We start from the raw sequence: 72,089 nt of genomic DNA on the forward strand, positions 1-72,089 counted from the left end.
ACATTATTGCTTTTTGAAGCTTACTTGGATTCTCTGGATGCTCAATGATAAATAAAGTTTTTCTTTTGTGTCTTCCGTTCTGGGAATAGACTCTGTCGTCTTTGTGGTGTTTTTCCAATATGCAGGTATATTGAATCATTCAGAATCTTTATTGTCCCTTTTACAGGAAAGAAGTGTGATTAAGTGTTTTGTTTTGACTGAGTAGATTAGTGTTGTTTATTTCAGTCTAAATGTAAGTTTTTTTGTTGACTAAATCTGGCTTACCTGAACTGGACATGTCGTCATAGGCAGAACTGTTCAAAATATAAATATTCTTTTTAATGTGGAAAAGCAGACTTATGCGACGTGTTGTGAGCTTGTAGATTGGCTTTTCAACATTATGGTACACAACTATAAAGTGTAGCCTCAGTTGTTGGAGTGCAGTCACACTGAATTGTGATGCTTTTCAATGGGAACAGATACTAAAATAATATTTTCATGGTCTAATAATAATAATAATATATACGATTTATATAGCGCTTTTCTAGGTACCCAAAGTCGCTTTACAGAAAGAAATGCAGACATATTTATTAGAAAACAAATTAAAAGGTTTAAAAGGTTAAAAACTACGATAAATAATGATGGGAAAAAAAGAGCATAAATCCTGATTTTCATGGTTTCAATAGTTTTTCATGGTTTGAAGATAAAACAAAAATGCTTTTGAAAGGTTTTCGATGATAGTTTAAAAAAAAAAATGTAAATCATGCTTTTTGACTACGTATTATAGCCCCGCAGGCAGACCTTCGCTCACAGCCGCGCACGTTCTCGGCTGCGCACAGCTTAAAAACCGGGTTTTTAGACAGCTGGTGGATGGAAAAGAAGCTCCACCTCCGCGGCTGACTGACGCGGAGGAGAGCGTTTCCGGGAATCTGTCCGTCGCGTCAGTCAGCCGCGGAGTTTTGGTGTTTTAAAAATGTATAGCTATTGAAAAATAGCAGATCTAAAAGCTACAAGCTTGTAGGTCTGCTATTTTTGAAAAACGTGAAAATATTTATTTCAGAAAACTGGAGGATTTAGATTTTATTTAAATGTTGAGGTCAGGCCTAAATGGGTAACGGACTAAACATTATTTTTTACATGTTTAATTTGAAAAGAAAAATCCTCTCTCTCACACTCATGCCAGTGATCACCCTCCCCTGTGCCAATGTTGGCACCCGTGCCTAAGGTTGTCTACCCCTGTACTATAGTTTTAAAATGTCATGGTTTTCGACGATAAAAATACAAAATAAAATCATGCTTTTCGAAGACATAGTTGCGACTGTAGCTCGCAGTTTAGTATGAAAACCTGTGACTGACCTGTCAGTCACGTCTCCTGTCAGTCACGCCTTGTGACACAATTCATATATGGCCGTCTCAGTCTCCATAAATGAAGATCACAACACTTACCTCATCAGACCCTGGATAGCCATACATGGAGAAGACTGGATCATCACCTAGATCTGCATATATGGAGCTGGACAGCAACTCTATCTGACCTCACAGACACCATGTTGATCTGACCAATATGAGCTTGTATAGCCCATATCGTACGGCATACGCCGTTTTTCATCATTTTTCAGGATTTGAAAAAAACAAACGATGGGTTATAGCCCATCGTTTTTCATCATTTTGGACCATGGGCTATAGCAGGCATGGGGAGAAGGACCTCCCAGATAACCGTGGTCACTTCTGGGACAACCCCACTCACTGTGGAGACCCCAACCCGAGAAGCTATTGGCTATGGTTAGGTTTGAGTCCCCATTGCTAGATGTCTGTAACAAAAAAAGAAAACGACAAAGCCTAAACCTCTATAGAGTATGTGGAAACACTTTACTTAAAGGTTGTGCCTCAGTGGCGTGCACAGATAGACACCCGTTTCCCTCTGGACAATAATAATAATCTTTTTATTTTGTACGGTGTACACTGTACAGTATGTGGACCATGGTGACATTGATCAATTCTTGATAAAAAAAAGCTTCTAATATATTATTTAGGCCCCAAAATCTATAAATCTCACACTATTAAGCCAACCATCCGGTTCCACTCGCTGCACAAGGTGCCCTTTTTTCATTTGAGCACCTGCCCCTCTAAATGTCTGTGCACGGCTGCTGTGCCTATAATGCATTATTAGTCACTTTATTACTTAAGTTATGGCATATTATAAGCATGGATATTAGGCCACTTTCATACATTTATCGCTTACCTGATCGAGGCAGAGTGGCCAGTGGTTGAACTGAGAGAGGATTCAGTCGAACATATCCCTTCCACCTGTCTTCATACATCTTCAACTCTTGGATGAGCTTGTGAAATTCTCCATACACGGTTAAGGACTGAACCTTGGCTATACTCAGGGGGTCCGTATGTGTGTGTGTGTGTGTGTATATTACTGAAATGAATTCACGTGATTTTTTAAATATAACATTTGAAACTATTTTGATCATTATACTGAAATCAGTTAAACATAACACTGACATTATACTGTATTGAATTATTTATACATAGGCCTACTAATGAAATTACTTGTATAAATACATACCGGTATAAATATGAATTACAATAAATTCTGTTAAATGAGCGTACAAGTTTTCAACATACAATGCAGCCTTTTCATGTGTGCATGTGTGAGTGTTTCAGATATATATGTAATATCATGTTTCACTTTTATGCGTGCACAGTTGCACACAGTTCGAAGTAGGCTATATATGCATGTGTATGCGTGTTTCTCATATGCATGTTTTTAGATGAGTATTTCATAAAATAATGAACGTGCATATAGGTAGGCAAGGTTACAAAGTGTCTCTCTCATTAGTAGGCTATGTGTCAAAGTGTTTCATTATTACTCTGGCCCAGGGGGGCAGTCAGACAGATATTTTGTGAAGCCTGAAACTCCTGAAAGTTCATATAATGGCCTGTTGTGGCGCTGTCATTGGACCCAGAAAAACCCATAGCCCCATAGAAGTCCATGTATTTGGGCCCAACTTCACCTAGACTTTACCTTAATAAACATGGTCATGAATACTTTCTGCTTCCAGTCACTAGTTTAAAGTCTCATTTCTAATGTCATAATATTCTTTTTGGAAAATTATGGTCCCATTTATTAAAAAAATGACCATAAAGTCGCGCATGTTCTGAGGGGCGTGGCTACCGTTACAGTCTATGATCGGGATTCCCCTCCCACTCGAGTCAAAATAAAAGAGAGTGGTGACACTAGCGCCGACTCCCATTGTAACAATGGAATGTGGAAAAGCTCATTCTATATGTCAATGGGATAGTTCCAATGTTTGGAACTGTTGCCACTCTCTTACTTTACTCAGTCTGTAGCGGGCTCTTTAACATTTTCAGAAACTTTACGGGGGTGCCGAGAGGGGCTACCTGTCCTATTGAGTCCAGGTGAGTTTAGCTACCTAGGCTACAGTAAAAAGTTAGCTGCTTTAATAGCAGCATACACGCACTTAATTGTTGTTTGTAGCCTAATGTTGTGTCACTGACTTTATACTTATATTTTACTTGGTAAAGTAAAAGGCTAAAAGTTTGTCCGTCATTTGTGCCCATAATTCCACCATATAGGCCTATGGCACACTGGAGGCAGGCACTGTCAACACTAATATAGGTAGAGTTGTTGTGACACTTTTTAAACATTTTAATAGGCTATTGGGCTTGTGGTAGTAGCCTCGGAGACCACACGCACGCACACAGGCATTTTATTTTCAAAAAATACTTGAGAAGACTTTACTTGTATTTCAAGTTGAAGTGAATGTTGTTGTATTGACAACACCATGCAATTTTGTCTGAGGTAAGGTGTTTAATTTACTGCATATATAATAATAATAAAAAAAAGACTCTACTGTCACTACAACGCTCACTTATATGTGGCCTGCTTTATAGGCCTACTGTAATATTGGCCTAACAGTCAGTCACTTCTAAGTAGCCTACACACTGGATTTATGGACGCCTTACACTTGTAGTTGTTCATTTAGTCCACATGAGGGCGTTAAAGACTGTTGAATAAAAATAAACAGATCAGGGTCATAATATGATATTATCTTATCTTATCACACTATTACATTTCAATGGATTTAGATGAATGTTCTGTTTTTGTCCCAAACCACACCAATGATTCGCCATGCAACTCTTTGCAACCATACGGTTGTAAGGGGACACACACCCAGCTAACCTTTTGGAAGTGTAGAATATTAATGAATAATTAAACATCAACCAGGATGAACATGTTGCCAACAACATCTGTATGGGAGGCTACCAAGGCTGAGTGAGAAGATGGCAGCTGGGAGAATGAGGCTGGTCGGTGCTAGCCCTAGAACGGCTCTTGTTGTTACATACAGTATGTACAGTATTTCACATACAAGAGCCATAGTACACCCTCCTTGATTTGTGGTAGAACTTTAACATGCCCCCCCATCATTCCGGCCCCCCCTCGCCCGGAGAGAAAGATGGAGGAAAGGACGGAAAGTGGAGATAATTGACTAAATACACGTTTTGTGCCAGAACTTTTACATGGATATAAAACTAGAGGACCATATTTCACTCCACGTCTTTGGAATTATTTAATGGGTGAGTACAAACTGAGCATTTATCACATTTAGGCCGCCAATATGGAACCCGACCAGAAAGTAAGTGGGACCGTTCTATGCCTCTGATACATGAAAATTTACGAAGTATAATTAAATGATCACAGGCATTCTAGGTCTAGGTCGGTGCTATGTATGGAGGATGGAGATGACTGGAGACGCTGTTGGAGGGGTCATCGACGTGTACTAGGAAGAAGGGGGGCTCTATCTCTCTATCCAAAGTTTGACACTGCCAGTTGGAGACGGCTCAAGGTAGGAACTTTAATGTTAGTTTTTTTTTTGCTTTGCTGCTGCTGCTTGTGTTGTAGGCTGTGTGGATAATGTAACCAACTATGTCAAAGTGATTTTGGACCCAATGACTGGGTGGCAGTGAGACATGCTCAGTGACTGAAAGGCTCTGGAATTGAATGGTGATGTGAATCTTTTTGGTAAATGTTGGTTTATTTTATATATTTTATGTAGAGGGATAGATAGAAAGTGGGCTGACATGAAATGGGGAAAGGGATGGTTCGGGTGACATGCAGTAAAGGCTGTTGGGATCGGGAGTCGTACCCGCGGCACACTGCCAGACTGGACTACCAGCCAAGGTGCCCAGGCAGGCTGCTGATGTGAATCTACAGTTTGTGTGTTGTGTCTGCCATTGAAGGTAGTGAGTTGTAACAGGGAACGCACAGTATGAGTATATGTGTATGTGGCTCTTGATCACTCACAAGTGAGAGTGAGTTTTGATTTCCTTTAAAGTTTGTGGATGTTGTTGTGACTGTTGAAGATTGTGTGTTGTGGCAAAACCTGTCTACTGTATGTAGGCATATTCCTCATGGCCATCTTTCTTTCTTTCTTTCTTTGACCGTTGGCAATACAACTTTGATACACTATATGTGTCTCCTCATGCCGAACAATGCTCTGACTTTTGACCTCTGACCTTTAGAACAGCCTCCATTTTGAATTATATGAAAAACAGTTAAAATCTATCTCCTCCCAGAATCTTTTATCAAAATGCACAAAAACTTATATAACTTTGGACCTATATGGTCACAAAATCGTAGTATATTTTTGTAACCTCCTTTAGATGTGTGCAAATGTTTGTTTTATCCTGTACTGTAGCATAATAAAGTTATTATTACTCCAGCTTTACAATACACAAGTGCCAGAAGCATCAACTTTTATTTCACTTTCCTGGAGCAAGTTTTGATTTTGTGTTTTTAAAATAAATTATGTTGCTTGACAATGAACATTGACTATGCCTTGGTGGGGGCTCAACCCATGATGGACTTCTTAGTGTTTAATGAACATTGACTATTACAATTTACAATTTACAATTTAGGCATTTAGCAGACGCTCTTAATCCAGAGCGACTTACATTAAGCAAGAACAAAAAAAAGCATGGGAATAGATCACATAAAAACATTTATCAAGAAACATGCGTAAGCTAAGAGCTAAGAGCAGCTATGTCTTGGTGGGGGCTCAACCCATGATGGACTTCTTAGTGTTTAGTTCAGGTCAATGAACATTGACTATGTCTTGGTGGGGGCTCAACCCATGATGGACTTCTTAGTGTTTAATGAACATTGACTATGTCTTGGTGGGGGTTAGGGTTAGGGTTTGGTGGGGGCTCGAACCATGATGGACTTCTTAGTGTTTAGTTAGTAATGAACATTGACTGCCTTTGTGGGGGCTCTAACCATGATGGACTTCTTAGTGTTTAGTTAGTAATGAACATTGACTATGCCTTGGTGGGGGCTCGACCCATAATGGACTTCTTAGTGTTTAGTTAGTGATGAACATTGACTGCCTTGGTGGGGGCTCGACCCATAATGGACTTCTTAGTGTTTAGTTAGTGATGAACATTGACTGCCTTGGTGGGGGCTCTAACCATGATGGACTTCTTAGTGTTTAGTTCAGGTCTCAGCAGCATGGTATAACACTTTGGGCCAAACAATGCCAACAATAAACCAAAACTAGATGCTAGAATAGCAAACACCTCCACCACATCTGCATATTTGCCTGGAGAGCTGATATATGCTATATATATATATATATATATATATATATATATATATGGCTATCCACACGGCACAGAAGATCAACATGCTGAAGGTGATTAGTTTGGCTTCATTGAAGTTGTCTGGGAGATTCCTTGCCATGAAAGCCAGGACGAAGCTGAGGAGTGCCAGTAAACAAATATAACCCAGTAACATTGCGAAACCAACTGTTGATCCCACAGCACATTCATAGACTATCTTGTCACTGTGGTATTGTGTGTTATTATAAGGAGTTGGCGAGGCAGACACAAGCCAGACTATGCAAATGATTGCCTGGATGAAAGTAAGAACCAGAACTGTTCCTCTTTGCTGCATGGCACCAAACAACTTCAAGATATCTCCACTCCCAGGCTTGGAGGATTTGAACACAGCCAACACAACCATGGTCTTTACCAGGATACACAAGACACACAGCACAAAGCTGATCCCAAACGCTGCATGCCTCAGCTGACAAGTCCAGAGTCGGGGACGGCCGATGAACAGGAGTGAACACATGAAACATAGTTTGAGTGCCATTAGGAGTTGGAAGCTGAGTTCGGAGTTGTTGGCGCGCACCATGGGTGTGTTTCGATAATGGATGAAGATCCCCAGGACAATGGCACACATGCATGTGCCTAGCAATGCGATGGTTGTCAAGGAGATGCCCATGGCCTCATGGTAGGAGAGGAACTCCACGGCCTTAGGGACACAGCGGTCACGCTGGGGATTGGACCAGAAGCCCTCTGGACAACTGGTGCACTCTGTAGAGTCTAGGACAAGGAGGGGCAATGTTAAAGGGACATACTGTACACAGTACAGCACAGTGTTGATTTTGTCGACTAAAACTAAGACGAAAAATGTTCGTTGACTACCTTTTTCCATTGACGAAAATGAAATGGAAACTAAATTAAAACTAAGCTATGATGACTAAAACTAAATATATTGACAATTTCGTCAACAAATAGGTTAGGAAGGGACTAGTGGACAAGGGATCCAGTATAAGTAATTTTACAATTAGTTGCATGCTGAAAAGGTAGATCTACAAGCACACAACACGTCGCAGGGCGACGTGTTGTGAGCTTGTAGATCTGCTGTTTTCAGCAAGTGAAGTCATTACGACGGCATCGAGGCCCACCAAAATAAAATTTGTTCGACTAAATCAACTGCAGATTTAGTCGACTAAAATCGTATGATATTTAGTCGACTAAAACTAGACTTGATCACTAAGACATTCCAGGTGACTAAAATGTGACTAAAACGAAATTTAAAAAAAAATATTCAAGAGACTAATGACTAAAAACTAAAATCATCAATTTGCTGCCAAAAACAACACTGGTACAGCATCGTCTTATAAGACGACCTACTGACACAATGTAAACCTATACCAGTCTCATTGCTCATCTCTCCCTCAGAACAAGCGATGCAGTCAAAGCAGCAGATGGGTTCCCCCTTCCTTATGGCCACACGGGTTCCAGGGGAACAGCTCTCAGCACGGCACACTGACCGAGGAGGCTACAGCTGAAAGCAACAGTGGTCAATTTCAGTCTCTAAAACCTGGAAAACCTTGCTCGTTGGGGCACGCCACATATTCTCCACCAGCTGTCCTCTTTGCATTGGAAAAAACAATCACACCCGTGTGAAGTGAGGGGCGCTCTTATCATTATACATCTCATCTCATGAACAACTGCATTCATGTGATTGGTTGGTTAAATGAACGTCATATTTGGCGGACATTTGACCTAATTTCTCCTTTCATTGTGAATGGCAAATATTGAGACGTGTAGGGACAAAAGCTGTATGTATATAGGAGGGGCTGGCGCCCCACAAAAATGGACACTAAGCCGATTTGATCAGACACATATGACGTAACATTCTCCATTCATTGTCAATGGGAATTTAATGTCTGTGTAGGACGAAAATCTACACTAATGCTAGCGCCCCTCAATCGGTACCTTCACGATGCTCAGTGACATCATAATGTTGCTGATGTCTGAGATGGGTGGGTCTTTCAGTATACCTTCACGATGCTCAGTGACATCATAATGTTGCTGATGTCTGAGATGGGTGGGTCTTTCAGTATACCTTCACGATGCTCAGTGACATCATAATGTTGCTGATGTCTGAGATGGGTGGGTCTTTCAGTATACCTTCACGATGCTCAGTGACATCATAATGTTGCTGATGTCTGAGATGGGTGGGTCTTTCAGTATACCTTCACGATGCTCAGTGACATCATAATGTTGCTGATGTCGGAGGTGGGTGGCAGCTCTTTCAGTACCTTCATGGTGCTGACATCATAATGTTGCTGATGTCTGTGGTGGGTGGGTCTTTCAGTACCTTCATGGTGCTGACATCATAATGTTGCTGATGTCTGTGGTGGGTGGGTCTTTCAGTACCTTCATGATGCTCAGTGACATCATAATGTTGCTGATGTCTGTGGTGGGTGGGTCTTTCAGTACCTTCATGGTGCTCAGTGACATCATAATGTTGCTGATGTCTGTGGTGGGTGGGTCTTTCAGTACCTTCATGGTGCTCAGTGACATCATAATGTTGCTGATGTCTGTGGTGGGTGGGTCTTTCAGTACCTTCATGGTGCTCAGTGACATCATAATGTTGCTGATGTCTGTGGTGGGTGGGTCTTTCAGTACCTTCATGGTGCTCAGTGACATCATAATGTTGCTGATGTCTGTGGTGGGTGGGTCTTTCAGTACCTTCATGGTGCTCAGTGACATCATAATGTTGCTGATGTCTGTGGTGGGTGGGTCTTTCAGTACCTTCATGGTGCTCAGTGACATCATAATGTTGCTGATGTCTGTGGTGGGTGGGTCTTTCAGTACCTTCATGGTGCTCAGTGACATCATAATGTTGCTGATGTCTGTGGTGGGTGGGTCTTTCAGTACCTTCATGGTGCTCAGTGACATCATAATGTTGCTGATGTCTGAGGTGGGTGGGTCTTTCAGTACCTTCAATCCAGGATGTTTTGGTTCTCTTCATGTTATGCTATGACTGGTGATGTTACATGCAGAAGTTTAGCAGAACAATATGAGAAGTAAAGTCTATTCTTACCACTGAGTGATTATTTCAGACAAGATATAACAGTACAGTGTACAGTACAGTACAGAACTAGAAAAAGTGCCCTTCCGGGCACAGGTCTCCACCAGGTTATCCACAGATCCGTGCAGTTAGAGGTAAAAACACTTTTCGGCCAGTTATAGCGCCACCTTGAGGCTGAGTTGAAATTGTTCATGTGGCATTTTGTCCTCGGCCTAGTGGGAATGTGGGTGCACAATTTCACGGAAATCACGCGATGTGTTCATGATTTGCAGCATTTTGTTTGAAACTGAGCACTCCTGTGAACTTTGGAAGCCAATCTTAACCAATCAGGATGGAGTCTGATAAATCTGAAAGACCCGTTTCGTTGAATGGCTCTAGAGAGACTGTGTACCAATTCGCGTGATGTTTGGACAAAATCTGTAGGTGTACTGTGCAAAAACTTGTTTTGCACAAAGCGGCCTCCTGGTGGCGCTATAACAGGCCGTTCTGGAAAGTTTGGGGCAGAGGTTCATGGTTGGCATCCAGGGAGTGTGTGTGCAAAATATGGCATTGAAAAACTTGTTTTGCACAAAGCGGCCTCCTGGTGGCGCTATAACAGGCCGTTCTGGAAAGTTTGGGGCAGAGGTTCATGGTTGGCATCCAGGGAGTGTGTGTGCAAAATATGGCATCGACCGGGTTAACGGTGGCCGAGATTAGCTGTTCACGGACACACACACACACACACACGCGGACGGACGGAGTGCAAAACATACTCTCCCCACATGCCTTCGGCCTGGTTGTGTGGAGACAATAAAGTAATTTTAACAATACATGAATCGTTGCACTGCTCAGTTCACACAGTTGTGGGGAAAAAAAATCTTTCTGTTCTCCATACATTAGCAGTATTGCCTTCAGACTTCAGAGATAAAGGTCCTGTTGCTGCACATTTTGTGGAATCCAATCACTGTCTCCTCCCTTCATAGAAGAGGGGGACAGATAGATATTAAAACAAGGCTTTCTGGATTCAGTCTCTAAAAACATTGTCCCCATTTGGCCAAAATGTAGACTTTGACCTCTACATTTATAAAAAATACATTCTAAATATATTTTTGTACATTTATTTTTTAACCCCTTTATTTCCCCTTTCTGATTCACAAATGGCCTACTGACTGGCCTACGACTGGCTTATATGCCATCTGAATTAGTTAAAAGCAGGCACTGTACCCAAAAACGCCTGTATTTAGCCTGTCCCCAGCAAGTGGTCACAATTTCAAACTGCTAAAAAAGTGTCTAATACTGTCACAATCACATAAATATACATACTAAATTAAAGTAGATTGTCAACAACATAGCAAACAATATACCCAGTTAATTTTTATTTATATTTTCCATTAGATATCTCATATCAAATGTGTGTCCCACGTCTCCCGTCAACTCCATCAGGTTTTTTAAAAGTCTTAAATTAATCAGAAAATATTGTCGACAGATTTAGCCTGAAGACTCCTTTTCCAAGTCCCGTTTATATTTGTTGCAACAGTGGAGCACCTGGTCTGACAAGCATTAAATTGTTTGATATTTTAAACAAACAATGTTGATATCAATGAGGTCACAGCTTTTACATGTCAACTCCGTCAGGACATTAATATGATCTTTGTTAAGAATTCCAAAATAATGTTTATTATTTTAGTTTAGGGTTAGGTTTAGCTAACAAATGAAGCAAAAACAAAATGGCTTCATTGTACTACAGAGGGTTAAGATGAAAACAAATGACATTTTGTCAACTCCGTCAGGTTTTGTGTCTGACGGAGTTGACATGTATCTGACGGATTTGACAAAAGTGTTCCTAAAACAATAAAATGCTAGTTTTTGAATAATGGGACGTATTCTAATTTGGCACACAGTTAGAGCATGCCTTAAGGAACATTTTTGGCTATAGGGCCATCACAGATTTGTCTCGTGGTGACCATGGCAGCCATTTTCCAAGATTGCCGCCACCTGATGTTATTTTTAAGTTCTACACCACCTAGGATCTTGATTCTGGTGACTAAGACTACATTTTCAAGGATGAGGGATACAGTGGTACAATTTAGATTTTCCCTGTGACCATGGCAGCCATTTTTTTTAAATGGCCGCCACCTGCTGTTATTTTACAATAACTCAAGTTCTACACCATCTAGGATCTTGATTCTGGTGACTAATCATACATTTTCAAGGATGTGGGATACATTGGTACTATTTAGATTTGTCCTGTGACCATGGCAGCCATTGTTTTTCAAAATGGCCGCCACCTGCTGTTATTTTACAATAACTCAAGTTTTAGACCACCTAGGATCTTGATTCTGGCGACTAATCATTACATTTTCAAGGATGAACTTTCTCTGGGAGGGGTCAGGGCTTATTTCAGGTGCAGGTTGAGTTGCTACTGACAGGACATTAAAAGGAGGTGGGCTTTCTGGCCTTTGACTTGTCCCTTTCAGGTACAGATGCACAGTTTGACTTCACTGGCCACTGCAGTGTGACGTTGTATGTTGGTGGCCTCCTGCCAGTGTTTCTCCATCCTTCTCATGAGCTCTGTGTTCTGGGGCTCTGTTATAGTCAACTTACATTGTCTTGGCTGGAGATTGCTTTCCTGCAGGGTCCAGCCCAGTCTTGTGCAGATGGCTGCTGTCCCACCTGGAGGCCCCAACCTCACTTGTTCGGTTGGTGTGATTAGGTGGGGTGGTCTTCCCCAATCAGGATGAAGGGTTTGACCCTTTCAAACGGCAGTCTGGCCAAGTGTCTGTATTTAGTTGTGAGGCTAGATACAGGATACGATTGCTCACCCAGCCCCAGGTGACTTGAGGTGAAGTCTCCTTTGATTTGGTAACATTGCTTTGGTTGACATGCTGGGGACACAGAACGACACTGATGCCTTCAGTGTCTGCACATCCTGCCTGATAGTCCTGAAGGCAGATCTTCTGTCTTCAGTCTTTCGCTCACTGTTCACTGCTCACTGTTCACCTCAAGCAGGTCTTCAAGGTGTTTGCCTTTGCACAGGCTATATGGCTAGGACTCGTGCTTCAACCACTCAGATAACTCCAACATGGTGTTGGTTGCTCCTGGGCCGCAGAGCATTGTGCGGCAGAATTCAGCTCTCATCTCTGGTGGCAGCTTGTTGAGGAGTCGTGCAACATGTGAGCCGCATCTAAGTTCTGTGTCTCCCTCTGGGCCTAGGGTAGACACTTGCTATTTTCCGTAACACTAATTGGTGGGGCTGTCCAAACTTGTTTAGGTGTCAATCGGGTCTCTGTTGGTGAAGTCGGGTCTAGGTGGTCTAGAAGATAAGTTAGTCAGGGGATATTAATACAATCTGGTAATAAATTCCTTATCAAGAATTTTCTTCACCAATGTGTTTGGAAGGGTGTCTACTAACATATCCCACATTGCTTTATATTCAACCACCCTAGGGGAACTTTTGACAGCTGCTGAAAGTTGGGGTACCATCAACAACCTACATAAGGCAAAATGTTCATTATGCTTTAAGTAGCGTGTGACATGTCAAACTAGGGAGTTTTCATGATTCTGAATGCATTCCAAGCATTAGCTATGCACAAAGAACACTCCTTGGGCTGAAAACGGCCATAGCCGTCATCACAAAATGAGGTCAGCACATTTGGGCAAGTGGATATATGGCCTAATTTAGCCCAAGGGGTTTGACCCCTAGTTTGGCCATAGACTCCCTAGTTTGGCCATAGCCACTTGGTATGGTACCCAACTTTCAGCAGCTCAGTCAAAAATGCCCCTAGGGTGGTTCAATAGAAACCAATTTGGGATGTTAGTAGACACCTTTACAAACACATTGGTGAAAAATTCTTGGTAAGAAATGTATTCACAGATTTGACATTATTCTGATAATATTCCCTGACTAAATTGGTAAAATAATAGCAGGTCCACCATTTTTGAAAATGGCTGCCATTGTCACAGGATAAATCTAAATAGTACAACTGTATTCCTCCTCCTTGAAAATGTAGGATTAGTCACCAGAATCAAGATCCTAGGTGGTGTAGAACTTGAGTTATTGTAAAATAACAGCAGGTGGCGGCCATTTTGAAAATAGCTGCCATGGTCACAGGGCCAATATAAATAGTACCACTGTATTCCTCATCCTTGAAAATGTGGGATTAGTCACCAGAATCAAGATCCTAGGTGGTCTAGAACCTAAATCAGTTAAATTTGTCAACTCCGTCAGATGTTCGTCAACTCCATCAGACGTTCGTCCCGTGATGTTTTTGTTAATTTCCAAAGAAATGGAAAATTCGATGTTAAATATTTTGTGCTTATGTTTTGAAACACCAACTGAAATGATACGTAATGATGTTTTTTTTTTTTTTTTTTACATGGTTTTCATGTTATAATATTGAAAATAAAGGTTGAAATGACGAATTTGAGAAATTGGATATTTCATAATAGTGTGATATTGGAACAAAACAATATTAAAATAATTGTATTACTTAACTTGATTACTGAAAGCCATTATAAGATAACTGAGGACTTTATATTATTGTTGAAATTATCAAATTCAATTAAAAGGGATTTTAGTGTGTCTGACGGAGTTGACATGAATCAGGTATTAAGTGCATAAATGTCCCATTTTAGAAAGAAATGTTACGCGAAAAACCTGTTCCTTCTCAAGATTGGTAGTTGAGACCTGTGTCTACAAATACATCTATTTGATTTGAATGTATGAAACTATAACTGTAAACTATAACTAAACTAAAAATAAACATCCCAGATTCCCAGATGATATTACTATAGTCTCATATCACCACACATACACACAGTCTTCCCTCTGGCATTCTCTGCGAAGCGGTACACATGTATAGTGTCCTATTCGTCATTAGGATCTCCAAAGATCCTTGAATAGACAACAAGGAACACAGCTTACAGAACATAGCCTTTAGGCCTACGTAATTACTGTGGTATGCTGATCTTTCATTTTAACCCAGGAATCATCCATACATTGTAACATGCAGTATAACATACAGTCTCATTGTTTACTCTTTTCAACAAGTCTGATACCTATACATTTAAAAAATATATAATCTTTATTAACACTTAATGGTCATAGAGAAACATTGCCAATTTGTTTGCCATAAGGTGGGGCCATCAATGTCACCAACATACAGTATTTGACTGAAAATACTGAACTGGTAATTTAAGTTTACAAGTTGATTATATTGTAACATCATGATCATTGTCATCATCGTTGGGCCCAACAATTCAAATACTGTGTGTGTGTGTGTGTGTGTGTGTGTGTGTGTGTGTGTGTGTGTGTGTGTGTGTGTGTGTGTGTGTGTGTGAGAGACACAGAGAGACAATATGTGCCTGCACGTACAAGCAACATCCTCAGAATTTAATTTAACCCTAAAGTATAAAAAGGTAACCGTAAGGAATTTACTGTATAGGGTAGGTAGGCCTACTAGGTAGGAGGTATATTGTAGTGTCTGTGGATGGATGAAGAACGCTGCAACCAGTTCTCCTTTAGCCTCCCTCCACTGATTTCCAGTGAAATGTAGAGCTGATTGTAAAAATGTTACAAACGTTTAGGGCACAGTCATATATTTCTGATCTCATAACCCCAAATGAACTGACAGAGGTTTATTTATTGTCCCTCAATCCAAGCTGGCAACGAACAGTGATTAAAGGCATTGAATTATTTTCAATTTTCATGAGTATGGTGCAGGTGTATACTGTACTGACCTTGAATTGTTCAACAGCAGTTCTTTACCCTTCTTCCAGGTGAACCAGGGTCTCTGGGCTGCTCTGGGTTTATGATTCAACCACCACCCTGGTTATCCAGTAGCCCTACAAGCAGAACCCAATGGTACTGAAGTTTCTGACATTTTGGAGACCAAGTACACATGGGGTCCTATTCCACCTCTACCCTGCCACCTGGTACGCGGACATAAATAATCATAAATACCGTGGATACGTCCTGTCTGCACTGTTTGAGGCCTTTTGTTCGTTTGAGGGCTTCTGAATGTGTGAACTATAAGTACCTATAAATACCGCTGCGAATTATCCTGTGAGCCGTTTAGTATTTTTAATCTATGTTTGACCGATTTGGTCGCTTTGATTCTTCTTTTCCTTCCTTGTTTATTGACACCTCATTGTACCGCCTATCTGGCTAGCTAGTGGCGCTATAGCTATGACAGAGCAGATCAGAGGCAGGGACGTAGCCGGCACAAGCCAACCCCGCAGCGGGAGGCGGTACAATTGGATGTCAATAAACAAGGCAGGAAGAGAGGAATCAAAGCTTCCAAATCGGTCAAACAAAGATTAAAAATACTTAACGGCTTCCGTGGCACAGGATAATTTGCAGCGGTATTTATAGGTACTTCTAGTTCACACATTCAGAAGCCCTCAAACGAAAAGAAGCCGTCAAACGGCGCAGACACGACGTATCCGACGATATTCATGTCCGCGTTCTATCATTTCAATATGAAAACACAGTAACGCACAGGGACCCCACGGGTAGCCCGGTTCGGCACGAATAGATTGGGCTGACCCACGGGGTTCCGAGAGGGGCTAGTTATCCAGCTGAGCTCCATCTGAGCTGCCTCTTAACTGAGTTAAGCTCAAAGGTAGGACCATAAGCTAGAAAGACAACATTTAAAAATGCACTGAGGACTCAAGTTGTTATAATATCATTCCTGTACATTTCCCATTTCAAATGTAAGTCTGGTGTCACTCACTGTGCAATTCCACTAGGCCTGGCTACATTATGTCATGTGGTGAAGTAGCCTATAGCGGCTAGGCCCTAGCCTACATACTGAAGTTCAAACACAAAAGTATTTCAAATATTTACCGTCCGAAACGTCGACCTAATAAAGAGCAACATTTTGGCAAATGTCTTTAATGTAGGCTATGCTCTATTGCCCTAAGCAGCTGTCACTATAGCCTTCTGAGGTGTGCATCGGTCTTCCTGCTAAAATAATGTACCGTAAAATGTAGCCTACTAAAAATGTAACCTTTCCAGAGCCGCCGATCAGCCCACCAAGCCAAGATTATCACTTTTTTTTAATGTATTTTTTAGATATAGCCTACATATTTGTGTAGCCTATTGTTTATAGAACACACAATATTTAAAATAACTTTCGAATTTGTACATTTTAGGTATTTGTAAAACTAAAAGTGCGGCCAAACAATAATGCTCTTTCACAAGTTTTTTGGTTTGGCCCAGCCATCTGTAGCGCTCTGCAGCTCTGCTTTCAGTACAACTTCCCCAGTCCTGTTTAACAACCTGGCTGAGGGGTTCGGACAGTGCGAGCATGGCGTGAACTTTGCAGAAGATACTGCTCTGGTCGACACCTCAAACAGTATTGAAATTTGAGTAATTTGTTTTATAGGGGAATATATAAAAGTGGATTCATGAATGTATGGTGGATTGATAGTCCATTTACTCAAGCAAGAAAACTTTTTCTCTACCGTTGTTTCACCTTTAGAGGGCGCAAGTGTCACGTTGAAAAAAGATCTCCAATGAATTAAATGTGGATTCTGTTGTCAGAAAAGTTCCCCAAGTAAGTCATATGACTGCAGACTCTGAACAGTTAAACATGAACAAACACATTAACAGACAGTTGTAAATGATGAACTGTCGTCACTTTACTATAGGGCACTTAATAACATGTACTAAGGATTTATAGATATTTTAGGAATGTTTTACAAAGTATATGTTAAACATGAACAAACACATTTCCCAAATATACAAATAGCTTGTATATATTATATAACAGTTACAAATGATTTAATAATAATTTACAGATGTATTATACATGGCTTATTAATGAATAGTTTTACTACTTACTAATGCCTTATACATGATTTGTAAATTTGTTATAAAGGTTTTAGTAATCATTTACAAATGTAAACAAACAGGTTGTTAATGATTTGTTAATAGTCTACAAACTGCTTATAAACGTTTATAAATGCTTTATAATGGGGTTATTACAAATTATGTAATAATAATTTACAGATGTATATAAATGGCTTATTAATGAATAGTTTACTACTTACTAATACCTTATAAATGATTTGTAACCATAGTTATAACGGTTTTAGTAATCATTTACGAATGTCAACAAACATGTTGTTAATGATTTGTTAATAGTCTACAAACTGCTTATAAACGTTTATAAATGCTTTATAACGGGTCATTATTGTAAAGTGCTACCGGTTTTTGTCTTTACTTAACCAGGATTACCGTAGATTGTTGTTTGTGTTAGCATAGTCTGCAGAACACTGTACATGTCACACCAACATTTCACTGCTTGTACTTGCATGAGTGAATCTTCCTATCACTCTTATCCTAAAGTCTAATTGGGGAAACCACTTTTGTCCTAAATTCCACATGGCAATCAACTGGTTTCATATCCAGCATTTTCACCCAAAAAGTGGCCTACAGGCGCACGCAGGCAGGCAGGCACGCATGCGCGTGCACACACACACACACGCACACGCACACGCACACGCACACACACACACACAGTTGCTGCCTCTCCTTAAGGGCCTGCTATAGTCATTATAGTCATCCCCCTTCAGGGGATTATATCGGCTCCAGACGCACAGGCAGACAGACAGACCAATAGTCAGTTAGTTAGACATTCAGTGTGCACAGGTATCTGTCTGCACACTTAGAGCCCTCTGTGTTAATGGCCAACTACAGGTTAACTGTCTCCAGGGGCTCTCAGGTGTGACTTCGTGAGCTTATTGGTCTGAAAGTATGAATTTAGCTTATAGCCTATGTTGGCCCACTCTATACACTCTCCTGCTAAAAACAGAGCACAGATCATTCTACTCAGCACTAAAGTTACACCAGTAATCTAGTAGCTTAAAATGGAACACATTCAAACCCAACCGAGTGCAAAAACAAGCTGCAAAAATTCCTGATCACAACCTCAAGATGGCATGCTGTTTGCATGACCCAAAGGTCTGTTATCTCACAAAACACACACACACACACACACACACACACACACACACACACACACACACACACACACACACACACACACACACACACACTTACTTACTTGCTTATGGCAGTCCATCGATGTCGATGATGACGTTGCTCCAAATAAAGTTCATGGGATGATTATTGTTGTGTCTGTCGTCTGTGCATAGCCTGGTGGCTGCTCAGACCAATGCGTGATCCGCATATTTTGTCACAGGAGGGGCAGGGGAAGGCAGCAGCGGTGGTCGGTGGACCCCTAGCACGCTGGTGCCGCTGTGCGCGCCGCTGTGCTCTCCTCTCTGTGAACTTCTCCTGAAGGTGAGCGATTCCCTGGTGGCAGGTAGAGCTCCAGGTGTGGCGATCAACAGCCAGGGACTCCAGCGCTGGTGGTCTGATGTCACACTTCTTCAGGAGGGTTTTGATGTGGTCCTTGTACCTCTTTTTTGGACCTCCGGCAGCCCTTTGACCGGCTTGAAGCTGGCCATACAGGATCTGTCTGGGTAGGCGATGGGCTGGCATACGGATCACATGCCCGACCCATCTGAGGTGTTTTTGGCCAAGGAGTGCTGTAATGCTGGGTGTGTCGGTCCGGTCATATATTTCCGTGTATGGCACCCTGTCGGCCCAGGTCAGACCCAGGATCCTTTGGAGGCAGAATATATGGAAAGCCTCTAGAGTCTAGAGGCTTTCCATATATTCTGCCTCCAAAGGATGGCTACTACAACCTTTTATTTTTATGCAGTAATACAGGCCGTTTTTAGACCTGCATTACTTTCTTTTCTTTGGCGCCCCCTAAAGTTTTTTTTTTAATGTCTTATGAAGCAGGAGGATGATTGTTATGGTTATGCAACATGAGGAAAAGAGTGAATTCAGACGCTAGTTTGACACGTGGAACACACGTGGTGTTTTTTGATGTCCCGTCTTGTTTTTTGGAATCTAAATCACTAAACTCCATTATATTCATCATCGCTGAGTCTGTCTGTGAGTACTGTGGTCCAAGCTGCCTAAGCTTTTTTTTTATCACTGAAAAGAATGCTTTGAAAATAAGACCACCTGTGGTAACTTGTTGACAAGAGGCAATAGAGCCTTAAGGGTCAACACACACACACACACACACACACACACACACACACACACACACACACACACACACACACAGGGACAAGGTGACACCCACAGATTAGGGATGTTGGTAGACTATATAGCTGGACTCCTAATGCAGTCAGTCTCTCTCTCTCTGCTCTCCCTGGTTGACGTGCGGACAGGCTGATTGACAGAGATGGCAGAGATGCGTGTGTTAACAGCGTTGGCTCTTCTCTTCACATCATGGCTGCTCTCTCTGAACTCACTGAAGGCTGAAGGTAAGGAAAGAACTACTCACATGACATTCATTTTCATTTATTTGTATTTTTATTTGAGGTTTCATGACCTCAATGACACCCAATGACTTTGAACATTCAGTGGATTTTCTGTGGCCAAGGAGTTCTTTCTGTCTGTGAAGCCTCTTGAGCTGCAATGAAAAGAGGCAAAACAGTAAAAACAGTGACATCTACTGGCAAAATCCCATTGATATATATGGGAAAATCAGAGCACTTGTCAGAGCCAGAAAACCCCAGACCACAGAAAATCTACTGAATGTTAAAAGTTCAGGTTTTATGGGTGCAATTGAGCTCAGAAAACCGTCAGAACTCACGTCATAAATCTAGCAGTGTCAGACAGCCAGTGTGACATGCATTAGTCCATGGACCCCCATTTGATGGCATTTCTGTCTCTGGGACCCCCGATTTATATTGTAAAATCAATGTTAATTAACTCTGAGAGTGTACAAACTATCATTTAGCTGGAGACCCCCTGGAACTCTCTCAAGGACCCCTGGGGGTCCCCATAACCCACTTTGGAAACCCCTTTCCATAAGCTGTAGATCGGCTATTTTGGGAGAAGAGATGGAACGTAAATGTAACATTGCTGTGGTTATGATGAAATAAATATATTGTAATTTTGTCTCATCTTGGTAGCCCACCAGAATGCAATTCAGCTAGATATAGCTCATTCTGACACCTGCTCAACAGTTGTACCTGATTCATTGATTATTGTATTAACAGTTTGTATAGAATGGGTACAGATATATATATATATATATATCATATACAGGGTTAGAAAAAGGAAAAACTATTTACAGTATAGAAAGAAGGGGCTGTGGTCACTGTGTTCATTGTTTTTAATATCTTTAAGAACAGAGTCATTTTCTATCATGTCCTATGACAAGTCGTGGTATGCTACAATATGATATGAATGGCAATGTTTCAAATTCAACAACATTTAGGACAATGAAAATGCCATAGTGATTCATCTCCATCCAATGTACAGCTTGCAGTCTGTTCTATAGCTGGTTTGCCTGGGGGGAAAAAACAACACCATTGCTAATTAGTTATGTAACTTTTGCAACTTGTGGGGATTAGCATAACATTGATCATGATAAAACCATACCAGCTATCACTGCACCGAGTAGCCGTTATGCAGCGACAGAGTTATGTCTGTCTGTCTGTCTGTCTGTCTGTCTGTCTGTCTGTCTGTCTGTCTGTCTGTCTGTCTGTCTGTCTGTCTGTCTGTCTGTCTGTCTGTCTGTCTGTCTGTCTGTCTGTCTGTCTGTCTGTCTGTCTGTCTGTCTGTCTGTCCGTCCGTCCAGTCGAGGTACAGACAGTACTGAGTTCAGGAGTCGACTCTTGAAATTAAAATCGATTTTTCGATGCAGTTACTATTGTTACACCGGCTACTATTACTCTATTTACACTATTACTCTATTTACACTATGTACACTATTACTCTATTACAATGGCCAAATGGCAGAGTCACCGTTTGGGGGGTCCCCGGGGTGACGCAGTTTTGGGGAGACGAGGAGGCGCTCTTATTCTACAACCAAATAGAGTGGTGGTGAACGGTGGCGGTGGCTGAACTATCGCCCCCTGGCGGCTGGCGGGGGTTGAGTTAAGTGACTTTGTCGTGTATGTCTGTATGAGCACCAACCATTGATGCTGTCGCTGATTGGGGTCATTGACCTTTGACCCTGCTGTTTCACACTGGCAGCTGCCTGGTTCGTTCAAGCCCAACACACACCGTCTGTGAACGCCGCGCGCGTTCAAGCCTCGCCTGACGCTCCGATACGCCACTGTTCTATTTTCCAGGCGTTGCCGCGTCGCTGCGCACCCGGTGTGTGTTGGGCTTCACACACACACACACACACACACACACACACACCTCATCAACCTCATTATTCCTATATGTCTGTTTAGACAAACTACCAAAACACTGATCCTTGTGTTTACTCTCTCCATCCATCTATCACTTCCTGTCCGTCCACCTACCATCACCTACTTCCTGTCCTGTACATCCATCCATCTCCTACTTCCTGTCCTGTCCATCCATCCATCTACCACTTCCTGTCCGTCCACTGACCATTTCCTACTTCCTGCCTTGTCCATCCATCCATCCATATCCTACTTCCTGTCCTGTCCATCCATAGTCCTAGACGTGACCTGTTACACTGCCCGGGGCCATAACTACCGAGGGACGGTTGCCACGACGACCTCTGGGAGAAGCTGCCAGAGCTGGTCGGTCCAGACACCTCACAAACACGACGCAACGCCCGAGAACTATCCATGCAGGTAAGAACATCCATCCTAACATCTACTGATCTACAGCAGTGATTATGATTATAATAACAATAACAATAATAGTAACAATAATAATAATAACAATAATAATAAACATATACTGGTCTACGGCATGGTTCCAACCAATGTTGGGAACACGCACGCACAAAGTTGAGTGTGTGTGTGTGCGCGCGTGCATATGTGCATGTTTGATGCAAAAAAGCCAATTGAATGAAGTGTGTGTGTGTGTGTGTGTGTGTGTGTGTGTGTGTGTGTGTCTGTGTGTGTGCATATTGTGTGTACTTCCTACCTACTGTCTACCTCCATGTGTTTATCAGCGGTCTGGAGAACAACAACTACTGCCGTAATCCAGACGGTGGTGAAGAGAAGCCAGGGTGTTACACCACTGACCCACAGGAACTCTATGAGTTCTGTGAGATCCCACAATGTGTTGGTCTGCCAGGTAAACCTTGACCACTGAATGTTCATCACAACGCACGCACGCACGCAGTTTTTAACTAAATCCTCTCCTCTGCTCTCTCCATCCATCTACTTCCTGTCCTCTCCATCAGAGCCCATCGTTCCAGAGCTGTCCTGCTTCACCCTCTGCGGTCAGAACTACTGAGGGACGGTTGCCACGACGACCTCTGGGAGAAGATGCCAGAGCTGGTCGGTCCAGACACCTCACAGCCACCGCTACACGCCCGAGAACTATCCACACGCGTAAGAACACCCAGCTAAACATCGTCTGTCTGTCTGTCTGTCTGTCTGTCTGTCTGTCTGTCTGTCTGTCTGTCTGTCTGTCTGTCTGTCTGTCTGTCTGTCTGTCTGTCTGTCTGTCTGTCTGTCTGTCTGTCTGTGTGTGTGTGTACTTCCTACCTACTGTCTACCTCCATGTGTTTATCAGCGGTCTGGAGAACAACAACTACTGCCGTAATCCAGTCGGTCTCATGAAGCCATGGTGTTACACCACTGACCCACAGCAACGCTCTGAGTCCTGTGAGATCCCCAGATGTGTTCCAGGTAACGTTGACCACTGAATGTTCATCACAATGATTTGATTCATTACTTTTGAATTACTCCCTTATTCTCTATATTCCATATTACTGACTCAATACTGACTGTATGTTCTTACTGACTCTAATTAATTTTAATAATAATAATATTATTATTATTAATAATAATAATTCCTCACCAACATGTGAGCTGAGCAGTGCAAAGTGTGTGTGTGTGTGTGTGTGTGTGTGTGTGTGTGGGGGGGGTGGGGGGGTGGGTGGGTGTGTGTGTGTAGGTCTGTCTGTCTGTCTGTCTGTCCAGTCGAGGTACAGACAGACAGTACTGCGTTCAGGAGTCGACTCATCGATTTTTCAATGCAGTTACTATCGTTACACCGGCTACTATTTACACTATTACACTATTACACTATTTACACTATTACTCTATTACACTATTACACTATTACTCTATTACTCTATTACACTATTACACTATTACACTATTACTCTATTACACTATTACACTATTACACTATTTACACTATTACTCTATTACACTATTACACTATTACACTATTACTCTATTACACTATTACACTATTACACTATTACTATATTACACTATTACACTATTACACTATTACTCTATTACACTATTACACTATTACTCTATTACACTATTACACTATTACACTATTACTATATTACACTATTACACTATTACACTATTTACACTATTATTCTATTACACTATTACACTATTACACTATTACTCTATTACTCTATTACACACTATTACACACTATTACACACTATTACACACTTACTCTATTACACTATTTACACTAACACTATTTACACTATTACACTATTACACTATTAACACTATTTACACTATTACACTATTACACTATTTACACTCTTACACTATTTACAGTATTACAGTATTACACTATTACTCTATTACAATGGCCAAATGGCAGAGTCACCGTTTGGGGGGTCCCCGGGATGACGCAGTTTTGGGGAGACGAGGAGGCGCTCTTATTCTACAACCAAATAGAGTGGTGGTGAACGGTGGCGGTGGCTGAACTATCGCCCCCTGGGGCGGCTGGCGGGGGTTGAGTTAAGTGACTTTGTCGTGTATGTCTGTATGAGCACCAACCATTGATGCTGTCGCTGATTGGGGTCATTGACATTTGACCCTGCTGTTTCACACTGGCAGCTGCCTGGTTCGTTCAAGCCCAACACACACCGTCTGTGGACGCCTCGCGTCAAAACCGTTATTTTCAATGAACCTATCCCACACCGGCGGTGTCCGACGCGCGTTCACGCCTCGCCTGACGCTCCGATACGCCACTGTTCTATTTTCCAGGCGTTGCCGCCGCGTCGCTGTGCACCCGGTGTGTGTTGGGCTTCACACACACACACCCACACACACAACAAGCACGCACGCACACACACACACACACACACACTGTGGCGCTGAGTAGGACGCTCAGCGTTGGGTTCCTATTAATAAGATGTGCACTGCAAAGTCTGCCAATACAAACTGTCGCTATAGACCTGTGACCCAGAGCCCTGACTTGCTGAGTTAACATAGAGGTGTGAAATGTCCACTTCTGTCTCTCTCAAAGGGAAGTCAGTACACCAACTGTCAGTACACCAACTGTTTCTAAAAGTAATAATAGTTGTAATAATCCATAGAATGTAATTATTGTAAAGCAGTAATGTCATGGGTTGAACTGATTATAATCTGGAAGTATAGTCATACAAAGACTATGAGGAGGTTAAAAATGTCCTGTCCCAACCCTGCTCACAGCAGGGAATCTGATAAGGAACTCCTTTCAACTCACAACGGGGGTGGGTACAATCCACTGTCCCTCCACATAGCCAGCACATGAAAGCACATGTACTGGATTCACTTCCTGGTTCCACAGCCCAAGTACTGCCTGGAGGTGACAAACAGCCAGTAAGCTAACCAATGGCTGAGGGCCTGACACAAACAGCCAATCACAGGAAAGGCTGAAGCTCCAAGGCAGAACAGAGGTTAAATAATCTAGCAGGGTTCTCTTGATTCAGATCCTAAGCAAAGAGGGGTCCATGCCTCGTGTACATCGTGCACGATGACCAGCTCTGTGTATCACACTGCACAGCAACCAAAACAGCCTCACATAGATCAATGGTACATATGAATTCATGCAATAACTAATGAATAATGATCTATGTGTTGTGATGTAAACCTGTTATTGACAAATGTATTGTATTGTGTATTTTTGTCTCATACAGGTTCTTTACCTAATCTAAAGCTAATCGAAAGTCTAATCAAACGGTTACTAAACTAATCTTTAACTAATCAAAGGCCTGAACAAGGGCTAACAACTAACCCGATCTAAAGAGCTAAGCTCGTTGTGTTAAATGTATGTTTATGAAATCATATAATAAAAATATATAAAATACAAGGGGTTATGTTATTTTAGATTGCGAATGGCCGAGATTCGAGTAAATACTTTGACCCTGTGTGAAGTTGTTCCCCTTTCAGAGGGGTTGGAGCACGGTATGTTATCAATTAGCAAATAAACCGTAGCAAGCCACAAATCTGAACACACACACACCTCATCAACCTCATTATTCCTTGTCTGTTTAGACAAACTACCAAAACACTGATCCTTGTGTTTACTCTCTCCATCCATCTATCACTTCCTGTCCGTCCACCTACCATCACCTACTTCCTGTCCTGTACATCCATCCATCTCCTACTTCCTGTCCTGTCCATCCATCCATGTCCTACTTCCTGTCCTGTCCATCCATCCATCCATCCATCTCCTACTTCCTGTCCTGTCCATCCATCCATTTCCTACTTCCTGTCCTGTCCATCCATCCATTTCCTACTTCCTGTCCATCCATCCATATCCTACTTCCTGTCCTGTCCATCCATAGTCCTAGAGGTGACCTGTTACACTGCCCGGGGCCATAACTACCGAGGGACGGCTGCCACGACGACCTCTGGGAGAAGCTGCCAGAGCTGGTCGGTCCAGACACCTCACAGCCACCCCTACACGCCCAAGAACTATCCATGCAGGTAAGAACATCCATCCTAACATATACTGATCTACAACAGTGATTATGATTATAATAACAATAACAATAATAATAATAATAATAATAAACATCTACTGGTCTACAGCAGTGATTATGATAATAATAATAATAATAATAATAATAACAATAATAAACATGTACTGGTCTATAGCAGTGATTATGATTATAATAATAATAATAGTAATAGTAGTAATAATAAACATATACTGGTCTACAGCAGTGATTATGATAATAATAATAATAATAGTAGTAGTAATAATAAACATATACTGGTCTACAGCAGTGATTATGATTATAATAATAATAATAATAGTAGTAATAATAAACATATACTGGTCTACAGCAGTGATTATGATTATAATAATAATAATAATAGTAGTAATAATAAACATATACTGGTCTACAACAGTGATTATGATTATAATAATAATAATAATAATAAACATATACTGGTCTACAGCAGTGATTATGATTATTATAATAATAATAATAATAGTAGTAGTAATAATAACAATAATAACTAGAACTGCACTCTGTCGAGTGCCTACACTAGTAGGCCATAAATGGCCAACTAGTGCGCAAGCAGAGCGCGCAAGTCCTTTCGACCGCTGTAAACTGTCAAATCTCAGTATCTCTGTGAAGGAACGTTTGAAATGATTAATGTTTAGATGTAACTATTTGCTACCTACTTTATACATATAAACATCTAGTATTATTAAGTATGATTCAAGTTTCTATCTATATAAGAAATACTGTTTTATCGTTGTAGATATATTCTGGATCCCTTTTTAGTTTTTCAGAGACAAATAAATCATTTATATGTGTTAAAAAAAAGGTATATAAACTGAATTAAAATATGTTATACAGTATAATTTTTCTGTAAACGGTGGAATCTCAATATCTCTGTGAAGGAACATTTGAAATGTCTAATTAATAGGTGTAACTATGTATATAGTATACGTATGACTAGCTCTAAATGATGACGTAAGAAATATATATAGTATATATATATAGTATATAGGCATATACTATATACGTATACATATATACTCTATACTCTATACTGTATAAAGTGTGTAGTTGTACGTTGATTAGCGGTATACTGTGGTTACTTTGCGCCAAAAACCGTGACAGCTGTTCCGCCATTTGAGGCTTACGCAGAAAAACATCAAATCTGTGCCTGTGTTGCTGGACCAAATGACCACAAATGACCATATTTCTTACGTCATCATTAAGAGCTAGTCATACATATACACACCACGTACTCTGGTCCCAGCAGATCAGGCACAATTAGCTATTTTATTTTTTACTGATTATGTATATAGTATACGTATGACTAGCTCTAAATGATGACGTAAGAAATATGGTCATTTGTGGTCATTTGGTCCAGCAACACAGGCACAGATTTGATGTTTTTCTGCGTAAGCCTCGAATGGCGGAACAGCTGTCACGACGAAGGAGACCGGGCGAAAATATTACTTGCGCGCTCTGCTTGCGCAAGTAATAAACATATACTGGTCTACAGCAGTGATTATGATTATAATAGTAATAGTAATAGTAATAATAGTAATAATAACATTAATAATAAACATATACTGGTCTACGGCATGGTTCCAACCAATGTTGGGAACACGCACGCACGCACAAAGTTGAGTGTGTGATGTGTGTGTGTGTGTGTGTGTGTGTGTGTGCGCGCGTGCGTGCATGCGTGCATGTCTGATGCAAAAAGGCCAATTTAATGAAGTGTGTGTGTGTGTGTGTGTGTGTGTGTTTGTGTGTGTACTTCCTACCTACTGTCTACCTCCATGTGTTTATCAGCGGTCTGGAGAACAACAACTACTGCCGTAATCCAGGCGGTAAGCTCAGGAAGCCATATTGTTACACCACTGACCCACAGGAAAGCCGAGAGTCCTGTGAGATCCCACAATGTGTTGGTGTTCCACAGCCAGGTAAACCTTGACCACTGAATGTTCATCACAACGCACGCACGCCACGCACGCACGCACGCAGTTTTTAACTAAATCCTCTCCTCTGCTCTCTCCATCCATCTACTTCCTGTCCTCTCCATCAGAGCCCATCGTTCCAGAGCTGTCCTGCTTCACCCTCTGCGGTCAGAACTACCGAGGGACGGTTGCCACGACGACCTCTGGGAGAAGATGCCAGAGCTGGTCGGTCCAGACACCTCACAGGCACGACCGCACGCCCGAGAACTATCCACACGCGTAAGAACACCCAGTAAACATCTACTGTGTGTGTGTGTGTGTGTGTGTGTGTGTGTGTGTGTGTGTGTGTGTGTGTGCTTCCTACCTACTGTCTACCTCCATGTGTTTATCAGCGGTCTGGAGAACAACAACTACTGCCGTAATCCAGTCGGTAAGATGAAGCCATGGTGTTACACCACTGACCCACAGGAACGCTCTGAGTCCTGTGAGATCCCCAGATGTGTTCCAGGTAACGTTGACCACTGAATGTTCATCACAATGATTTGATTCATTACTTTTTAAAGGTGCAGTGAAATGAAAAAGACGTTTTTCACACTTTTAGACCATATCCCGTGGTCATCATATGGGCATACCTAACAATGGATGCCAAAAAAATGTGAAAATTCTTATTTCTGTGTGTTTTTATATCAAAGGTCCATAAAAACGATTGCATTATTTATTTATTAAAACGAAAACGTGCTGCGTGATGACGTGTAGAGATACACATCGATAAAAGCCAATAACAATGAAGCTCACCCGTTTAATTTCCCATATTTGCGCGTCCGTCCATCACAGCTGCTACTGATTACAGAATACTCTGTTTTTATTTCCATTCCAGATAACATCCAGACAGTGTATTACTCGCTTTCAACTTAATCATCACGCTAGAATATGTATCTGAAAACATTATATGAAAGAAATAAGCCACATAACAGTAAACTGGTTGTGCTGGCCGACCATATGATTTATAAACAAACAACACCACGCTGTTGCGCCTAGCATAGCTACCGTCCCTAGCTACCGTCCCATCGCCTGAAGGGATGCGACGCTCTGATTGGTTCAGAAACTTCAGACCGGTGTTTCATGTTGAAACACCATTTTCATGTTGTTCACCATTTCCGTTTCACTGCGCCTTTAATTACTCCCTTATTCTCTATATTCCATATTACTGACTCAATACTGACTATGTTCTTACTGACTAATTAATTTTAATAATAATATTATTATTATTAATAATAATAAAACATGTTTTAGGGTGGAAAAAAACACACCAACATGTGAGCTGAGCGGTGCAAAGTGTGTGTGTGTGTGTGTGTGTGTGTGTGTGTGTGTGTGTGTGTGTGTGTGTGTGTGTGTGTGTGTGTGTGTGTGTGTGTGTGTGTGTGTGTGTGTGTGTGTGTGTGTGTGTGTGTGTGTGTGTGTGTGTGTGTTATAAAATGCAAAGAGACAAACTAGCCTCCTGTAACCCTAAAGAATGGCTCTGTCACTTATCAGCTAAAACAGGAAGGTCAAAACCCCAGATGGTCTATTTGAGACCCTAAAGATAATATCAGATAAAAGATCACCCCCCAAGAATTATCTTGAGAAGTCAAAGGGTGAAGCCTACAAGGCTTCCTGCCTGTGGAACAATTGATATACAAATAGTTAAGACACTGTGGTGGGTGATGAAGGGAGAAATGGCTTGCAAGTTAACAATTATGACTAACCAAGTAGTTATGAATATGCATTATGATTCATATACACCACATAGGCTATTATAAAAATGTGGCGCTCGCGTCTCCGCTGTGTCTCCGCAATGTGCACAAAAGAACACACACACACACACACACACACACGTCCAGTCCACGTCTCCCAACGACACACTGCATCGGGTACGTTACCCTTTGCGTTCTAACTATTACTCAAAGTATAATTTTAACACCATATATTTCACTGTGTAGTTTATGAATTGAACACATTGATAAAGTCCCTTGCTGCGGTTCCTTGCTATACAGCGCAGCGTGAACGCAAACGCAGCAAATTGTATTATGCAAGAATGATTCAAACTCCACCCCCCAATCGCATCGAGTGTACCGAAGTAGAGGTGAAGTAGAGGTGTGAATGCGACCGAGTGTTGTAGTCGTGTCCACCTAAAGCGACGCACACGCGCATGTCGACCTAGTGTTGTAGTCGTGTCCACCTAAAGCGACGCACACGCGCATGTCGACCTAGTGTTGTAGTCGTGTCCACCTAAAGCGACGCACACGCGCATGTCGACCTAGTGTTGTAGTCGTGTCCACCTAAAGCGACGCACACGCGCATGTCGACCTAGTGTTGTAGTCGTGTCCACCTAAAGCGACGCACACGCGCATGTCGACCTAGTGTTGTAGTCGTGTCCACCTAAAGCGACGCACACGCGCATGTCGACCTAGTGTTGTAGTCGTGTCCACCTAAAGCGACGCACACGCGCATGTCGACCTAGTGTTGTAGTCGTGTCCACCTAAAGCGACGCACACGCGCATGTTGATCTAGTGTTGTAGTCGTGTCCACCTAAAGTGACGCACACGCGCATGTCGATCTAGTGTTGTAGTCGTGTCCACCTAAAGCGACGCACACGCGCATGTCGACAGCTGACAATGAGAATCAACTCATTAGAAAATGTCTTCTTAATGAACTTAATGTGTTAAGTGTGATTCATATTATAGTATTATAGTTTACTGGTGTATAAATAGTAGTAGGAAACATTTTGTAAATATTAAACAATGCCTTGAATTTAAAGGTGTAGTAGGCTGTAATAGAATGAAAGGATGAATTTAAAGGTGTAGTAGGCTATAATAGAAGGATCGTGGGAAAGGATAGGCTTTGAAATAATTTTCTTTGGAGGACGAGGCATATCTTTATCTTGTTGCGTGTAGACCAGGGGTGTCAAACTTGCGATTCGTGGACCAAATACACACCTAAAGAAGTGACTTTGATGAACACACTACTTCAGAAACTCCATCAATACAAAAATGCAGTGGGCACAGGTGGCACAGTTGGTAATGCTGTCGCCTCACAGCTAGAAGGTCCTGGGTTCGATTCTGTGTGGAGTTTGCATGTTCTCCTCCTGTCCCCTAGGGTAGGTACCCTCACAAAAGACGTGCAGTAATCCTGGTCTCTAAACTGCCTCCCCCTGGCCAGCCAGGGCGCCTGATGGAGGGGAAAGGAACTGGTTGGAATCACGTGTTCCTTCCACGTGCTACGTCCAACCAGAGAAACTCCCCCCTGTCAGGTGTAAAGGAGCAACTTGAACACTTGAACACATTAATCAATGAATCGATAATTCTGCGGTTCCAGTATGAATGTAAAGCCCAAACCACACCAATAGGTCGCCATGCAACCAATTGAATCACTCGGGTCGACTTGGGTCAACGGGACATATCACACCGCGTTTTGTTGCGTCTCAAAACCCATTGGTGTGGTTTGGGCTTTACATTTAGGTTGTAGGTTTTAGGTTTATTTATTTAGCATGTAGTACAAAAAATAGACAATAACATATCAGAGAACAAAAATGCAATGCAAGGAAGGGAAGAAGCCAGCTGGCTTATTTGGAATCCTTTCCTGTAGGAAGAGGTCATTGGTTTAAAAGATTAAAAGTTCATAAAGAACAGTACATAAGTCTACAAGTTGGCAAAGGGGGGCAGCTATGCAGTAAAGAAATAAAAACACAGACAAAAAACGGAAACAACAAACACACAAAAGAAAATATAACGCATCAAAGTAAAACATGTAATCTACAGAAAGGAAGAAATAAGATATGTCTTTAGTTGTTCTTACATTGATACTGGTTCTGTTCTTACATTCATACTGGTTCTGTTCTTACATTCATACTGGTTCTGTTCTTACATTGATACCGGTTCTGTTTATACATTCATACCGGTTCTGTTCTTACATTCATACTGGTTCTGTTCTTACATTCATACTGGTTCTGTTCTTACATTCATACTGGTTCTGTTCTTACATTGATACCGGTTCTGTTCTTACATTCATACTGGTTCTGTTCTTACATTCATACTGGTTCTGTTCTTACATTCATACTGGTTCTGTTCTTACATTCATACCGGTTCTGTTCTTACATTCATACCGGTTCTGTTCTTACATTCATACTGGTTCTGTTCTTACATTCATACTGGTTCTGTTCTTACATTCATACTGGTTCTGTTCTTACATTCATACTGGTTCTGTTCTTACATTGATACCGGTTCTGTTCTTACATTCATACTGGTTCTGTTCTTACATTCATACTGGTTCTGTTCTTACATTCATACTGGTTCTGTTCTTACATTCATACTGGTTCTGTTCTTACATTCATACTGGTTCTGTTCTTACATTGATACCGGTTCTGTTCTTACATTCATACTGGTTCTGTTCTTACATTCATACTGGTTCTGTTCTTACATTCATACTGGTTCTGTTCTTACATTCATAATGGTTCTGTTCTTACATTCATACCGGTTCTGTTCTTACATTCATACTGGTTCTGTTCTTACATTCATACTGGTTCTGTTCTTACATTCATACTGGTTCTGTTCTTACATTCATACTGGTTCTGTTCTTACATTCATACTGGTTCTGTTCTTACATTCATAATGGTTCTGTTCTTACATTCATAATGGTTCTGTTCTTACATTCATACTGGTTCTGTTCTTACATTCATAATGGTTCTGTTCTTACATTCATACTGGTTCTGTTCTTACATTCATAATGGTTCTGTTCTTACATTCATACTGGTTCTGTTCTTACATTCATACTGGTTCTGTTCTTACATTCATACTGGTTCTGTTCTTACATTCATACTGGTTCTGTTCTTACATTCATAATGGTTCTGTTCTTACATTCATACTGGTTCTGTTCTTACATTCATAATGGTTCTGTTCTTACATTCATACTGGTTCTGTTCTTACATTCATACTGGTTCTGTTCTTACATTCATACTGGTTCTGTTCTTACATTCATACTGGTTCTGTTCTTACATTCATACTGGTTCTGTTCTTACATTCATAATGGTTCTGTTCTTACATTCATACTGGTTCTGTTCTTACATTCATACTGGTTCTGTTCTTACATTCATACTGGTTCTGTTCTTACATTCATACTGGTTCTGTTCTTACATTCATAATGGTTCTGTTCTTACATTCATACTGGTTCTGTTCTTACATTCATACTGGTTCTGTTCTTACATTCATACTGGTTCTGTTCTTACATTCATACTGGTTCTGTTCTTACATTCATAATGGTTCTGTTCTTACATCCTATCTCTTAGGGGGATTCGGGCGGACCCCTGATGTGTAAGGACGGTAGGGTTTACTACATGGCAGGCTTGGTGAGCTGGGGGAGCGCCACATGCGGTGCTGCCGTACCCGGCGTCTAGGCCAACGTCCTCTGGCTGCATCGTTCACCATGGATCACCATGCAGGACACAGAGGCCCTCATTTGTCAACCGTGCGTACGCCAAAATATGGGCGCACGCCGAAATTACCGACATTTTCGGCATTTAACATTTCCGGCAAAGCTTGAAATTGAACTTGAGTAGGACAAATAGTCACGTCTGGTCATGAGCTGGCGTACGCTTTTTTCTGTCTTACACAAGCGGAGCAGCCTTGTCTGAACTGCTGAGAGGCTGTCACAGGCATCTAAACATATATGTATTCACTCCTAAAATGTTTATATAAAATGTATGTATAATGTATATGGGCTACATGTAAAAAAAAAAAAAAAAAAAAATGTTAAGGAATACATGTGTCATATGAAATTAGTAGGAGATAAAATTGCGCAATTAAAAACAATGTTGCAAGAGATGCTTAAGCCATTTAAACAGTGTTTTGCATGAGCGCATACATGCGAGGATTTGGGCTGTCGGTGCTGAAATATTTCCATGACGGGACGTTGGAGAGTATAGTGCAGCAGACAGTGCTGCAGCTCAGCTGCGGAGAGTCCCAACGTGCAGGTATAGCCTACTATAGCCTAATCTACAGCATGAAGGCCGATGTCTTTCTTACGGTATGTGCAATATAATAAACCCGACGCGTCGCTCGAATGCCAAATGTACCGTGCCAGGCTCCCAGCGCAAGTGGGAACTGCATCGGAGATATAGGTATATTACCCAGCCAGCCCACGCTGCCCACCACCAGCCACATATGAGGCTATATACTGTTTTGGCTGCACATTCATATAATGACAGTTGACAGCCCGGCCACTGCAGTGACTAACGACTGGCAATCTAAATAGACTGTCGAACGTCGGAACGTGCATGGTCAGTTGGTCACGGACGGACCACTGTGATAGAGAGAGACAGACAGACTGACAGACAGGACAGGAGGAGCACCTGCAAAACAGCAGCGTGTGTGTGCCTATTTGTTATTTAATTATGGTTCACAGGTTCAGGTTTTCGTTCTAATAATTTAATATACAACTAACAACACACAGTGAAAGTTGCAAATACTAAATAGCGATATGTGCGTGCGTGCTTGCGGGGGGTGAGGCGGGCAGCAAGGGAAGCGAAGCGAGAGGAGAAACAGACAGCTTTATTTTAATGTGTCATGTAGGTGCGTGCGTGCATGACAGCAAGGCAAGCGAGGTGAGAGTGAAACAGACAGGGTAGGCCTACAACTTTATTTAATTCATGCAGGTGTTCGTTCTTTATTTGTTTAACAACACACCAGTTAGTTGGGCTTGCAAGTTGCGTGTGCGTGCTGTGCGTGTGTATGAGAGAGGGGGGTGAGGCGGGCAGCAAGGCACGGGAGAAACCTATTTTTTCATGTAACCATGGTTTCAGGAAACGTATTGACGTTGTTCATGTCGCAAAAACGAGGGCGAGGCTTGATTTCTTAGGGCATGCCAGATCAAATTCAGCCATGACATTTATTAACGTGAGAACAAAATTAAGGAAGGATCAGCTGTTTGCGATCACTTTATAAATGCCGTGGCGACGTGGGTGTACTACGAAACCTGCACTCGAATCTGTGGCAGATTTTACACCCGATTGATAAATGAGGGCCCGAGTGTTCCTGTGGAGGATGACTATGACTATGGTGATAATTCAAGATTTGGCTGATATTTCGCTAATTTTCTAGTTGCCAAGGTCTTTCCAGCCAGATATCTCATTTCCTCTCTCTCTATCCTGACCTGATTGGCTGAAAATGTGTCACTTACCTGAAAATGTATTTTCTGTTTATTAAAGAGCTGTAGAGCAGTGGTTCTCAACCAGGGGTCCGGGGACCACTGGTGGTCCTTGAGGGGGTTCCAGGTGGTCCCCAGCTAAATGATGGAGAGTTGGTAACCATATGGACCCTTAGGCTATAGATCTTTAACTCTTGAGAGTGTAAAATGAAACCACATGGACCCGTATGGGTTCATTTGGATACACGCTCAAGAGTTAAAATATTGTTAAACATCTGCATTACTTAATTTACAAGAGGTCTACACAATTAGAGAATGTAGAAGAAGTGTTATTTGCCTGTTATCTCCTATGGTACCACATCAACACAGCATGGAATGGTGGACAAAATCTTATGATAACAAAATATTGAGGCTAAATCTCATAAAATGGTGGCTCAAATGGCAAATAAATAATGGAAAAGGGTTGAAAACCACTGCCCTATAGCAATGATTACTGTCACAATATGGTTTAACCTTTTAACAAAAAATATGTTTTGTTTTAACCAAAGAATATCACACTACCCTTTAGGCCTATATACCTTGAAGTTGTCCCATAATGCATTGTGAAAAGGACAGTTTGTCCTTGGAACTGTTGGGTGAATGACGTAGGTATGGTCTTGAAGTGCCATGAGAAAACTGATTCAGCAATAATGAATAAATTGACTTGATTGACTGTTTGTTTTTTCTTCAGTAGCCTACTTCATGGAAGCACACGTCAACCTACTTGTTCCTCACCTGTCTAACTGATTTGATTGATTGATTATTTTTCCCATATAGCAAATCTAGCTAAGAAAATCCATCTGAAAAGCCGCTTCCTCTACTGACATAGATCATAGATCTATAGATCATAGATCACGGTATGAGAACAGAAAGAGGGTAATTCAAGCTACACACATTTTGATCATGGAGATATTTTGCATGCATGCCCCAGACAGACCTTGGATGCCATCTATCACAGTCCGTGTTGGAAAAGTTACTAAAAAACGGTAACACAATGTGACCGTTTCTAAGGCTAAGTCGTTGAATTAGCTTCAAATTGACATATTGGTTGTTCAGTTTGACCAGCCAGTTTTGGAGATATGGCTTATAGAGTAATGTCTTGCAGAAAACGAGTTTAGAAAACAGGCTTGATGGTTCACTTCTGTGGACTCTAACATTACACCTAGCTACATGTGTAAGCATTTATATGTCGATATTACATGTCGATTTCAGCTCTGACATTTATTTCAGTCATGCTCTAGCATGTGAAGATTCTGCCTGTGCTATTATTTTTTTATTTAAGTTTTTTTAAGTTTTTCTCTACTGACCAGTTAGTATTGCCGCCATGACTGTCTCTGTATCAAACAGAGTCACATTAAATATTAGCTATTACTCGTTACTAGAAATAATTAATATTACGTCTTTGCTGATTTATTGGCGCTTTCTAGAGCAAGGATGTCTTCATTTTAGCTTGCTAGCAAACACTATTTATGTAGCATTAAAGATAAACGGCAAAAACAGGATGTGGGTCCAGCATGTGCAGCATTGAAATGGCCTTGGCAGTCTGAGGTTGGCTGTGTGTCCAGCAGGTGGCAGTATATGGGTTAATTACAGCCTTACTGGGGCCTCTACAGTGTTAATTACAAGCACTACTGGGAGACAAACACAACAAAGGTGAGGGGTTGGGTGGAGGGGTCCCCTTACTCACTTTTTTCTTTGTCGGGTGACCGAGTACTGATGACTAGCTATAGGCTTTGTCGTAGAGAGGTTTTTTTTTTTTTATATATATTTTTTATCCCACGATTTTGTAACCCATTTTTCACCCCTGTGTCAATCATCTAATGTGATCCTGGGCTCTATACACCCTCCGCCAACCTGGGGAGAGCAACGGACTTAACTCATGCTTCCTTCATGCTTGAGTGTCCAAGTTGCTCCTTTACACCTGACAGGGGGGAGTTTCCCTGGTTGGACGTAGCGCGTGGAAGGAACACGTTATTCCAACCAGTTCCTTTCCCCTCCATCAGGCGCCCCGGCTGGCCAGGGCGAGGCAGTTTAGAGACCAGGATTACTGCATGTTTTTGTGAGGGTATCTACCCTAGGGGACACGGGGAGAACATGCAAACTCCTCACAGAAAGGCCCTTTCGCCAACCCCGCCTTCGGGTATGGGCACTGGTGACGCGGAGGAGGAAACACGCCGCCAGCACCCACAGCGCCCCGAGCGGGAATCGAACCCAGGACCTTCTAGCTGTGAGGCGACAGCACTACCAACTGTGCCACCGTGCCCCCCTCACGTAGAGAGGTTTTTAATGGTCCTAAATGTGCAGAGCGTGTCAGCCCCACGGACCGAACAGAATATATTTCTGGGACAGTAAGCATTGTTGCATTCTGTGAACGCACTCGTGTTCTGTTCAGGATTGTAGGGATCGATGCGTTCTTTGAGATATTGTGGTGCCTGGCCGTTGAGAGCTTTGTAGGTGAGGAGGAGGATTTTGAACTGTATTTAACCAGGAGCCAGTGATGGTTCTGATCACATGGTTCTGTATTTAACCAGGAGCCAGTGATGGTTCTGATCACATGGTTCTCTGACCCCTAGTGTGGGGTTTCCTCAGCGTTACTACAGAGGAGTTCCAAATCTTTTTTCATTTAGTATTCATTCATTCGTTCATATCGTTAATGTAATAAATAAATACATCTATCCATCCATCCATTTTCATTTATGTATTTATTTATTACATTAACGACATCAACCCTAAGGGTTAGCAAAACAAATCAGATCTACAAGCTCACAGGCTAATGATTTTGGAGGTTTTGAAAATAGATGAAATCATGAAAAAACGACATACTATAGATAGCCCATGTTTTCAGACCGCATGCCGTTTTTCATGATTTTGCAGGATTTGAGGAAAAAGTGTAAAATAATTGACCTGTAAATTACAACAAAACAAACTAAGGCACTGGTGTGGTACTCCTGGTTTACCAGAACGGGGTTCAAGTCCCTGCAGTGCTCTGCTCAATTTGTTGTATTTTCGTTTATTTTAATTTTCTGCTCATTGTGTTGCCTTTTCATAGATTTATGTTCACTCCGAGACCAATACAATACTATAGTATGCCCTCCGACACCATGGACTATAGCCTTTTGCTTTTCCCCGATTTTCCCCTTTTTCAAATCCTCAGAAATCGCGAAAAACGACATACTATAGTATGCCCTCCGACACCATGGACTTTAGCCTTTTGCATTTCCTTGATATTCACCTTTTTTCAAATCCTCAACAATGATGAAGAATCGTGCACTATAGCGCGCCGCTCAATGACCGTTACCAATCCAATATCAATGACCTTGAGCAGTATAAATGACCTTCATAAGACTAGTAAATGACCTTGACCAGTATAAATTACCTTGACAAGTATAAATTACCTTGACCAATATAAATGACCTTCACCAGTATAAATAACGTTGACCAGTATAAATTACCTTGACCAGTATGCGGTCTGTGACCATGGACTTAAATTATTCAGACACATGCTGGAACTTTTTACGTTGAAATGTTTTATAGTTTCTGAGTTATTTAACTTAAATGCCCAATGCATTCTCTATGGCAATAGCACAAACTTCGGCATGCTACTAGTCCTACATACTTATACCTAGCAACCCCATTCTAGCCTACTTAGGTTCATCTTACGGTGGACATGTTTGCCTGAAAAGGAATCTTTGAAATGTTTCATAGTTTTAGAAATACAGTGCTTTCAAATTCACAAAAAAAAAAAAAAGGAAATAAAATTCAAAAAACGATGGGCTATAACATTTTTTTCAAATCCTCAAAAATGATGAAAAATGGCATGCTATAGTATGCAGTACGGTATGGGCTATAGCACATGTTCAAAAATGATGAAAAACTAGTTTTTTTTTTTTATATAAAATTCAAAAAACGATGGGCTATAACCCATGATTTTTTTTTCTTCATTTTTTTCAAATCCTCAAAAATGATGAAAAACGGCGTGCTATAGTATGCCGTACGGTATGGGCTATAGCCCATGTTCAAAAATGATGAAAAACGAGGATAAGAAAGAAAATCAAAAAACGATGGGCTATAACCCATCGTTTTTTTCATTTTTTCATTTTTTTCAAATGCTCAAAAATGATGAAAAACGGCGTGCTATATTATGGCGTACGATATGGGCTATAGCCCATGGTCCAAAATGATGAAAAAGGAGGATAATTATTATTTTTTCAAACAAAAAAAACAATGGCCTATAACCCATCGTTTTTTTCATTTTTTCATTTTTTTCAAATCCTCAAAAATGATGAAAAACGGCGTGCTACAGTATAGTATGCCGTACGATATGGGCTATAGCCCATATCCTCGCGGTGTATAGCGGTGTATGAGAATGGGTGTTGCGGAGGATGAGAGCATTCCTCTCATCCTCCGCAACACAATGCATTCTCTATGGCAATAGCACAAACTTTGGCATGCTACTAGTCCTACATACTTATACCTAGCAACCCCATTCTAGCCTACTTAGGTTCATCTTACGGTGGACATGTTTTCCTGAAAAGGAATCTTTGAAATGTTTCATAGTTTTAGAAATATAGTGCTTTCAAATTTGAGACATTTAACATGGGGCTCAATGGCAGCTCTATAGGCACGTCAAAAGTCACTTTCACCTAGAAACTCCATTCACACTTTTTATTATTCAGCTTACTGTGGAGACACATGCTGGAACTTTTTTTTTATTTTTAGGTTTTGTAGTTTATGAGTTATTTAACTTAAACGCCCAATGCATTCTCTATGGCAATAGCACAAAATTTGGCATGCTACTAGTCCTATACATACTTACACCTAGCAACCCCATTCTAGCCTACTTAGGTTCATCTTACGGTGGACATGTTTGCCTGAAAAGGAATCTTTGAAATGTTTCATAGTTTTAGAAATATAGTGCTTTCAAATTTGAGACATTTAACATGGGGCTCAATGGCAGCTCTATAGGCACGTCAAAAGTCACTTTCACCTAGAAACTACATTCACACTTTTTATTATTCAGCTTACTGTGGAGACACATGCTGGAACTTTTTTTTATTTTTAGGTTTTGTAGTTTATGAGTTATTTAACTTAAACGCCCAATGCATTCTCTATGGCAATAGCACAAAATTTGGCATGCTACTAGTCCTACATACTTACACCTAGCAACCCCATTCTAGCCTACTTAGGTTCATCTTACGGTGGACATGTTTGCCTGAAAAGGAATCTTTGAAATGTTTCATAGTTTTAGAAATATAGTGCTTTCAAATTTGAGACATTTAACATGGGGCTCAATGGCAGCTCTATAGGCACGTCAAAAGTCACTTTCACCTAGAAACTCCATTCACACTTTTTATTATTCAGCTTACTGTGGAGACACATGCTGGAACTTTTTTTTATTTTTATGTTTTGTAGTTTATGAGTTATTTAACTTAAACGCCCAATGCATTCTCTATGGCAATAGCACAAAATTTGGCATGCTACTAGTCCTACATACTTACACCTAGCAACCCCATTCTAGCCTACTTAGGTTCATCTTACGGTGGACATGTTTGCCTGAAAAGGAATCTTTGAAATGTTTCATAGTTTTAAAAATATAGTGCTTTCAAATTTGAGACATTTAACATGGGGCTCAATGGCAGCTCTATAGGCACGTCAAAAGTCACTTTCACCTAGAAACTCCATTCACACTTTTTATTATTCAGCTTACTGTGGAGACACATGCTGGAACTTTTTTTTATTTTTATGTTTTGTAGTTTATGAGTTATTTAACTTAAACGCCCAATGCATTCTCTATGGCAATAGCACAAAAGTTGGCATGCTACTAGTCCTACATACTTACACCTAGCAACCCCATTCTAGCCTACTTAGGTTCATCTTACGGTGGACATGTTTGCCTGAAAAGGAATCTTTGAAATGTTTCATAGTTTTAGAAATATAGTGCTTTCAAATTTGAGACATTTAACATGGGGCTCAATGGCAGCTCTATAGGCACGTCAAAAGTCACTTTCACCTAGAAACTCCATTCACACTTTTTATTATTCAGCTTACTGTGGAGACACATGCTGGAATTTTCTTTTATTTTTATGTTTTGTAGTTTATGATTTATTTAACTTAAACGCCCAATGCATTCTCTATGGCAATAGCACAAAATTTGGCATGCTACTAGTCCTACATACTTACACCTAGCAACCCCATTCTAGCCTACTTAGGTTCATCTTACGGTGGACATGTTTGCCTGAAAAGGAATCTTTGAAATGTTTCATAGTTTTTGAAATATAGTGCTTTCAAATTTGAGACATTTAACATGGGGCTCAATGGCAGCTCTATAGGCACGTCAAAAGTCACTTTCACCTAGAAACTCCATTCACACTTTTTATTATTCAGCTTACTGTGGAGACACATGCTGGAACTTTTTTTTATTTTTATGTTTTGTAGTTTATGAGTTATTTAACTTAAACGCCCAATGCATTCTCTATGGCAATAGCACAAAATTTGGCATGCTACTAGTCCTACATACTTACACCTAGCAACCCCATTCTAGCCTACTTAGGTTCATCTTACGGTGGACATGTTTGCCTGAAAAGGAATCTTTGAAATGTTTCATAGTTTTAGAAATATAGTGCTTTCAAATTTGAGACATTTAACATGGGGCTCAATGGCAGCTCTATAGGCACGTCAAAAGTCACTTTCACCTAGAAACTCCATTCACACTTTTTATTATTCAGCTTACTGTGGAGACACATGCTGGAACTTTTTTTTATTTTTATGTTTTGTAGTTTATGAGTTATTTAACTTAAACGCCCAATGCATTCTCTATGGCAATAGCACAAAATTTGGCATGCTACTAGTCCTACATACTTACACCTAGCAACCCCATTCTAGCCTACTTAGGTTCATCTTACGGTGGACATGTTTGCCTGAAAAGGAATCTTTGAAATGTTTCATAGTTTTAGAAATATAGTGCTTTCAAATTTGAGACATTTAACATGGGGCTCAATGGCAGCTCTATAGGCACGTCAAAAGTCACTTTCACCTAGAAACTCCATTCACACTTTTTATTATTCAGCTTACTGTGGAGACACATGCTGGAACTTTTTTTTATTTTTGGTTTTGTAGTTTATGAGTTATTTAACTTAAACGCCCAATGCATTCTCTATGGCAATAGCACAAAATTTGGCATGCTACTAGTCCTACATACTTACACCTAGCAACCCCATTCTAGCCTACTTAGGTTCATCTTACGGTGGACATGTTTGCCTTAAAAGGAATCTTTGAAATGTTTCATAGTTTTAGAAATATAGTGCTTTCAAATTTGAGACATTTAACATGGGGCTCAATGGCAGCTCTATAGGCACGTCAAAAGTCACTTTCACCTAGAAACTCCATTCACACTTTTTATTATTCAGCTTACTGTGGAGACACATGCTGGAACTTTTTTTTATTTTTAGGTTTTGTAGTTTATGAGTTATTTAACTTAAACGCCCAATGCATTCTCTATGGCAATAGCACAAAATTTGGCATGCTACTAGTCCTACATACTTACACCTAGCAACCCCATTCTAGCCTACTTAGGTTCATCTTACGGTGGACATGTTTGCCTGAAAAGGAATCTTTGAAATGTTTCATAGTTTTAGAAATATAGTGCTTTCAAATTTGAGACATTCAACATGGGGCTCAATGGCAGCTCTATAGGCACGTCAAAAGTCACTTTCACCTAGAAACTCCATTCACACTTTTTATTATTCAGCTTACTGTGGAGACACATGCTGGAACTTTTTTTTATTTTTATGTTTTGTAGTTTATGAGTTATTTAACTTAAACGCCCAATGCATTCTCTATGGCAATAGCACAAAATTTGGCATGCTACTAGTCCTACATACTTACACCTAGCAACCCCATTCTAGCCTACTTAGGTTCATCTTACGGTGGACATGTTTGCCTGAAAAGGAATCTTTGAAATGTTTCATAGTTTTAGAAATATAGTGCTTTCAAATTTGAGACATTTAACATGGGGCTCAATGGCAGCTCTATAGGCACGTCAAAAGTCACTTTCACCTAGAAACTCCATTCACACTTTTTATTATTCAGCTTACTGTGGAGACACATGCTGGAACTTTTTTTTATTTTTGGTTTTGTAGTTTATGAGTTATTTAACTTAAACGCCCAATGCATTCTCTATGGCAATAGCACAAAATTTGGCATGCTACTAGTCCTACATACTTACACCTAGCAACCCCATTCTAGCCTACTTAGGTTCATCTTACGGTGGACATGTTTGCCTTAAAAGGAATCTTTGAAATGTTTCATAGTTTTAGAAATATAGTGCTTTCAAATTTGAGACATTTAACATGGGGCTCAATGGCAGCTCTATAGGCACGTCAAAAGTCACTTTCACCTAGAAACTCCATTCACACTTTTTATTATTCAGCTTACTGTGGAGACACATGCTGGAACTTTTTTTTATTTTTAGGTTTTGTAGTTTATGAGTTATTTAACTTAAACGCCCAATGCATTCTCTATGGCAATAGCACAAAATTTGGCATGCTACTAGTCCTACATACTTACACCTAGCAACCCCATTCTAGCCTACTTAGGTTCATCTTACGGTGGACATGTTTGCCTGAAAAGGAATCTTTGAAATGTTTCATAGTTTTAGAAATATAGTGCTTTCAAATTTGAGACATTCAACATGGGGCTCAATGGCAGCTCTATAGGCACGTCAAAAGTCACTTTCACCTAGAAACTCCATTCACACTTTTTATTATTCAGCTTACTGTGGAGACACATGCTGGAACTTTTTTTTATTTTTATGTTTTGTAGTTTATGAGTTATTTAACTTAAACGCCCAATGCATTCTCTATGGCAATAGCACAAAATTTGGCATGCTACTAGTCCTACATACTTACACCTAGCAACCCCATTCTAGCCTACTTAGGTTCATTTTACGGTGGACATGTTTGCCTGAAAAGGAATCTTTGAAATGTTTCATAGTTTTAGAAATATAGTGCTTTCAAATTTGAGACATTTAACATGGGGCTCAATGGCAGCTCTATAGGCACGTCAAAAGTCACTTTCACCTAGAAACTCCATTCACACTTTTTATTATTCAGCTTACTGTGGAGACACATGCTGGAACTTTTTTTTATTTTTAGGTTTTGTAGTTTATGAGTTATTTAACTTAAACGCCCAATGCATTCTCTATGGCAATAGCACAAAAGTTGGCATGCTACTAGTCCTACATACTTACACCTAGCAACCCCATTCTAGCCTACTTAGGTTCATCTTATGGTGGACATGTTTGCCTGAAAAGGAATCTTTGAAATGTTTCATAGTTTTAGAAATATAGTGCTTTCAAATTTGAGACATTTAACATGGGGCTCAATGGCAGCTCTATAGGCACGTCAAAAGTCACTTTCACCTAGAAACTCCATTCACACTTTTTATTATTCAGCTTACTGTGGAGACACATGCTGGAACTTTTTTTTATTTTTATGTTTTGTAGTTTATGAGTTATTTAACTTAAACGCCCAATGCATTCTCTATGGCAATAGCACAAAATTTGGCATGCTACTAGTCCTACATACTTACACCTAGCAACCCCATTCTAGCCTACTTAGGTTCATCTTACGGTGGACATGTTTGCCTGAAAAGGAATCTTTGAAATGTTTCATAGTTTTAGAAATATAGTGCTTTCAAATTTGAGACATTTAACATGGGGCTCAATGGCAGCTCTATAGGCACGTCAAAAGTCACTTTCACCTAGAAACTCCATTCACACTTTTTATTATTCAGCTTACTGTGGAGACACATGCTGGAACTTTTTTTTATTTTTAGGTTTTGTAGTTCATGAGTTATTTAACTTAAACGCCCAATGCATTCTCTATGGCAATAGCACAGAATTTGGCATGCTACTAGTCCTACATACTTACACCTAGCAACCCCATTCTAGCCTACTTAGGTTCATCTTACGGTGGACATGTTTGCCTGAAAAGGAATCTTTGAAATGTTTCATAGTTTTAGAAATATAGTGCTTTCAAATTTGAGACATTTAACATGGGGCTCAATGGCAGCTCTATAGGCACGTCAAAAGTCACTTTCACCTAGAAACTCCATTCACACTTTTTATTATTCAGCTTACTGTGGAGACACATGCTGGAACTTTTTTTTATTTTTAGGTTTTGTAGTTTATGAGTTATTTAACTTAAACGCCCAATGCATTCTCTATGGCAATAGCACAAAATTTGGCATGCTACTAGTCCTACATACTTACACCTAGCAACCCCATTCTAGCCTACTTAGGTTCATCTTACGGTGGACATGTTTGCCTGAAAAGGAATCTTTGAAATGTTTCATAGTTTTAGAAATATAGTGCTTTCAAATTTGAGACATTTAACATGGGGCTCAATGGCAGCTCTATAGGCACGTCAAAAGTCACTTTCACCTAGAAACTCCATTCACACTTTTTATTATTCAGCTTACTGTGGAGACACATGCTGGAACTTTTTTTTATTTTTATGTTTTGTAGTTTATGAGTTATTTAACTTAAATGCCCAATTCATTCTCTATGGCAATAGCACAACATTTGGCATGCTACTAGTCCTACATACTTACACCTAGCAACCCCATTCTAGCCTACTTAGGTTCATCTTACGGTGGACATGTTTGCCTGAAAAGGAATCTTTGAAATGTTTCATAGTTTTAGAAATATAGTGCTTTCAAATTTGAGACATTTAACATGGGGCTCAATGGCAGCTCTATAGGCACGTCAAAAGTCACTTTCACCTAGAAACTCCATTCACACTTTTTATTATTCAGCTTACTGTGGAGACACATGCTGGAACTTTTTTTATTTTTAGGTTTTGTAGTTTATGAGTTATTTAACTTAAACGCCCAATGCATTATCTATGGCAATAGCACAAAATTTGGCATGCTACTAGTCCTACATACTTACACCTAGCAACCCCATTCTAGCCTACTTAGGTTCATCTTACGGTGGACATGTTTGCCTGAAAAGGAATCTTTGAAATGTTTCATAGTTTTAGAAATATAGTGCTTTCAAATTTGAGACATTTAACATGGGGCTCAATGGCAGCTCTATAGGCACGTCAAAAGTCACTTTCACCTAGAAACTCCATTCACACTTTTTATTATTCAGCTTACTGTGGAGACACATGCTGGAACTTTTTTTTATTTTTAGGTTTTGTAGTTTATGAGTTATTTAACTTAAACGCCCAATGCATTCTCTATGGCAATAGCACAAAATTTGGCATGCTACTAGTCCTACATACTTACACCTAGCAACCCCATTCTAGCCTACTTAGGTTCATCTTACGGTGGACATGTTTGCCTGAAAAGGAATCTTTGAAATGTTTCATAGTTTTAGAAATATAGTGCTTTCAAATGTGAGACATTTAACATGGGGCTCAATGGCAGCTCTATAGGCACGTCAAAAGTCACTTTCACCTAGAAACTCCATTCACACTTTTTATTATTCAGCTTACTGTGGAGACACATGCTGGAACTTTTTTTTATTTTTAGGTTTTGTAGTTTATGAGTTATTTAACTCAAACGCCCAATGCATTCTCTATGGCAATAGCACAAAATTTGGCATGCTACTAGTCCTACATACTTACACCTAGCAACCCCATTCTAGCCTACTTAGGTTCATCTTACGGTGGACATGTTTGCCTGAAAAGGAATCTTTGAAATGTTTCATAGTTTTAGAAATATAGTGCTTTCAAATTTGAGACATTCAACATGGGGCTCAATGGCAGCTCTATAGGCACGTCAAAAGTCACTTTCACCTAGAAACTCCATTCACACTTTTTATTATTCAGCTTACTGTGGAGACACATGCTGGAACTTTTTTTTATTTTTATGTTTTGTAGTTTATGAGTTATTTAACTTAAACGCCCAATGCATTCTCTATGGCAATAGCACAAAATTTGGCATGCTACTAGTCCTACATACTTACACCTAGCAACCCCATTCTAGCCTACTTAGGTTCATCTTACGGTGGACATGTTTGCCTGAAAAGGAATCTTTGAAATGTTTCATAGTTTTAGAAATATAGTGCTTTCAAATTTGAGACATTTAACATGGGGCTCAATGGCAGCTCTATAGGCACGTCAAAAGTCACTTTCACCTAGAAACTCCATTCACACTTTTTATTATTCAGCTTACTGTGGAGACACATGCTGGAACTTTTTTTTATTTTTGGTTTTGTAGTTTATGAGTTATTTAACTTAAACGCCCAATGCATTCTCTATGGCAATAGCACAAAATTTGGCATGCTACTAGTCCTACATACTTACACCTAGCAACCCCATTCTAGCCTACTTAGGTTCATCTTACGGTGGACATGTTTGCCTTAAAAGGAATCTTTGAAATGTTTCATAGTTTTAGAAATATAGTGCTTTCAAATTTGAGACATTTAACATGGGGCTCAATGGCAGCTCTATAGGCACGTCAAAAGTCACTTTCACCTAGAAACTCCATTCACACTTTTTATTATTCAGCTTACTGTGGAGACACATGCTGGAACTTTTTTTTATTTTTAGGTTTTGTAGTTTATGAGTTATTTAACTTAAACGCCCAATGCATTCTCTATGGCAATAGCACAAAATTTGGCATGCTACTAGTCCTACATACTTACACCTAGCAACCCCATTCTAGCCTACTTAGGTTCATCTTACGGTGGACATGTTTGCCTGAAAAGGAATCTTTGAAATGTTTCATAGTTTTAGAAATATAGTGCTTTCAAATTTGAGACATTCAACATGGGGCTCAATGGCAGCTCTATAGGCACGTCAAAAGTCACTTTCACCTAGAAACTCCATTCACACTTTTTATTATTCAGCTTACTGTGGAGACACATGCTGGAACTTTTTTTTATTTTTATGTTTTGTAGTTTATGAGTTATTTAACTTAAACGCCCAATGCATTCTCTATGGCAATAGCACAAAATTTGGCATGCTACTAGTCCTACATACTTACACCTAGCAACCCCATTCTAGCCTACTTAGGTTCATTTTACGGTGGACATGTTTGCCTGAAAAGGAATCTTTGAAATGTTTCATAGTTTTAGAAATATAGTGCTTTCAAATTTGAGACATTTAACATGGGGCTCAATGGCAGCTCTATAGGCACGTCAAAAGTCACTTTCACCTAGAAACTCCATTCACACTTTTTATTATTCAGCTTACTGTGGAGACACATGCTGGAACTTTTTTTTATTTTTAGGTTTTGTAGTTTATGAGTTATTTAACTTAAACGCCCAATGCATTCTCTATGGCAATAGCACAAAAGTTGGCATGCTACTAGTCCTACATACTTACACCTAGCAACCCCATTCTAGCCTACTTAGGTTCATCTTATGGTGGACATGTTTGCCTGAAAAGGAATCTTTGAAATGTTTCATAGTTTTAGAAATATAGTGCTTTCAAATTTGAGACATTTAACATGGGGCTCAATGGCAGCTCTATAGGCACGTCAAAAGTCACTTTCACCTAGAAACTCCATTCACACTTTTTATTATTCAGCTTACTGTGGAGACACATGCTGGAACTTTTTTTTATTTTTATGTTTTGTAGTTTATGAGTTATTTAACTTAAACGCCCAATGCATTCTCTATGGCAATAGCACAAAATTTGGCATGCTACTAGTCCTACATACTTACACCTAGCAACCCCATTCTAGCCTACTTAGGTTCATCTTACGGTGGACATGTTTGCCTGAAAAGGAATCTTTGAAATGTTTCATAGTTTTAGAAATATAGTGCTTTCAAATTTGAGACATTTAACATGGGGCTCAATGGCAGCTCTATAGGCACGTCAAAAGTCACTTTCACCTAGAAACTCCATTCACACTTTTTATTATTCAGCTTACTGTGGAGACACATGCTGGAACTTTTTTTTATTTTTAGGTTTTGTAGTTCATGAGTTATTTAACTTAAACGCCCAATGCATTCTCTATGGCAATAGCACAGAATTTGGCATGCTACTAGTCCTACATACTTACACCTAGCAACCCCATTCTAGCCTACTTAGGTTCATCTTACGGTGGACATGTTTGCCTGAAAAGGAATCTTTGAAATGTTTCATAGTTTTAGAAATATAGTGCTTTCAAATTTGAGACATTTAACATGGGGCTCAATGGCAGCTCTATAGGCACGTCAAAAGTCACTTTCACCTAGAAACTCCATTCACACTTTTTATTATTCAGCTTACTGTGGAGACACATGCTGGAACTTTTTTTTATTTTTATGTTTTGTAGTTTATGAGTTATTTAACTTAAACGCCCAATGCATTCTCTATGGCAATAGCACAAAATTTGGCATGCTACTAGTCCTACATACTTACACCTAGCAACCCCATTCTAGCCTACTTAGGTTCATCTTACGGTGGACATGTTTGCCTGAAAAGGAATCTTTGAAATGTTTCATAGTTTTAGAAATATAGTGCTTTCAAATTTGAGACATTTAACATGGGGCTCAATGGCAGCTCTATAGGCACGTCAAAAGTCACTTTCACCTAGAAACTCCATTCACACTTTTTATTATTCAGCTTACTGTGGAGACACATGCTGGAACTTTTTTTTATTTTTAGGTTTTGTAGTTTATGAGTTATTTAACTTAAACGCCCAATGCATTCTCTATGGCAATAGCACAAAATTTGGCATGCTACTAGTCCTACATACTTACACCTAGCAACCCCATTCTAGCCTACTTAGGTTCATCTTACGGTGGACATGTTTGCCTGAAAAGGAATCTTTGAAATGTTTCATAGTTTTAGAAATATAGTGCTTTCAAATTTGAGACATTTAACATGGGGCTCAATGGCAGCTCTATAGGCACGTCAAAAGTCACTTTCACCTAGAAACTCCATTCACACTTTTTATTATTCAGCTTACTGTGGAGACACATGCTGGAACTTTTTTTTATTTTTATGTTTTGTAGTTTATGAGTTATTTAACTTAAATGCCCAATTCATTCTCTATGGCAATAGCACAACATTTGGCATGCTACTAGTCCTACATACTTACACCTAGCAACCCCATTCTAGCCTACTTAGGTTCATCTTACGGTGGACATGTTTGCCTGAAAAGGAATCTTTGAAATGTTTCATAGTTTTAGAAATATAGTGCTTTCAAATTTGAGACATTTAACATGGGGCTCAATGGCAGCTCTATAGGCACGTCAAAAGTCACTTTCACCTAGAAACTCCATTCACACTTTTTATTATTCAGCTTACTGTGGAGACACATGCTGGAACTTTTTTTATTTTTAGGTTTTGTAGTTTATGAGTTATTTAACTTAAACGCCCAATGCATTATCTATGGCAATAGCACAAAATTTGGCATGCTACTAGTCCTACATACTTACACCTAGCAACCCCATTCTAGCCTACTTAGGTTCATCTTACGGTGGACATGTTTGCCTGAAAAGGAATCTTTGAAATGTTTCATAGTTTTAGAAATATAGTGCTTTCAAATTTGAGACATTTAACATGGGGCTCAATGGCAGCTCTATAGGCACGTCAAAAGTCACTTTCACCTAGAAACTCCATTCACACTTTTTATTATTCAGCTTACTGTGGAGACACATGCTGGAACTTTTTTTTATTTTTAGGTTTTGTAGTTTATGAGTTATTTAACTTAAACGCCCAATGCATTCTCTATGGCAATAGCACAAAATTTGGCATGCTACTAGTCCTACATACTTACACCTAGCAACCCCATTCTAGCCTACTTAGGTTCATCTTACGGTGGACATGTTTGCCTGAAAAGGAATCTTTGAAATGTTTCATAGTTTTAGAAATATAGTGCTTTCAAATGTGAGACATTTAACATGGGGCTCAATGGCAGCTCTATAGGCACGTCAAAAGTCACTTTCACCTAGAAACTCCATTCACACTTTTTATTATTCAGCTTACTGTGGAGACACATGCTGGAACTTTTTTTTATTTTTAGGTTTTGTAGTTTATGAGTTATTTAACTTAAACGCCCAATGCATTCTCTATGGCAATAGCACAAAATTTGGCATGCTACTAGTCCTACATACTTACACCTAGCAACCCCATTCTAGCCTACTTAGGTTCATCTTACGGTGGACATGTTTGCCTGAAAAGGAATCTTTGAAATGTTTCATAGTTTTAGAAATATAGTGCTTTCAAATTTGAGACATTTAACATGGGGCTCAATGGCAGCTCTATAGGCACGTCAAAAGTCACTTTCACCTAGAAACTCCATTCACACTTTTTATTATTCAGCTTACTGTGGAGACACATGCTGGAACTTTTTTTTATTTTTAGGTTTTGTAGTTCATGAGTTATTTAACTTAAACGCCCAATGCATTCTCTATGGCAATAGCACAAAATTTGGCATGCTACTAGTCCTACATACTTACACCTAGCAACCCCATTCTAGCCTACTTAGGTTCATCTTACGGTGGACATGTTTGCCTGAAAAGGAATCTTTGAAATGTTTCATAGTTTTAGAAATATAGTGCTTTCAAATTTGAGACATTTAACATGGGGCTCAATGGCAGCTCTATAGGCACGTCAAAAGTAACTTTCACCTAGAAACTCCATTCACACTTTTTATTATTCAGCTTACTGTGGAGACACATGCTGGAACTTTTTTTTATTTTTATGTTTTGTAGTTTATGAGTTATTTAACTTAAACGCCCAATGCATTCTCTATGGCAATAGCACAAAATTTGGCATGCTACTAGTCCTACATACTTACACCTAGCAACCCCATTCTAGCCTACTTAGGTTCATCTTACGGTGGACATGTTTGCCTTAAAAGGAATCTTTGAAATGTTTCATAGTTTTAGAAATATAGTGCTTTCAAATTTGAGACATTTAACATGGGGCTCAATGGCAGCTCTATAGGCACGTCAAAAGTCACTTTCACCTAGAAACTCCATTCACACTTTTTATTATTCAGCTTACTGTGGAGACACATGCTGGAACTTTTTTTTATTTTTAGGTTTTGTAGTTCATGAGTTATTTAACTTAAACGCCCAATGCATTCTCTATGGCAATAGCACAAAATTTGGCATGCTACTAGTCCTACATACTTACACCTAGCAACCCCATTCTAGCCTACTTAGGTTCATCTTACGGTGGACATGTTTGCCTGAAAAGGAATCTTTGAAATGTTTCATAGTTTTAGAAATATAGTGCTTTCAAATTTGAGACATTTAACATGGGGCTCAATGGCAGCTCTATAGGCACGTCAAAAGTCACTTTCACCTAGAAACTCCATTCACACTTTTTATTATTCAGCTTACTGTGGAGACACATGCTGGAACTTTTTTTTATTTTTATGTTTTGTAGTTTATGAGTTATTTAACTTAAACGCCCAATGCATTCTCTATGGCAATAGCACAAAATTTGGCATGCTACTAGTCCTACATACTTACACCTAGCAACCCCATTCTAGCCTACTTAGGTTCATCTTACGGTGGACATGTTTGCCTGAAAAGGAATCTTTGAAATGTTTCATAGTTTTAGAAATATAGTGCTTTCAAATTTGAGACATTTAACATGGGGCTCAATGGCAGCTCTATAGGCACGTCAAAAGTCACTTTCACCTAGAAACTCCATTCACACTTTTTATTATTCAGCTTACTGTGGAGACACATGCTGGAACTTTTTTTTATTTTTAGGTTTTGTAGTTTATGAGTTATTTAACTTAAACGCCCAATGCATTATCTATGGCAATAGCACAAAATTTGGCATGCTACTAGTCCTACATACTTACACCTAGCAACCCCATTCTAGCCTACTTAGGTTCATCTTACGGTGGACATGTTTGCCTGAAAAGGAATCTTTGAAATGTTTCATAGTTTTAGAAATATAGTGCTTTCAAATTTGAGACATTTAACATGGGGCTCAATGGCAGCTCTATAGGCACGTCAAAAGTCACTTTCACCTAGAAACTCCATTCACACTTTTTATTATTCAGCTTACTGTGGAGACACATGCTGGAACTTTTTTTTATTTTTAGGTTTTGTAGTTTATGAGTTATTTAACTTAAACGCCCAATGCATTCTCTATGGCAATAGCACAAAATTTGGCATGCTACTAGTCCTACATACTTACACCTAGCAACCCCATTCTAGCCTACTTAGGTTCATCTTACGGTGGACATGTTTGCCTGAAAAGGAATCTTTGAAATGTTTCATAGTTTAAAATATATAGTGCTTTCAAATTTGAGACATTTAACATGGGGCTCAATGGCAGCTCTATAGGCACGTCAAAAGTCACTTTCACCTAGAAACTCCATTCACACTTTTTATTATTCAGCTTACTGTGGAGACACATGCTGGAACTTTTTTTTATTTTTATGTTTTGTAGTTTATGAGTTATTTAACTTAAACGCCCAATGCATTCTCTATGGCAATAGCACAAAAGTTGGCATGCTACTAGTCCTACATACTTACACCTAGCAACCCCATTCTAGCCTACTTAGGTTCATCTTACGGTGGACATGTTTGCCTGAAAAGGAATCTTTGAAATGTTTCATAGTTTTAGAAATATAGTGCTTTCAAATTTGAGACATTTAACATGGGGCTCAATGGCAGCTCTATAGGCACGTCAAAAGTCACTTTCACCTAGAAACTCCATTCACACTTTTTATTATTCAGCTTACTGTGGAGACACATGCTGGAACTTTTTTTTATTTTTAGGTTTTGTAGTTTATGAGTTATTTAACTTAAACGCCCAATGCATTATCTATGGCAATAGCACAAAATTTGGCATGCTACTAGTCCTACATACTTACACCTAGCAACCCCATTCTAGCCTACTTAGGTTCATCTTACGGTGGACATGTTTGCCTGAAAAGGAATCTTTGAAATGTTTCATAGTTTTAGAAATATAGTGCTTTCAAATTTGAGACATTTAACATGGGGCTCAATGGCAGCTCTATAGGCACGTCAAAAGTCACTTTCACCTAGAAACTCCATTCACACTTTTTATTATTCAGCTTACTGTGGAGACACATGCTGGAACTTTTTTTTATTTTTAGGTTTTGTAGTTTATGAGTTATTTAACTTAAACGCCCAATGCATTATCTATGGCAATAGCACAAAATTTGGCATGCTACTAGTCCTACATACTTACACCTAGCAACCCCATTCTAGCCTACTTAGGTTCATCTTACGGTGGACATGTTTGCCTGAAAAGGAATCTTTGAAATGTTTCATAGTTTTAGAAATATAGTGCTTTCAAATTTGAGACATTTAACATGGGGCTCAATGGCAGCTCTATAGGCACGTCAAAAGTCACTTTCACCTAGAAACTCCATTCACACTTTTTATTATTCAGCTTACTGTGGAGACACATGCTGGAACTTTTTTTTATTTTTAGGTTTTGTAGTTTATGAGTTATTTAACTTAAACGCCCAATGCATTCTCTATGGCAATAGCACAAAATTTGGCATGCTACTAGTCCTACATACTTACACCTAGCAACCCCATTCTAGCCTACTTAGGTTCATCTTACGGTGGACATGTTTGCCTGAAAAGGAATCTTTGAAATGTTTCATAGTTTTAGAAATATAGTGCTTTCAAATTTGAGACATTTAACATGGGGCTCAATGGCAGCTCTATAGGCACGTCAAAAGTCACTTTCACCTAGAAACTCCATTCACACTTTTTATTATTCAGCTTACTGTGGAGACACATGCTGGAACTTTTTTTTATTTTTAGGTTTTGTAGTTTATGAGTTATTTAACTTAAACGCCCAATGCATTCTCTATGGCAATAGCACAACATTTGGCATGCTACTAGTCCTACATACTTACACCTAGCAACCCCAGTCTAGCCTACTTAGGTTCATCTTACGGTGGACATGTTTGCCTGAAAAGGAATCTTTGAAATGTTTCATAGTTTTAGAAATATAGTGCTTTCAAATTTGAGACATTTAACATGGGGCTCAATGGCAGCTCTATAGGCACGTCAAAAGTCACTTTCACCTAGAAACTCCATTCACACTTTTTATTATTCAGCTTACTGTGGAGACACATGCTGGAACTTTTTTTTATTTTTAGGTTTTGTAGTTTATGAGTTATTTAACTTAAACGCCCAATGCATTCTCTATGGCAATAGCACAAAATTTGGCATGCTACTAGTCCTACATACTTACACCTAGCAACCCCATTCTAGCCTACTTAGGTTCATCTTACGGTGGACATGTTTGCCTGAAAAGGAATCTTTGAAATGTTTCATAGTTTTAGAAATATAGTGCTTTCAAATTTGAGACATTTAACATGGGGCTCAATGGCAGCTCTATAGGCACGTCAAAAGTCACTTTCACCTAGAAACTCCATTCACACTTTTTATTATTCAGCTTACTGTGGAGACACATGCTGGAACTTTTTTTTATTTTTAGGTTTTGTAGTTTATGAGTTATTTAACTTAAACGCCCAATGCATTCTCTATGGCAATAGCACAAAATTTGGCATGCTACTAGTCCTACATACTTACACCTAGCAACCCCATTCTAGCCTACTTAGGTTCATCTTACGGTGGACATGTTTGCCTGAAAAGGAATCTTTGAAATGTTTCATAGTTTTAAAAATATAGTGCTTTCAAATTTGAGACATTTAACATGGGGCTCAATGGCAGCTCTATAGGCACGTCAAAAGTCACTTTCACCTAGAAACTCCATTCACACTTTTTATTATTCAGCTTACTGTGGAGACACATGCTGGAACTTTTTTTTATTTTTAGGTTTTGTAGTTTATGAGTTATTTAACTTAAACGCCCAATGCATTCTCTATGGCAATAGCACAAAATTTGGCATGCTACTAGTCCTACATACTTACACCTAGCAACCCCATTCTAGCCTACTTAGGTTCATCTTACGGTGGACATGTTTGCCTTAAAAGGAATCTTTGAAATGTTTCATAGTTTTAGAAATATAGTGCTTTCAAATTTGAGACATTTAACATGGGGCTCAATGGCAGCTCTATAGGCACGTCAAAAGTCACTTTCACCTAGAAACTCCATTCACACTTTTTATTATTCAGCTTACTGTGGAGACACATGCTGGAACTTTTTTTTATTTTTAGGTTTTGTAGTTCATGAGTTATTTAACTTAAACGCCCAATGCATTCTCTATGGCAATAGCACAAAATTTGGCATGCTACTAGTCCTACATACTTACACCTAGCAACCCCATTCTAGCCTACTTAGGTTCATCTTACGGTGGACATGTTTGCCTGAAAAGGAATCTTTGAAATGTTTCATAGTTTTAGAAATATAGTGCTTTCAAATTTGAGACATTTAACATGGGGCTCAATGGCAGCTCTATAGGCACGTCAAAAGTCACTTTCACCTAGAAACTCCATTCACACTTTTTATTATTCAGCTTACTGTGGAGACACATGCTGGAACTTTTTTTTATTTTTATGTTTTGTAGTTTATGAGTTATTTAACTTAAACGCCCAATGCATTCTCTATGGCAATAGCACAAAATTTGGCATGCTACTAGTCCTACATACTTACACCTAGCAACCCCATTCTAGCCTACTTAGGTTCATCTTACGGTGGACATGTTTGCCTGAAAAGGAATCTTTGAAATGTTTCATAGTTTTAGAAATATAGTGCTTTCAAATTTGAGACATTTAACATGGGGCTCAATGGCAGCTCTATAGGCACGTCAAAAGTCACTTTCACCTAGAAACTCCATTCACACTTTTTATTATTCAGCTTACTGTGGAGACACATGCTGGAACTTTTTTTTATTTTTAGGTTTTGTAGTTTATGAGTTATTTAACTTAAACGCCCAATGCATTATCTATGGCAATAGCACAAAATTTGGCATGCTACTAGTCCTACATACTTACACCTAGCAACCCCATTCTAGCCTACTTAGGTTCATCTTACGGTGGACATGTTTGCCTGAAAAGGAATCTTTGAAATGTTTCAAAGTTTTAGAAATATAGTGCTTTCAAATTTGAGACATTTAACATGGGGCTCAATGGCAGCTCTATAGGCACGTCAAAAGTCACTTTCACCTAGAAACTCCATTCACACTTTTTATTATTCAGCTTACTGTGGAGACACATGCTGGAACTTTTTTTTATTTTTAGGTTTTGTAGTTTATGAGTTATTTAACTTAAACGCCCAATGCATTCTCTATGGCAATAGCACAAAATTTGGCATGCTACTAGTCCTACATACTTACACCTAGCAACCCCATTCTAGCCTACTTAGGTTCATCTTACGGTGGACATGTTTGCCTGAAAAGGAATCTTTGAAATGTTTCATAGTTTAAAAAATATAGTGCTTTCAAATTTGAGACATTTAACATGGGGCTCAATGGCAGCTCTATAGGCACGTCAAAAGTCACTTTCACCTAGAAACTCCATTCACACTTTTTATTATTCAGCTTACTGTGGAGACACATGCTGTAACTTTTTTTTACTTTTTATATTTTGTAGTTTATGAGTTATTTAACTTAAACGCCCAATGCATTCTCTATGGCAATAGCACAAAAGTTGGCATGCTACTAGTCCTACATACTTACACCTAGCAACCCCATTCTAGCCTACTTAGGTTCATCTTACGGTGGACATGTTTGCCTGAAAAGGAATCTTTGAAATGTTTCATAGTTTTAGAAATATAGTGCTTTCAAATTTGAGACATTTAACATGGGGCTCAATGGCAGCTCTATAGGCACGTCAAAAGTCACTTTCACCTAGAAACTCCATTCACACTTTTTATTATTCAGCTTACTGTGGAGACACATGCTGGAACTTTTTTTTATTTTTAGGTTTTGTAGTTTATGAGTTATTTAACTTAAACGCCCAATGCATTATCTATGGCAATAGCACAAAATTTGGCATGCTACTAGTCCTACATACTTACACCTAGCAACCCCATTCTAGCCTACTTAGGTTCATCTTACGGTGGACATGTTTGCCTGAAAAGGAATCTTTGAAATGTTTCATAGTTTTAGAAATATAGTGCTTTCAAATTTGAGACATTTAACATGGGGCTCAATGGCAGCTCTATAGGCACGTCAAAAGTCACTTTCACCTAGAAACTCCATTCACACTTTTTATTATTCAGCTTACTGTGGAGACACATGCTGGAACTTTTTTTTATTTTTAGGTTTTGTAGTTTATGAGTTATTTAACTTAAACGCCCAATGCATTATCTATGGCAATAGCACAAAATTTGGCATGCTACTAGTCCTACATACTTACACCTAGCAACCCCATTCTAGCCTACTTAGGTTCATCTTACGGTGGACATGTTTGCCTGAAAAGGAATCTTTGAAATGTTTCATAGTTTTAGAAATATAGTGCTTTCAAATTTGAGACATTTAACATGGGGCTCAATGGCAGCTCTATAGGCACGTCAAAAGTCACTTTCACCTAGAAACTCCATTCACACTTTTTATTATTCAGCTTACTGTGGAGACACATGCTGGAACTTTTTTTTATTTTTAGGTTTTGTAGTTTATGAGTTATTTAACTTAAACGCCCAATGCATTCTCTATGGCAATAGCACAAAATTTGGCATGCTACTAGTCCTACATACTTACACCTAGCAACCCCATTCTAGCCTACTTAGGTTCATCTTACGGTGGACATGTTTGCCTGAAAAGGAATCTTTGAAATGTTTCATAGTTTTAGAAATATAGTGCTTTCAAATTTGAGACATTTAACATGGGGCTCAATGGCAGCTCTATAGGCACGTCAAAAGTCACTTTCACCTAGAAACTCCATTCACACTTTTTATTATTCAGCTTACTGTGGAGACACATGCTGGAACTTTTTTTTATTTTTAGGTTTTGTAGTTTATGAGTTATTTAACTTAAACGCCCAATGCATTCTCTATGGCAATAGCACAACATTTGGCATGCTACTAGTCCTACATACTTACACCTAGCAACCCCAGTCTAGCCTACTTAGGTTCATCTTACGGTGGACATGTTTGCCTGAAAAGGAATCTTTGAAATGTTTCATAGTTTTAGAAATATAGTGCTTTCAAATTTGAGACATTTAACATGGGGCTCAATGGCAGCTCTATAGGCACGTCAAAAGTCACTTTCACCTAGAAACTCCATTCACACTTTTTATTATTCAGCTTACTGTGGAGACACATGCTGGAACTTTTTTTTATTTTTAGGTTTTGTAGTTTATGAGTTATTTAACTCAAACGCCCAATGCATTCTCTATGGCAATAGCACAAAATTTGGCATGCTACTAGTCCTACATACTTACACCTAGCAACCCCATTCTAGCCTACTTAGGTTCATCTTACGGTGGACATGTTTGCCTGAAAAGGAATCTTTGAAATGTTTCATAGTTTTAGAAATATAGTGCTTTCAAATTTGAGACATTTAACATGGGGCTCAATGGCAGCTCTATAGGCACGTCAAAAGTCACTTTCACCTAGAAACTCCATTCACACTTTTTATTATTCAGCTTACTGTGGAGACACATGCTGGAACTTTTTTTTATTTTTAGGTTTTGTAGTTTATGAGTTATTTAACTTAAACGCCCAATGCATTCTCTATGGCAATAGCACAACATTTGGCATGCTACTAGTCCTACATACTTACACCTAGCAACCCCAGTCTAGCCTACTTAGGTTCATCTTACGGTGGACATGTTTGCCTGAAAAGGAATCTTTGAAATGTTTCATAGTTTTAGAAATATAGTGCTTTCAAATTTGAGACATTTAACATGGGGCTCAATGGCAGCTCTATAGGCACGTCAAAAGTCACTTTCACCTAGAAACTCCATTCACACTTTTTATTATTCAGCTTACTGTGGAGACACATGCTGGAACTTTTTTTTATTTTTAGGTTTTGTAGTTTATGAGTTATTTAACTTAAACGCCCAATGCATTATCTATGGCAATAGCACAAGATTTGACATGCTACTAGTCCTACATACTTACACCTAGCAACCCCATTCTAGCCTACTTAGGTTCATCTTACGGTGGACATGTTTGCCTGAAAAGGAATCTTTGAAATGTTTCATAGTTTTAGAAATATAGTGCTTTCAAATTTGAGACATTTAACATGGGGCTCAATGGCTTGCTCTATAGGCACGTCAAAAGTCACTTTCACCTAGAAACTCCATTCACACTTTTTATTATTCAGCTTACTGTGGAGACACATGCTGAAACTTTTTTTTATTTTTATGTTTTGTAGTTTATGCGTTATTTAACTTAAACGCCCAATGCATTCTCTATGGCAATAGCACAAAATTTGGCATGCTACTAGTCCTACATACTTACACCTAGCAACCCCATTCTAGCCTACTTAGGTTCATCTTACGGTGGACATGTTTGCCTGAAAAGGAATCTTTGAAATGTTTCATAGTTTTAGAAATATAGTGCTTTCAAATTTGAGACATTTAACATGGGGCTCAATGGCAGCTCTATAGGCACGTCAAAAGTCACTTTCACCTAGAAACTCCATTCACACTTTTTATTATTCAGCTTACTGTGGAGACACATGCTGGAACTTTTTTTTATTTTTAGGTTTTGTAGTTTATGAGTTATTTAACTTAAACGCCCAATGCATTATCTATGGCAATAGCACAAAATTTGGCATGCTACTAGTCCTACATACTTACACCTAGCAACCCCATTCTAGCCTACTTAGGTTCATCTTACGGTGGACATGTTTGCCTGAAAAGGAATCTTTGAAATGTTTCATAGTTTTAGAAATATAGTGCTTTCAAATTTGAGACATTTAACATGGGGCTCAATGGCAGCTCTATAGGCACATCAAAAGTCACTTTCACCTAGAAACTCCATTCACACTTTTTATTATTCAGCTTACTGTGGAGACACATGCTGGAACTTTTTTTTATTTTTAGGTTTTGTAGTTTATGAGTTATTTAACTTAAACGCCCAATGCATTCTCTATGGCAATAGCACAAAATTTGGCATGCTACTAGTCCTACATACTTACACCTAGCAACCCCATTCTAGCCTACTTAGGTTCATCTTACGGTGGACATGTTTGCCTGAAAAGGAATCTTTGAAATGTTTCATAGTTTTAGAAATATAGTGCTTTCAAATTTGAGACATTTAACATGGGGCTCAATGGCAGCTCTATAGGCACGTCAAAAGTCACTTTCACCTAGAAACTATATATGATGATGAAAATATGATGAAAAAAAATATGATGAAAAACGAGGATTAAAAAAAAATCAAAAATTCCAAAAACGATGGGCTATAACCCATCATTTTTTAAATTTAATTATTTTTTTCAAATCCTCAAAAAGGTAGAAAAACGGCTGCTATAGTATGCCGTACGATATGGGCTATAGCCCATGGTCCAAAATGAAGAAAAACGAGGATTAAAAAAAAAATCAAATTTCAAAAAACGATGGGCTATAACCCATCGTTTTTTAAATTTAATATTTTTTTTCAAATCCTCAAAAATGATGAAAAACGGCGTGCTATAGTATGCCGTACGATATGGTCCAAATTTAATTAAAAAAATTGGGCCAGGCCCCTGCCCTTTCCTGGCACCCCCCTACTCTCCCCCTGCCTGGCCCCTCCCCTTCCTACTCTCCCCCTGCCTGGCCCCTCCCCTTGCCCCTCCCCTTCCTACTCTCCCCGTGCCTGGCCCCTCCCCCTGCCTGGCCCCTCCCCGGCCCCTCCCTACTCTCTCCCTGCCTGGCCCCTCCCCTTCCTACTCTCCCCCTGCCTGGCCCCTCCCCTTCCTACTCTCTCCCTGCCTGGCCCCTCCCCTTCCTACTCTCTCCCTGCCTGGCCCCTCCCCTTCCTACTCTCCCCCTGCCCATCCTACTCTCTCCCTGCCTGGCCCCTACCCTCTCCCTGTCTGGCCCCTCCCCTTCGTACTCTCTCCCTGGCCCCTCCCCATCCTACTCTCCCACTGCCTATCCTACTCTCCCCCTGCCTGGCCCCTCCCCTTCCTACTCTCCCCCTGCTTGGCCCCTCCCCTTCCTACTGTCCCCCTGCTTGGCCCCTCCCCTTCCTACTGTCCCCCTGCCTGGCAACTGGCCTTCCTACTCTCCCTGTGCCTGGCCCCTCCCCCTGCCTGGCCCCTCCCTACTCTCTCCCTGCCTGGCCCCTCCCCTTCCTACTCTCCCCCTGCCTGGCCCCTCCCCTTCCTACTCTCCCCCTGCCTGGCCCCTCCCCTTCCTACTCTCTCCCTGCCTGGCCCCTCCCCTTCCTACTCTCTCCCTGCCTGGCCCCTCCCCTTCCTACTCTCCCCCTGCCCATCCTACTATCTCCCTGCCTGGCCCCTACCCTTCCTACTCTCTCCCTGTCTGGCCCCTCCCCTTCGTACTCTCTCCCTGGCCCCTCCCCATCCTACTCTCCCCCTGCTTGGCCCCTCCCCTTCCTACTGTACCCCTGCTTGGCCCCTCCCCTTCCTACTGTCCCCCTGCCTGGCAACTGGCCTTCCTACTCTCCCCCTGCCTGGCCCCTCCCCTTCCTACTGTACCCCTGCCTGGCCCCTCCCCTTTCCTTCTGACTGAACTCAGCCTACTGTCCTCCTACCTGACCCCTACTCTCCTCCTACCTGACCCCCCACCTACATACATGACCCCACCACTCTGACACCCAATGACCTTCCCCCTACACTCCCCCTGACTGAACTCCGCCTACTCTCCTACCTGACCACCTTACTCTCCTCCTACCTGACCCCACTAATCTCCTCCTACCTGTCCAGTATACTCTCCTCCTACCTGAACCCCACACCTTGTACTAGGTATTCTATGGATATCATCTGATTTATCCACTGGGCCACTCCTACTCTAGGTGTCAGTGATTTGAACCATCACCACCTACTAGGAGTATGTCGTATTGAACCGGCACACTTCTACTAGGTATACTACGGATATCATTTGACTTATCCCCTGGGCCACTGAGGCACACAATCATGGTGAATTTCTGGGCGGCTTTAAAGTTGTCCTTCTGGAAATCAGTGTGCAAAGCAAAGTGTCACAGTTATGACTAATGTGGGATTTGAACACTGGACCTGTGGATCCCAAGGACAGCGTCTCATCAGACTGTGCTAACAGCTGGATACTACTACACAGCTTTTTTGTTTGTTTTCTTCTTCTGAAATCGGTCTTGAAACTAAAGACATGAGTCTGGTTCGAACCGGCACACTTCTACTAGGTATACTACGGATATCATTTGACTTATCCGCTGGGCCACTGAGGCACACAATCATGGTGAATTTCTGGGCTGCTTTAAAGTTGTCCTTCTGGAAATCAGTGTGCAAAGCAAAGTGTCACAGTTATGACTAATGTGGGATTTGAACCCTGGACCTGTGGCTCCCAAGGACAGCCTCTCATCAGTCTGAGCTAACTGCTGGATACTACTACACAGCTTTTTTGTTTGTTTTCTTCTTCTGAAATCGGTCTTGAAGGTAAAGATATGAGTTGGGTTAGAACCGGCACAATTCTACTAGGTATACTACGGATATCATTTGACTTATCCGCTGGGCCACTGAGGCACACAATCATGGTGAATTTCTGGGCTGCTTTAAAGTTGTCCTTCTAGAAATCAGTGTGCAAAGCAAAGTGTCACAGTTATGACTAATGTGGGAATTGAACCCTTTACCTGTGGCTCCCAAGGTCAGCCTCTCATCAGACTGAGCTAACTGCTGGATACTACTACAAAGCTTTTTTGTTTGTTTTCTTCTTCTGAAATCGCTCTTGAATTAAAAGAGTCGGGTTTGAACCGGCACACTTCTACTAGGTATACTACGGATATCATTTGACTTATCCGCTGGGCCACTGAGGCACGCAATCATGGTGAATTTCTGGGCTGCTTTAAAGTTGTCCTTCTAGAAATCAGTGTGCAAAGCAAAGTGTCACAGTTATGACTAATGTGGGATTTGAACCCTGGACCTGTGGCTCCCAAGGACGGCCTCTCATCAGACTGAGCTAACTGCTGGATACTAGCAGTTTAAACCGGCACACTTCTACTAGGTATACTACGGATATCATTTGACTTATCCGCTGGGCCACTGAGGCACACAATCAAGGTGAATTTCTGGGCTGCACACTGAGCCACTGGTTCCAGACAATTCACACTGCTTTTTTGTTTGTTTTCTTCTTCTGAAATCGGTCTTGAAAATAAAAGTATGAGTCGGGTTTGAACCCACCATCTCCCGATCATGTGGCAGCGTTCTAACACACTGAGCCACTGGTTCCAGACAATTCACACTGCTTTTTTGTTTGTTTGCTTGTAAGTGACACATCCAGAATGTATTTTTCAATGTATTGTTAGTTCTTAAACATAAACTCATACAGTTCATGCCCCAGTGAGATCAGTTTGAGAGTCATACGGTTGTCTGTACCTCATTTCAACTGCCGAATCTCAGGCTTGAACCAGGAACCTTCAGATCTACAGTCTAATGCTCTCCCAACTGAGCTATTACAGCTTGCAAGTATCACATCCAGTATTTATTTTTACATTGACTGTTACTTGTTACTTCTTAAACAAAACAACTCAAAGTTTTTCACCCAGTGAGATCAGCCTAAGAGTCATAGGATTTTCTGTACCTCATTTCAACTGCCGAAAGCCTGGATTGAACCAGGGACCTTTAGATCTTCCATCTAATGCTCTACCAACTGCGCTAATTCGGCTTGTAAGTGTCACATCCAGAATATATATATTTCAATTGATTGTTAGTTCTTAAACAAATAAACTCATACAGTTTTCCCCCAGTGAGATCAGCCTGGGAGTCATACGGTTTTCTGTACCTCATTTGACCTGCTGAAAACCGGTTCCATTTGTACACTGTCAAAGTAACTAACTTAATACTATCAACATCTATCTATTCTATAGTCCCTCTAAAACAGTGGTTCCTAAACCTTTTCTTGTCAAGGACCCCCACATTTACACTTTATTAACCCGTGGAACCTGAACCTGAACCTGAACCTAACCCTAACCCTAACCCTAACCCTAACCCTAACCCTAACCCTAACCCTAACCCTAACCCTAACGGTTAGGGTTAGGGTAACAATCTTCTCTTATGGGGTTAGGGCCTAACCCCATAAGAGAAGATTGTTACGGATCTAGCAGTGATCTAGAATGATCAATTATATTAATAAAACGTCCAAAACTGTGAAAATTAAGAAAATTAAGTTGAAGAATCACTATAAATCTAAAACAGGTCAGAGTATTTGATCCAGTTGTAAACAAGGAAGTGGTCCGGGTTTGATTGGAGGAGACAATGTAAGGAGCCCTAGGATTGGCTGAAGGCGGACCGATCTGATTGGCCAAGGAATCTGTCAATCAGAATGATTGGCAGGTCAAAAACCAGCACCTTCCTACTGAGTGTGTCGGCTAGCACAATTCTACAAGGAACTCTACAGATATCTTGTGATTTATCCACTGGGCCACTTTTTTTTTTGACCATGGGCTTTAACCCATATCGGCATACTATAGCACGCGGTTTTTCTACATTTTTGAGGATTTTAAAAAAATGAAAAAAAAATAAAACATGGGTTATAGCCCATCGTTTTTTTTTTTTATTGTTTTTTTTTTTTTACCTCGTTTTTCATCATTTTTGACCATGGGCTATAGCCCATACCGTACGGCATACTATAGCACGCCATTTTTCATCAAAAAAGATAAAAAGAAATCAAATTCAAAAAACGATGGGCTATAAAAAAAAATTCAAATCCTCAAAAATGATGAAAAACGGCGTGCTATAGTATGCCGTACGGTATGGGCTATAGCCTATGGTCAAAATGATGAAAAACGAGGATAAAAAAAAATAATAATAATAAAAAAACGATGGGCTATAACCCATGTTTTTTTTTTCTTAATTTTTTTCAAATCCTCAAAAATGATGAAAAACGGCGTGCTATAGTATGCCGTACGGTATGGGCTATAGGTTCATCTTACAGTGGACATGTTTGCCTGAAAAGGAATCTTTGAAATGTTTCATAGTTTTAGAAATACAGTGCTTTCAAATTCACAAAAAAAGATAAAAAGAAATACAATTCAAAAAACGATGGGCTATAAAAAAAAATTCAAATCCTCAAAAATGATGAAAAACGGCGTGCTATAGTATGCAGTACGGTATGGGCTATAGCACATGTTCAAAAATGATGAAAAACTAGGTTACATTTTTTTTCAAAAATTCAAAAAACGATGGGCTATAACCCATGATTTTTTTTTCTTCATTTTTTTCAAATCCTCAAAAATGATGAAAAACGGCGTGCTATAGTATGCCGTACGGTATGGGCTATAGCCCATGGTCAAAAATGATGAAAAACGAGGATAATCTTTTTTTTCAAAAATTCAAAAAACAATGGGCTATAACCCATGTTTTTTTTTTCTTCATTTTTTTCAAATCCTCAAAAATGATGAAAAACGGCGTGCTATAGTATGCCGTACGGTATGGGCTATAGCACATGTTCAAAAATGATGAAAAACGAGGTTATTATTATTTTTTTTTATTCAAAAAACGATGGGCTATAACCCATGTTTTTTTTTTTTTTCATTTTTTTCAAATCCTCAAAAATGATGAAAAACGGCGTGCTATAGTATGCCGTACGGTATGGGCTATAGCCCATGGTCAAAAATGATGAAAAACGAGGATAAAAAAAAAAAAGAATAAAAAAACCGATGGGCTATAACCCATGTTTTGTTTTTTCTTAATTTTTTTCAAATCCTCAAAAATGATGAAAAACGGCGTGCTATAGTATGCCGTACGGTATGGGCTATAGCCCATGTTCAAAAATGATGAAAAACAAGGTTAATTTTTTTTAATTAAAAAAACAATGGGCTATAACCCATGTTTTTTTTTTTCTTCATTTTTTTCAAATCCTCAAAAATGATGAAAAACGGCGTGCTATAGTATGCCGTACGGTATGGGCTATAGCCCATGGTCAAAAAATCTAAAAACGAGGATAAAATAAAAAAAAACGATGGTTTTTTTTTCTTCATTTTTTTCAAATCCTCAAAAATGATGAAAAACGGCGTGCTATAGTATGCCGTACAGTATGGGCTATAGCACATGTTCAAAAATGATGAAAAACGAGGTTATTTTTTATTTCTTTAATTCAAAAAACGATGGGCTATAACCCATGTTTTTTTTTTTTTTTTTTTTTTCAAAACCTCAAAAATGATGAAAAACGTCGTGCTATAGTATGCCGTACGGTATGGTCTATAGCCCATGGTCAAAAATGATGAAAAAAAATGAAAAAAATGATTAAAAAAAATCTAAAATTCAAAAAACGATGGGCTATAACCCATGTTTTTTTTTCCATTTCTTTCAAATCCTCAAAAATGATGAAAAACGGCGTGCTATAGTATGCCGTACGGTATGGGCTATAGCCCATGTTCAAAAATGATGAAAAACGAGGATTTTTTTTTTTTTAATTCAAAAAACAATGGGCTATAACCATAGACTGTAAAAAATATGGACAAAGCGTTCCCCGGGTCTAACATGAACGTAAAATGAAGCCTGTAATGATATGCTAATTCCTGATGTAAGTCGCCATCTTTCTAGATCCGTTTGGTACCAGCTGGCCATTGGCTGGCTCCGTTTTGTACCAGCTGGTCATTGGCTGCCCAGACAACGAGGCGGGACTTCCCCCCTTTTTCTCCGTTGGTTTTTATTTTGACACGAGTGGGAGGAGAAGACTCTTGAGTGGGAGGTGAATCCCGATCATAGACTGTAACGGTAGCCACGCCCCTCAGAACATACGCGACTTTATGGTAATTTTTTTAATTAATGGGACCATAATTTTCCAAAAAGAATATTATGACATTAGAAATGAGACTTTAAACTAGTGACTGGAAGAAGAAAGTATTCATGACCATGTTTATTAAGGTAATACAGTCTAGGTGAAGTTGGGCCAAAATACATGGGCCTCTATGGAGCTATGGGGCTTTTTGGGTCCAGTCCAGCAGTCCAACAGGCCATTATATGAACTACCGATTTCAAATGAGGCTTCACGAAATATCTGGCTGACTGCCCCCCTGGCTATAACCCATGTTTTTTTTTTCTTCATTTTTTTCAAATCCTCAAAAATGATGAAAAACGGCGTGCTATAGTATGCCGTACGGTATGGGCTATAGCACATGTTCAAAAATGATGAAAAACGAGGTTATTTTTTTAATAAAAAAAACGATGGGCTAAAACCTCAAAAATGATGAAAAACTTCGTGCTATAGTATGCCGTACGGTATGGGCTATAGCCCATGGTCAAAAATGATGAAAAACGAGGAATAAAAAAAAAATCTAAATCCCATTTTTGACGATGATGACGATGATGACGACGATGACGACGATGATGACGATGACGACGACGACGACGACGATGACGACGACGACGTCGATGACGACGATGACGACGATGACGACGATGATGACGACGATGATGACGACGACGATGACGACGACGATGACGACGATGACGACGATGACGACGACGACGATGATGACGACGATGACGACGATGACGACGACGATGACGACGATGATGACGACGACGATGATTTTTTTCAAATCCTCAAAAATGATGAAAAACGGAGTGCTATAGTATGCCGTACGGTATGGGCTATAGCCCATGGTCAAAAAATCTAAAAACGAGGATTAAAAAAAAATCTAAATCCCATTTTTGATGATGATGACGATGATGACGATGATGACGACGATAACGACGATGATGACGATGACGACGACGACGACGACGATGACGACGACGACGTCGATGACGACGATGACGACGATGATGACGACGACGATGACGACGACGATGACGACGATGACGACGATGACGACGACGACGACGACGATGATGACGATGATGACGACGATGACGACGATGATGACGATGATGACGACGACGATGATTTTTTTCAAATCCTCAAAAATGATGAAAAACGGCGTGCTATAGTATGCCGTACGGTATGGGCTATAGCCCATGGTCAAAAATGATGAAAAACGAGGAATAAAAAAAAATCTAAATCCCATTTTTGACGATGATGACGATGATGACGACGATGACGACGATGATGACGATGACGACGACGACGACGACGATGACGACGACGACGTCGATGACGACGATGACGACGATGACGACGATGATGACGACGATGATGACGACGACGATGACGACGACGACGATGACGACGATGACGACGATGACGACGATGACGACGACGACGATGATGACGACGATGACGACGATGACGACGACGATGACGACGATGATGACGACGACGATGATTTTTTTCAAATCCTCAAAAATGATGAAAAACGGAGTGCTATAGTATGCCGTACGGTATGGGCTATAGCCCATGGTCAAAAAATCTAAAAACGAGGATTAAAAAAAAATCTAAATCCCATTTTTGATGATGATGACGATGATGACGATGATGACGACGATGACGACGATGATGACGATGACGACGACGACGACGACGATGACGACGACGACGTCGATGACGACGATGACGACGATGACGACGATGATGACGACGATGATGACGACGACGATGACGACGACGATGACGACGATGACGACGATGACGACGACGACGATGATGACGACGATGACGACGATGACAACGATGACGACGATGATGACGACGATGATGACGACGACGATGATTTTTTTCAAATCCTCAAAAAATGGAGTTGGAACAACTGATGTTCAGGAGGAGGAGAAACGCGCATTGGCCCTGCCCTTAATGCCACTCTCCGCCCTCCACGTCAATCTACCTGCCCCCATTTATACCTGCCCAGTACCACCCAGAATCCTCCATGCTTCGCCTGCCTCGCTGCGTCGCACACCAGCCGCCTCCCTACAGGCTTCTCGCAATTTTTATTACCACCTTTTCCTCACTCACCGTTCGTCAACGGAACCAGCATTCTACCTCCTTCGCGTAGACACGTTCGCTGCGGGATACACAGACAGATGGCCTCCCCAACCTCAAAACCGGCACACCGTGATCGACGACACCGTTCGATCCATCCGCCTCCCCAACACTACAACCCACAAAGCTAAGTTTCATTCAACCGTCCGTCCTTTCATTAAGCCACAGCGTAGCCCAGGGCTTTCCATTCATGCCCAAGCTCACACTACGCGCAGCCCGTCACGTCATCACTCCGTGACAGCCACAACCAGAAGCAGTTCCTGCTGAAACCACACGGGGCCGCTGAAGGCCAGCTAACTGACTGCACTCAGCCTCGGGCTTCCACGCAGCCTTCTTTAACGTTAACGGTTCACACTCTCACAGTGCTTATCCCTGCAGCCAAGCTTCCTTATGTCGTGCGTATCATACCGTATGGACATAACCCTTGCTTGCCATTCACCCAGTTCAGACAGCCATGCTCCCAGCCTCCCATCCCCAGCCATTCAGCCTTCCATTCAGCCAGCCATGCTCCCAGCGCCCCTCACAGACCCCAGCCACCCCTTCAGCCATTTATTCAGCACCAGATGTGCACTTTACGTAGCCCTAGCACTTCTTAGTACACATGTATATCGTTTAATATAATATAGCATAGCACGCATCGTTGACATAGATACTCCACTGCTACGTTCTTAGGTTATACTGAACCACTACTTTTATATATGCGATGTACGACATGCCTGTTCCTGCTTAAACGTAAGTCGCTCTGGGTCAAGAGTGTCTGCTAAATAGCATTTTGTACTTTGTTTTCAGCTAGTGACTAGTCGGTCAGCCAGCCAGGATCCCAGCCTCTCATCCCCAGCCACTCTTTCAGCCATTCAGCCAGCCACGCCCCCAGCGCCTCTCTCAGGCCCCAGGCTTCATTCAGCTAGCCACGCTCCCATCGCCTCTCTCAGGCCCCAGGCTTCATTCAGCTAGCCACGCCCCCAGCGCCTCTCTCAGGCCCCAGGCTTCATTCAGCTAGCCATGCCCCCAGCGCCTCTCTCAGGCCCCAGGCTTCATTCAGCTAGCCATGCCCCCAGCGCCTCTCTCAGGCCCCAGGCTTCATTCAGCCATTCATTCAGCCAGCCACGCTCCCACCGTCCCTCTCAGGCCCCAGCCATTCCTTCAGCCATTCTTTCAGCCAGCCACGCTCCCAGTGCCTCTCTCAGGCCCCAGCCTTCTTTCAGCCATTCATTCAGCACCAGGATTGTTTTTACGTAGCCTAGCACTTCATAGTATACTTTGTTTATCGTATACTATATTATAGTATAGTACGCATAGTTGACATAGATACTCCACTGTTAGGTTCTTAGTTTATACTTGTTTCACGATAACTACTTTGTATTTGTGACGTATGACATGCCCCCCCTCCCCCGTCCCCTCCCTCTCTCCTATCCCCCCCTCCCTCTCTCCCATCCCCCGTCCCCCTGTCCCGTCCCCCCACTCTCTGCCCGCCTCCGCCGAGGCTCCGCCCGCCTTCCTCATGGCTTCTCCTGCCGAGGCTCCGCCCACCCTCCCTCGGCCTCTCTTGCCTTCCCACAGGCCTCACCCGCCTACCCTCCCTTCCTGGCCCCCCCTCCCCAGGCTCCGCCCACCTTTCCCTCGGCCTCTCTTGCCTTCCCACAGGCCTCACCCGCCTACCCT

The 72,089-nt window shown here is 40.5% G+C and overlaps 2 protein-coding genes across 3 annotated transcripts in view; both read left to right on the forward strand.

Annotated features, from left to right (window-relative positions):
• The window catches only part of fbxo34 (F-box protein 34), a gene marked incomplete at its 5' end in the record, with an annotated part of 5,475 nt that extends 5,405 nt beyond the window's left edge, over positions 1–70 (forward strand). Inside the window, one exon of the mRNA XM_083792799.1 lies at positions 1–70. This exon is cut by the window's left edge and continues 4,664 nt beyond it.
• Positions 71–19,904: 19,834 nt separating this feature from the next.
• Positions 19,905–33,769, forward strand: LOC310878169 (plasminogen-like). 2 transcript variants are annotated; one of them, XM_083792323.1, is made up of 8 exons: positions 22,687–22,763; positions 22,873–23,023; positions 23,208–23,323; positions 26,233–26,374; positions 28,213–28,343; positions 28,466–28,616; positions 28,730–28,845; positions 33,658–33,769. In XM_083792323.1, the coding sequence occupies exons 3-8, from the start codon at positions 23,251–23,253 to the stop codon at positions 33,684–33,686; spliced, it is 642 nt and encodes a 213-aa protein (XP_083648449.1). In that variant the 5' UTR covers positions 22,687–22,763; positions 22,873–23,023; positions 23,208–23,250; the 3' UTR covers positions 33,687–33,769. The 2 variants fall into 2 exon arrangements, with proteins under 2 accessions (XP_083648448.1, XP_083648449.1); XM_083792322.1 differs by lacking the exons at positions 22,873–23,023; positions 23,208–23,323; positions 26,233–26,374; positions 28,213–28,343 and adding exons at positions 19,905–20,011; positions 22,171–22,312 and having other exon boundaries at positions 22,639–22,763.
• Positions 33,770–72,089: the final 38,320 nt, after the last annotated feature.

This window comes from Protomyctophum parallelum (genome assembly GCF_964188405.1).
Source record: "Protomyctophum parallelum genome assembly, chromosome: 20".
Taxonomy (NCBI): Eukaryota; Metazoa; Chordata; class Actinopteri; order Myctophiformes; family Myctophidae; genus Protomyctophum; species Protomyctophum parallelum.

Coding starts and splice junctions, on each gene's coding strand:
- LOC310878169 (XM_083792322.1), top strand. CDS start 19,930: ATGGCAGAGATGCGTGTGTTAACAGCGTTGGCTCTTCTCTTCACATCA. Junction 28,617..28,729: donor CCCGAGAACTATCCACACGC/GTAAGAACACCC, acceptor TGTGTTTATCAG/CGGTCTGGAGAACAACAACT. Junction 28,846..33,657: donor GATCCCCAGATGTGTTCCAG/GTAACGTTGACC, acceptor CCTATCTCTTAG/GGGGATTCGGGCGGACCCCT.